This window comes from Triturus cristatus, chromosome 7, assembly GCF_964204655.1.
Source record: "Triturus cristatus chromosome 7, aTriCri1.1, whole genome shotgun sequence".
Classification (NCBI taxonomy): domain Eukaryota; kingdom Metazoa; phylum Chordata; class Amphibia; order Caudata; family Salamandridae; genus Triturus; species Triturus cristatus.
This window is the reverse complement of record NC_140590.1, coordinates 78,911,637-78,983,725: the sequence shown is the minus strand read 5'-3', so window position 1 is coordinate 78,983,725 and position 72,089 is coordinate 78,911,637. Positions and strand designations below refer to the sequence as shown.

At 42.8% G+C, this 72,089-nt stretch overlaps 1 protein-coding gene across 1 annotated transcript; it reads left to right on the top strand.

Moving 5' to 3' along the window:
* Window positions 1-31,483: 31,483 nt before the first annotated feature.
* On the top strand, window positions 31,484-58,603 carry LOC146808865 (phospholipase A2 inhibitor and Ly6/PLAUR domain-containing protein-like). The gene is made up of 5 exons (XM_085615679.1): window positions 31,484-31,587; window positions 33,356-33,475; window positions 38,765-38,914; window positions 54,442-54,588; window positions 57,025-58,603. Exons 1-5 carry the CDS (start codon window positions 31,536-31,538, stop codon window positions 57,156-57,158), a joined length of 603 nt encoding a protein of 200 aa, XP_085471805.1. The 5' UTR covers window positions 31,484-31,535; the 3' UTR covers window positions 57,159-58,603.
* The last annotated feature ends 13,486 nt before the right edge of the window (window positions 58,604-72,089 follow it).

Sequence of the window (72,089 nt, the reverse complement as noted above, 5' to 3'; positions counted from 1 at the left end):
ATAATATTCGTTAGATTGTTTAGCTATCGACCCATTGTTTTGCCATATTGAAATGTACCTACAGAAAGGTAATACGTATGGATGAAGTGCTCCTTATATTACGAGCAAGTTAAAGACACTTGTATTTAGATTTGATAATGATTTTACAGTACGAGCGCCATATTGGAGTGTTTAGGTAAATACTTAGACTCCATTCCTTTCGTATATTGCGGTCGCTATTAACCCAATGTGTAGAGGGTTAGGACCTCAAAAAGTGTGGTGCATAAGAGTCGCAGTACACGTAATATATATGTTTCAAATGTCAGTACATAAGTTAGTTTAGAGAAGAGGAAGGAGCGGAAAGTGCACAAAGTTTAGAGGGAGAGTGCAGAGAGACCCACGTCCTCCTTAATCCAAAGATTTGATAGTCTAATCTGACATTGGGTATCTATAAATTCCCGACTTAACTATTAGAGGAATACTCTCAACAGAGAACAAAACATTCGTTTGCAAATAGTTCCATTGCGATTTTCATTGATTACAGTTGTCATCCAATACAAAATGGTATTAAACACAATTGGGCGAAGTCAAACCCCAGTCTGTTTTGGTTTCTGGATTCAAAAAAACATCCTATTGTTAAACATCTATACAGTTTTAGTGGGGCCATTTGTGAAATACTGTGATTAAAGAACAAGGCCATTCTCATAGTACATATGTTAACAATTTTGATTCCTTCAAAGCAGTTTCTCCAATACTTATACAGTTTTCTTTTTTGGAACCCTCTACGAAAAACTGCCAGTGGAGAACAATACAGTGGTCAATATTCCTGTATTCACAATATCGGCTTTTAACGGGTAATCCTCCAATGCATCACAGTACATGACCGTGAGTGGAAAAAACGATGAATTGGTCAAACCCATCCACAACATGCGAGTTCCTAACATTATGCGTATTACTCATATAAGGTGCATATTACAAGAAATATAATTATACATCATAGAGTTACATTGCATATTGCGGTACCTTTTTGGTTGTGAGCCCTCAGTGCAGAGACATATTATAGTATTTTTTCAATATTTTTTCTTCTTATGCAACGAGTCCATCTCTGACCTTGGCTAACACTACCTAATAGTTACTCAGACAGGAAAACATGTAGTTCCTTATCAAAGTTTAGGCCATGTTCTACCGCTCTTAGTTTAATAATCCATTGTGTCTCTGTTCTCCGAAGTCTCAGGACTCGGTCACCCCCTCTTTGTTGTGTTTTAATGTGGGCAATGCCATGAAACCGGATATCTTTCATACTTTCTAGTGAGTGTGAATCATTGAAGTGAACCGCAAATGGATACTCTCTGTTGTTGTTCCTTACTGCTCTGATATGCTCTTGTATCCGCTCTTTTAGTGGACGAAGGGTGCTGCCCACATAAATACGGCCACAGATGCAGACTAGGCAATATACCACAAAACAGGTATTGCAGTTAATGAATTCACGTATTGTATATTTGACTTGGGTGTTATATTTGAAGTCCATTAGTTTGTTCAGGGCAAATGGACAGACATTGCATTGTGAGCATTTATAAGAACCCTTCGGTTTGATTGAAAGCCAAGTCATAATTTGACCTTTGGGGGGCAAGTAGCTGGGACATAAGATGTTACGTAGAGTAGTACCCCTCCTGTGGGCAACCATTGGTTTCTTGGTGATGTGTTTGGTCAAGGATTTGTCCAGATGTAATAGATGCCAATGCTTTAATAGAATTTTATACACAGCATTACTATGTGTGTGGAAATTAGTCACAAGTGCAAGCTTTTCGTTTCTTTTCCCCTTCTTTTTATGTGTGTTATGTAACAGGGATTCTCTCGAGGTCTTAACTATTTTTGTTTTGGCCTTCTTCAGAACAGTTTGTGAATATCCTCTCTGTACAAAGCGTTCCTCTAAGAGGTTCAATTCCGAAGCAAATACTAGAGGGTCTGAACAGTTCCTTCTGATCCTAGTCATTTCTCCCAGAGGGATTGCGTTAATCTGCGAGCTAGGGTGTGCACTACTCGCATGAAGAACTGAATTGCAAGATGTTTCTTTCCTATAGAGTTTGGACAGAATCTTGTTGTGCTCTACATACAAAACTACATCCAGGAAGTCTATTCTAGTTCGATGGGCCTTATGTGTGAAGTTTAGATTGTACGAATTCGCATTGAGATGATTCACCAAATCCCGAAGATCTCTTTCATTTCCTGACCATATCATAAAGATGTCGTCTATATACCTAGACCAATAGATGATGTGTTCAGTCACATCTGGGGGGCCTTCGCGCCAAAGGTGTCTCTGCTCGAAGTTCCCCATGTACAGGTTGGCATATGATGGCGAAAATTTTGAGCCCATTGCGACTCCCACAGCTTGTCTATACCAGCTGCCTAGGTGGAGGAACACATTGTTTTCTAGTACTAGACGAGTTAAATCTAGGAGCATCTCTGTATGCTCATATAGTGTTGCATCCCTTTGTCCTAGACATTCATTTAGGACACTGAGTCCCTTCTCCAGTGGTATACTGGTGTAGAGAGAGCGGACGTCTAGTGTCACGAAAGTATACTCACTTGACCATTCAAAGTCTTCTAACTTGTTTAGTAGATCTCCTGTGTCCCTGAGGTATGACGGTAAGTTATGCACTAGAGGTTTTAGGTAAACGTCAATTAATTCTGATATTCGTTCAGTTGGCGAACCCAACCCAGAGATAATAGGTCTACCCTGTGGGAACCCCCCTGGTTTGTGAATTTTCGGTAGGACATATATGCATGGTGCCCTAGGTGAACTGTTAAAGAGGTATTTGTGTTCGATGTCTGAAATAAGACCCTGTTCTTGTAAATGGGTGAGCTTCTTCTTAATTAGTGTGGTAATCTCACCTAGTGGGTTGTGTGTTAGGCCTATGTATGCTAGTCCTTCCGCAAGTTGTCTTTCAATCTCCCCAATGTATTCTACTTCCCGCATGATTACTATATTCCCGCCCTTGTCAGCTTCTTTTATGACAATATCGGTCTTCTTTGCCAGAGATTTTAGTGCTTCACTTTCTCTTTTACTTAGATTAGATTTACGAAACGCATCAGTTGGGACAAACGAGTCCTCAAGTTTAAACAAATCGCAGGTCACAGCTTTATAAAAGGTGTCAACCAGGTTGTCTGATGGTAGGGGTGGTATAAACTTGGATTTTGGTTTGAGACCACTGTTTAAGTCCAAGTTAGGAGCAATGTCTAAATCTGTAAGGATATCTGACATGGTTGGCGGTGTCCCAGTGCAGTCGTCAAGCGATAACAGAAGATGCAAGTCTTGTATTTCCTTGATTGTTTTATTACTAGGAGTAACAGTTGTTTCAATACATTGTACATCTGTGCATTTATTTTCAAAAAATTTCTTCAGTTTGAGACGACGCACAAACTTAAAAAGATCAATATGAATACGTGTGAAGTCTGGGACTGAGGTAGGGCAGAAGTTAAGGCCTCTACTTAGTACACTTATGTCACATTCAGAGAGTACACAATCAGAGAGATTGACAATTGTTACATTTTGTTGTACAGCATTCCCCCTTACGGCACTGTCTGGCAATAAGTGCGTTACGTTATTCAATTCTTCAGATTGCGTGAGGCTGATCTGGTCGTTGCCCCTTCTCTCGTATTTGGACCGTTTTCTTCCCCTCCTTGTTTTTTTGGGATTGGTCTGTTGTACCCTTGTCTGGTGCCCTTCCTGTACCTGGTCATTTCTTCTAAAAAAGAGGAAGATGTATTGTCTTGTGCAAGGCTCCTCAGTCTAGTCTCCACATCCCCACTCATACTGGCCTCACTGGTAACGCTTGAGATGTCAGAACCACTGTTAGAGACCACCACACTTGGTACATTACGTGTGGTATTTCTGTCAGTAGGTGGTTGCTTTACTTCGTCAAATTTCTTTGCGAAAGTGAACACTCTGTTGTTTCTATAATCGTTCTCATCTCGCTTGAGCTTCCTCATTTTCTTATCCTTTATGTACAACTGATGTGCACTTAACACCTCCTTCAGAATTTTGAAGTTTTTTTCTGTTGCTTCTTGCTTATTGAGATTTTTAATCTCTGTCTCTAGTTTTTCTATCTCCTCCAACAACTTGCTCCTTTTTCGTTCCGCATGCCTGATTAGAATGTCCATCATATTGTATGATGATGAGCATATAAGTTCTTCCCATTCCTTTAATAGGTCTGGGTCAAGATCTTCAAAGGTGGGGAAAATTATAATTCTGAGCCCACGTGGTACCTGCTTAATCTCAATGTATCTTTTTAATATCGTTAAGTCCCACCACCTGGAAAGTTCTTGCTTCCTTAGTCTTTCTAGTCTAATGAATTTAAGTTTCAACCCCTCTTGTTCTGGGAGTTTCGCATTGTTTGGTGTATGTTCCACAGTCCCTGTGAACAATTCCCTGATCAATTGGTCTCTCTCATCATTAAAGTTAGCCATTCCAAAAACTATTTTTAACCAAGTAGACCCAATAGATGTGATAATGTTCTATTGGTCGTATCCCCCTGCAATCTGAAGAATTGAGTGCAGACTCCCACACTATGAGTCTAGTTCATACACAAGGTAGTGGTGGATAATGAGTCGCACAATCACTTAGACTATTTGATTCAGCTAGTGGGGCAGTTCAATACAATGAATGTGTCCAATTTGAAACAAAATATGGGGAAGGTGCCAATTGAGGTCAGATATCCCACTACCAAGGATATCGGTTAAACAGGCCACACATGGTCTGTAATAGAAGCAAAAGAGGAAGACCCCGGCACTCAGCTGATTTATACACAACACAGATTCGGTTTGAAATTAATCATACGTACTGCAAGTACCAAATCGTAGAAAGAGGAACCAATTCCCATGGGGAGTTTCACAAGACCAACAAGTATGAGCTGTGAATTTAGTTTAATAATTTTAAAGCACAGAGCATATCATCTTAGCATATTGCATCAAAAACTTAAACAGAACATCAGACAGAGAAGAATGTATCCCTCGTTAACATGTATATCACAAGTCTTGTAGTTCTTATGAATGTTAAGTTTTGACACGTAGAGTGTTCTCTCTGAAACAGCCAACGCGCGTTTCGTCACCACCGTGACTTCCTCAAGGCTGTAAGATAACAATAAAGCAAACATTGTAGTGCCCAGAGATTAATACCCAAAGTGCTGTAACAATCCTTCGTATAGTAAAGATCCTTCCTAAAATAAGTTTAATTTAATTTAAAATTCAAATATCATAAAAGACACTGAACACAATTGACAAAAAGACTATTTAAGACCAAGTCTTGAATACAATTTCACCCTCAGTGTATAAACTAAAAAGTGAGTGATGAAGACATGCACGTGAAAGAAAAGGAGCAGTGTGTTGAGCATAGAACTAACTCAAAAACAGAGAAAATAGTCATACCAAATAGTGATATGGTAAGGCTGACCCAAGAAGTGATCATATTTACACACCATAGCATAAGTAAGTCAGTCTGAGAAAAGGTAGAATCTGTGAATCGATGTTCCCTTCCTGAGTAAGTTAAAGGTACAGCTATCTTGAAGAGAAGCCGACCCAGAAACAGAGAATCATAGATAAAGCTCTTATGTGTTATTGTATCACCTTCAAATATGATGTTCATAGAAGTATTGGCGATGGCTATGATAGGCCCGATTCCCTATGTATCACCGAGGTCCCCAGGGAGTAATCCGATGAGTCCAAGCCTCACTGTCCCCTGTGATCGCAAAAAACATGGCTGGAAAAAGAAAGAGAGCGCAGCAGTCCTCACAATAAATGATGAAGTCTATTTAGCAATAAGAGAGCTCGGGTGTAGCCCTGCCTCTTCCAATGTTTAAACAAGCCAAACATTTACCTATAATTGTCTTTAAGTCTGTAATGAAGCATATTCTGCTTTGATGGGGCCGTCTACAACCTCCAAGGTTCTGTCAAATGTACAGATCCCATAAGCCAGAAGTGGTATTACACAGTTTGGTAGAGACTGCATGTAAAACAGATAGAAAAAGTAAATATAGAGTAGAAATACAAAAAGAAATTGCCAAGCCTGTTAATACGTAAGCACATCATATATATGTGACTTACATGCACCCAAGAATTTTTAGAAACACTGGTTTTAAAGATCCAGAAGTACTGAATGTCTCTTGTCGTTCGAGCCAAATAAAAACGTCTATGGACAACAGAAAGAGTGTGCACATTAGAATGCATACTGCAAACATAGACCTACTTAGATCTGGCGAATAGTATCTCCATGTTGAAAATCCAATACAAACTGGTTAGAGGAGTAATTAAAAACTGTAGGAGAGCACTTACACGGTCACCAGTGAGCTAAGTCTGCTCTGCTGTTCTTCAAATCTCCCGTGGATACTGCTTAAGGAGCCATGATAAGGTCCTAGAATATGTAAGGAAAGTGTTATTCGAAAAGTAAATGTCGAAATTATTTAAGTTGCTAATCCAAAGTTTAGGCTTGTTGTGAGCAGTTTTATATAAAAAAGTGGAGAGAGAGTTGGGAGATATTTGGCCAGCCTTGGTGCTGCACTTTCTAGCATCAAAGTATGGAGCAAAAGGACCTCCTGTCAGGTACCACGCTATCCACCACACTTGCCCTTAGTCACTAGAGTATTTGAGTGTTCACATTATTATTTGGGGCCACTCAAAATTCAAAGATAAAGGAATAGTGCATCTAGCTCTCATTGTATTGATGTCAAACCCATTAAAAACATGTCAAACAGGAAAAGTACGCTCGCATTAATTGTAGCCAATAACAAGTAATACACAAAACCAAATTAGACACTATCAGGCAGAACGAGACCGTAGCCGGCAGTGGCCGTCGATAGTGCGTTAGTGCAGAGATCCCGTTATGCGTTACGCTATCTAATGCAAATACCTTCAGTTTAGCAGAGTGTCGTCCTTAAAGTTCCATCATCCTGCAACAGGCAACGTTGCTCGTAATTGTGTTTATAAACCTATTTCGTACCGGAATTGAACCTCTTAGAGGAACGCTTTGTACAGAGATTATATTCACAAACTGTTCTGAAGAAGGCCAAAACAAAAATACTTAAGACCTCGAGAGAATCCCTGTTACATAACACACATAAAAAGAAGGGGAAAAGAAACGAAAAGCTTGCACTTGTGACTAATTTCCACACACATAGTAATGCTGTGTATAAAATTCTATTAAAGCATTGGCATCTATTACATCTGGACAAATCCTTGACCAAACACATCACCAAGAAACCAATGGTTGCCCACAGGAGGGGTACTACTCTACGTAACATCTTATGTCCCAGCTACTTGCCCCCCAAAGGTCAAATTATGACTTGGCTTTCAAACAAACCGAAGGGTTCTTATAAATGCTCACAATGCAATGTCTGTCCATTTGCCCTGAACAAACTAATGGACTTCAAATATAACACCCAAGTCAAATATACAATACGTGAATTCATTAACTGCAATACCTGTTTTGTGGTATATTGCCTAGTCTGCATCTGTGGCCGTATTTATGTGGGCAGCACCCTTCGTCCACTAAAAGAGCGGATACAAGAGCATATCAGAGCAGTAAGGAACAACAACAGAGAGTATCCATTTGCGGTTCACTTCAATGATTCACACTCACTAGAAAGTATGAAAGATATCCGGTTTCATGGCATTGCCCACATTAAAACACAACAAAGAGGGGGTGACCGAGTCCTGAGACTTCGGAGAACAGAGACACAATGGATTATTAAACTAAGAGTGGTAGAACATGGCATAAACTTTGATAAGGAACTACATGTTTTCCTGTCTGAGTAACTATTAGGTAGTGTTAGCCAGGGTCAGAGATGGACTCGTTGCATAAGAAGAAAAAATATTGAAAAAATACTATAATATGTCTCTGCACTGAGGGCTCACAACCAAAAAGGTACCGCAATATGCAATGTAACTCTATGATGTATAATTATATTTCTTGTAATATGCACCTTATATGAGTAATACGCATAATGTTAGGAACTCGCATGTTGTGGATGGGTTTGACCAATTCATCGATTTTTCCACTCACGGTCATGTACTGTGATGCATTGGAGGATTACCCGTTAAAAGCCGATATTGTGAATACAGGAATATTGACCACTGTATTGTTCTCCACTGGCAGTTTTTCGTAGAGGGTTCCAAAAAAGAAAACTGTATAAGTATTGGAGAAACTGCTTTGAAGGAATCAAAATTGTTAACATATGTACTATGAGAATGGCCTTGTTCTTTAATCACAGTATTTCACAAATGGCCCCACTAAAACTGTATAGATGTTTAACAATAGGATGTTTTTTTGAATCCAGAAACCAAAACAGACTGGGGTTTGACTTCGCCCAATTGTGTTTAATACCATTTTGTATTGGATGACAACTGAAATCAATGAAAATCGCAATGGAACTATTTGCAAACGAATGTTTTGTTCTCTGTTGAGAGTATTCCTCTAATGGTTAAGTCGGGAATTTATAGATACCCAATGTCAGATTAGACTATCAAATTTTTGGATTAAGGAGGACGTGGGTCTCTCTGCACTCTCCCTCTAAACTTTGTGCACTTTCCGCTCCTTCCTCTTCTCTAAACTAACTTATGTACTGACATTTGAAACATATATATTAAGTGTACTGCGACTCTTATGCACCACACTTTTTGAGGTCCTAACCCTCTACACATTGGGTTAATAGCGACCGCAATATACGAAAGGAATGGAGTCTAAGTATTTACCTAAACACTCCAATATGGCGCTCGTACTGTAAAATCATTATCAAATCTAAATACAAGTGTCTTTAACTTGCTCGTCCTGATTTCCCCTCCTTCTCGCGGTCTACCATCCCCCTCGACCCTCCGAGCTGCTCTGATCAACTGCAGATCCCTGAGTAAACACGCCATTGACATCTGGCAGTCCCTTCGGGACAACGACTGGGATCTGCTTTTTTTGACCGAAACATGGCTAAATGACACCACGAATCCCGCCATTACCCTCGCACTTCCGGAGGGCTATAAAATCATCTGTGCAAACAGACCCAACGGTAAATCCGGGGGTGGTGTTGCATTAATTCATAAATCCAAATGGGCGGTCTCCCTTCCCCCATTTGACCAAATTGACAGCATTGAAGGTCTCCCCTTCAACGTCCAAATCTCCCCATCCTCTTCTTGTTCTGGAATTCTTATTTACCGCCCCCCGCATTCCAATGTCTCTCACTTACTGGCTCTGGCGGACTATCTTACTCAGCTTAGCACACGATACGCCAATTTCACCGCTCTAGGAGACTTTAATCTCCACGTCGATAATGATTCCTGCCCCCACAGCAGTAATTTCATTTCGACGCTAGCCGCTTGTAAGCTTGTCCAAACAGTTACTCTACCTACCCATAAAGCCGGTCATACTTTGGATCTGATCTGTTCCAATCTACCATCTATCCGAGTCACATCTCCCATCCCGGTTATATGGTCGGATCACTTCCTCATCCCTTTCGAGATTGACATCACCTGCCACGCTAGACCTGCCATCACCCCTAAATCATCAGGTAGAAACTGGAGTTGCATCACTCCTGAATCACTCCTGGGACACCTCAAAAACTTTCCTCCTTGTCTGTCGTCCGATCCGGACATATTGATCGATAATCTGGACTCATGGATTACTCAGGCCTTGGATGCCTTAGCTCCCAGCAAACCCATAAAAACCTACAGGGCGACACCCTCCGCACCATGGTACTCTGATGAGCTGCGGCAGAAAAAGGCCTCTTGTAAATCCCTCGAACGCCTTGGGAGACTCAACTTCTCCCTTGACAGCAAAATTACCTACAAATCAGCCCTTAAAGAATATCGGAGAATGATTGAAAGACACAAACGTGATTTTCTGGCATCCCGAATCCAACTTGCCAGTAATGGCCCTAGGGAAATTTTCAACATAGTGAGATCCTTCACAAACCCCATTGCGCTGACTCGTACTCAGCCTGCCTCCCAGTCGCTTTGCGACAAACTCTCTAAATTCTTTGAGGATAAGATTGAGGACATCTACTCCTCTTTCCCCCTCCCCAAAACCGCAGGGCAAAAAAAGAAACTTTTTACCCCCTCGCCCCAGCTACCTACCCTATTCGAATTTGACACCATATCAGAAGTAGACTCTCTGGCCGAACTAACCAAATGCAAATCAGGCTCACCCAAAGACCCCTGGCCGGCCAAGCTCTATAAAAAACATGCACCCCTTCTCAACCCCTACCTCAATCTCATCTGGAATGATTCATTCAGAACGGGCTGTTTCCCTGCCAAATGGAAACATGCCTCCTTAGTTCCCATCCTAAAGAAACCTAACCTAGATCCAGACAATCCCAGTAATTACAGGCCTATTTCTCTCCTGCCTGCCCCAGCTAAGATCTTGGAAAGACTGGCACATTCCCAGCTGTCGAAATACATTGAAACCCATGGTCTTCTCCACGACTCCCAGCACGGCTTTAGGTCGGGCCACAGCACCGAGTCGGCCCTTATCGAAATGGCCGACTCGGTGAGGTGGACGCTTGACCAAGGATCGAGGGCGGTGTTGGTGCTGCTGGATTTATCGGCAGCATTCGACACCGTCTCTCACAAAATCCTGCTGGGAAGACTGGAGGACCTTGGGCTGGGTGGAGCTGTCCTGAAATGGTTTTCATCCTACCTTTCGGACCGCACACAGCAGGTTTTCACACCCCCTTTTTCTTCTCTGGCCAGACCACTCAAATGGGGAGTCCCACAGGGCTCTTCCCTGAGCCCGCTCCTTTTTAACGTGTATTTCACCCCTCTGGCCAAGTTGATTGCACAGACGGGGATCAAATCTACCTCCTACGCTGATGACATCCAGCTTCTTTTCACTTTCGATTCTCACTCTGCCTCTGCTTTTGATCCTTTGAAATCCTGTCTCAGGGACATCTCGAGCTGGATGGATACCAATTCCCTCCGGCTCAACGCCGGTAAAACAGAGATCCTTTTTTTCAACACATCATCCCCCTTGGATTCCAGTATATGGTGGCCAGAAGACTTAAGCCTAGCTCCCATCCCTAAAGACTCGGTGAGAAATCTCGGAGTCCGCTGGGACACTCAACTTAGCTTCAAAAATCAGGTGCAAACAGTAGCAACCTCCTGTTTCGCCAAGATTAGAATCATAAAACGCCTCATCAATTATCTGCCGGCAGACTGCCGTAAGACTGTGATCCAGGCCCTGATCATATCCCATCTTGATTATGCTAATGCTCTCTACCTTGGTATCACAGCGGGCCTCTGCCACAAGCTCCAGACGGTCCAAAACGCCGCCGCACGGCTGGTTGAGAGAATCCCGGCCAGACACCATATTACTCCTCATCTCCGTAAGTTACATTGGCTGCCCATAGCAAAAAGATGTGTATTCAAGGCCATGACTCTGGCCTTTCGAGCTTCAAAAGGCAAGGGATCGGCACACCTCAAAAACATTCTTCGACCTTATGCCAACTCCAGGACTCTACGGTCCAATACCCTCCATTTCCTGGAAACCCCCCGATGTAAACGATCTCGGGCCGGTGGCAAAACCTTTGAGGTCTGTACCTCTCAGTGCTGGAACAAACTTCCATTAGCCTTACGCACCTGTCAGACTGAATTAGTTTTCCGTAAATCCCTGAAAACACATCTGTTCTCCTCATAAATTTGGATATCTGCCCCTACGACCTCCCTTTGTTTTTCATTGTTTCAGCGCCGGGACGCCCCGTTGGGGCCGCTGTGCGCTCTATAAATTTCCCAAATAATAAATAAATAAATATAAGGAGCACTTCATCCATACGTATTACCTTTCTGTAGGTACATTTCAATATGGCAAAACAATGGGTCGATAGCTAAACAATCTAACGAATATTATTAAGCAAGTTTCACATATTCTAATATGGCGCCCGTACCTAGGAACATTAGTCCGTTTTTGAATATCGGTACGGGTTCGCGCACTTCGACCCAGTGTTAGTTTCTCTTCCGGTACGAAATAGGTTTATAAACACAATTACGAGCAACGTTGCCTGTTGCAGGACAATGGAACTTTAAGGACGACACTCTGCTAAACTGAAGGTATTTGCATTAGATAGCGTAACGCATAACGGGAGCTCTGCACTAACGCACTATCGACGGCCACTGCCGGCTACGGTCTCGTTCTGCCTGATAGTGTCTAATTTGGTTTTGTGTATTACTTGTTATTGGCTACAATTAATGCGAGCGTACTTTTCCTGTTTGACATGTTTTTAATGGGTTTGACATCAATACAATGAGAGCTAGATGCACTATTCCTTTATCTTTGAATTTTGAGTGGCCCCAAATAATAATGTGAACACTCAAATACTCTAGTGACTAAGGGCAAGTGTGGTGGATAGCGTGGTACCTGACAGGAGGTCCTTTTGCTCCATACTTTGATGCTAGAAAGTGCAGCACCAAGGCTGGCCAAATATCTACCAACTCTCTCTCCACTTTTTTATATAAAACTGCTCACAACAAGCCTAAATTTTGGATTAGCAACTTAAATAATTTCGATATTTACTTTTCGAATAACACTTTCCTTACATATTCTAGGACCTTATCATGGCTCCTTAAGCAGTATCCACGGGAGATTTGAAGAACAGCAGAGCAGACTTAGCTCGCTGGTGACCGTGTAAGTGCTCTCCTACAGTTTTTAATTACTCCTCTAACCAGTTTGTATTGGATTTTCAACATGGAGATACTTTTCGCCAGATCTTAGTAGGTCTATGTTTGCAGTATGCATTCTAATGTGCACACTCTTTCTGTTGTCCATAGACGTTTTTATTTGGCTCGAACGACAAGAGACATTCAGTACTTCTGGATCTTAAAAACCAGTGTTTCTAAAAATTCTTGGGTGCATGTAAGTCACATATATATGATGTGCTTACGTATTAACAGGCTTGGCAATTTCTTTTTGTATTTCTACTCTATATTTACTTTTTCTATCTGTTTTACATGCAGTCTCTACCAAACTGTGTAATACCACTTCTGGCTTATGGGATCTGTACATTTGACAGAACCTTGGAGGTTGTAGACGGCCCCATCAAAGCAGAATATGCTTCATTACAGACTTAAAGACAATTATAGGTAAATGTTTGGCTTGTTTAAACATTGGAAGAGGCAGGGCTACACCCGAGCTCTCTTATTGCTAAAAAGACTTCATCATTTATTGTGAGGACTGCTGCGCTCTCTTTCTTTTTCCAGCCATGTTTTTTGCGATCACAGGGGACAGTGAGGCTTTGACTCATCGGATTACTCCCTGGGGACCTCGGTGATACATAGGGAATCGGGCCTATCATAGCCATCGCCAATACTTCTATGAACATCATATTTGAAGGTGATACAATAACACATAAGAGCTTTATCTATGATTCTCTGTTTCTGGGTCGTCTTCTCTTCAAGATAGCTGTACCTTTAACTTACTCAGGAAGGGAACATCGATTCACAGATTCTACCTTTTCTCAGACTGACTTACTTATGCTATGGTGTGTAAATATGATCACTTCTTGGGTCAGCCTTACCATATCACTATTTGGTATGACTATTTTCTCTGTTTTTGAGTTAGTTCTATGCTCAACACACTGCTCCTTTTCTTTCACGTGCATGTCTTCATCACTCACTTTTTGGTTTATACACTGAGGGTGAAATTGTATACAAGACTTGTTCTTAAATAGTCTTTTTGTCAATTGTGTTCAGTGTCTTTTATGATATTTGAATTTTAAATTAAATTAAACTTATTTTAGGAAGGATCTTTACTATACGAAGGATTGTTACAGCACTTTGGGTATTAATCTCTGGGCACTACAATGTTTGCTTTATTGTTATCTTACAGCCTTGAGGAAGTCACGGTGGTGACGAAACGCGCGTTGGCTGTTTCAGAGAGAACACTCTACGTGTCAAAACTTAACATTCATAAGAACTACAAGACTTGTGATATACATGTTAACGAGGGATACATTCTTCTCTGTCTGATGTTCTGTTTAAGTTTTTGATGCAATATGCTAAGATGATATGCTCTGTGCTTTAAAATTATTAAACTAAATTCACAGCTCATACTTGTTGGTCTTGTGAAACTCCCCATGGGAATTGGTTCCTCTTTCTACGATTTGGTACTTGCAGTACGTATGATTAATTTCAAACCGAATCTGTGTTGTGTATGAATCAGCTGAGTGCCGGGGTCTTCCTCTTTTGCTTCTATTACAGACCATGTGTGGCCTGTTTAACCGATATCCTTGGTAGTGGGATATCTGACCTCGATTGGCACCTTCCCCATATTTTGTTTCAAATTGGACACATTCATTGTATTGAACTGCCCCACTAGCTGAATCAAATAGTCTAAGTGATTGTGCGACTCATTATCCACCACTACCTTGTGTATGAACTAAATTATTTTCCAATCTTTGTAAAGAAGCATCCTGCACATCAATAGAACAAATAGAGTTGGCTTCATTGCAATGACCTGAATGTGCCTGGTATCACAAATGAACAGGCTGTAACGCTTAAGATGTATGAGGACATAAAACAGGTGTTGCAAAGTCATCCAATGTCAACTTGGCCTGCGTCCCCAGGATACGTCTGGCATGCACGGGAGGCAGATCCTTTGGCTTCCTAGGTGCAAAGCTGTGGAATAGCCTCCTGGAGGCCTTGTGGTTAAACACAAACCTTCTGTCTTTCAGCAAGAACATAAAACTTGGATTTTTAATCACTAACCGGGTCTTTCTCACTCTTTATTCTGCTGCTGTCCAAGGCGCCAGGACACTCTAGTTTTGAGTAGCTGTGCACGCTAACAAACACCATATTTCATTTCATTTTCATCCTGTGTGCCCTGTGTACCCCCTGGTACTTGAGGTAACTGACTTTCCCTGGGCTCTCTCTAACCAGGCCTTAGAGTACACTATATATTAGGATATGGTAATAATTGGCACGACCTACCATATGCGTCCCTAGTAGATAATTGGGCAGGGGGATTAAAACTACGTGTAAGTCCCAAGTATATATTTGGACATGGCAGTTGAGAGGCCAGCAGTATTTTCTGCACCTGTATGTCTGCACTGCTGAGGGCCTGAGGTCATTTTAAAGGCAACCCTGTGTTGCAGCACTGCTTTTAAAAGTAAATTCACTGCAAATTAGACTCGAGATTTCAGCAATGTTGAATTGTGGAGGAATAGTGCTTTCTGGGAGAAGATTATGCCACACTTTGGAGGAAATGGTCATGCTCTGAGGTGTTTCATGGTACCCAACTGTACAGGAGTGCTCTCCTCCTTGACCACAGAGAACACTGAAAAAATATGTGAGAGGTGCTGTGCATCTCAGATCTCCTGCTTGAAACTAAGAGAAGAAGAAGGATTGCCACGGTGTAAACTTGATTTGGGTCAAGAGGCCCTCCATTTTGACTGGCAGCGCTGCTACACTGTGTGGAACCACAGCCCTGTGGATGTACCTTTCTTCTAAATGATTACCAGTGGCGGCTGGTGGAATTTGAAACTGGTGAGATGTATGCAGAACGAATCAACGTATGCAATTGAGCACAGCGAGCGAGCCCGACGGCAATAGGGGAGGTTCGGCGGGGGGTTCTCCCCCAGTGAAGATTTTTTTTAAAAATTGTCATCTTTTTGGTGTGATTTTCAGCACTATTTCTGTGATAAATTAACTAAAAATGCAGTTCTTCTAAGCATTCATAAAAGAAAACTCGTACATTATTTCAGAGAATTTCTGGGTTGCCATGCAAGTCTGACTTCTGAAGAGGGCTAGGGTACAAAGCAAGACTGCTTTGGCTCTTCCCTTTCCAATAGAAAACACTAGTTAGCGATGTGAACAAGTTCAATGGACAAACCTGGGGTCTAGGGAGAGTCCCTCTCCTGAGAAAGAAATTTTAAAAAAGATGGGCAAATGGTGCATTTCAAAGCAAATGAATGCAGCGATAAAGCAAAGCTTATTAAGCAGTGGGAACGTATAGTCTTGAAATATTAAACACATTAAAAACTGTCCTATATCTTCTTACATTAATTTGTTCAACAGTTACTGTAATATGTAAATTGTTCTGCATGACAACTTTGGCCTTTAAAATGTATGCTTGCTCAGTGTCTTGCACTGCACACAGCATTAACATTGGAAAAATATGCTCTAATCAGACTTTGGGAAGCACCCACAGCTGCTGGCTGTAACCAGTCATATAGAAATATGTGCAGATGAGCGAGTTGAGGCAGCCTATCACGTGTCCTTTTACAATAATATCCCAATAATGCTTGACTGTGCCTTTTATTTCAATAGACATACCCTTAGCACCAGAAATCTTTAACCTTTATGTGTTATTGATCTGGAGCACAAAGCAGACCTTTCCCTATAGTTTTAATTTATTGTTTTCTTCTTTTGCTATCAGATTATCGCCCAGACACGGCTGTAATCAATATCCCTTGCTCTAAAAAAATACAATGCTTTCAGTGAACAGGTACTGTCCGGTACTCAGTACCTGCACTTCTTTAATTTGGAAGGGAGACTGCCTGCACATCTCAGCAGTGCTGCAATACATTTATTGGGAGAGTACCGGTACTTCTCAGGAGCAAACAGTTACTAAATAGTGAGTACCTGCAACTCTTTCTTTCTTTTTAAAGCACTGGAAAAAGTATTTTAGGAACCATGTAGAAAATTATATTATAACATCTAAAATATACTCTCCTGCTTCTTAGGTGGTTAGGGTTACTCTCCCTATGAAACAATGTTACTCTGTGGTATTAGCTCTGGATTGGGATAATTTTGTACATGTATTTCCACATTTTTTGCAAGAGGGTCCATGTCACAGAATTTCAGTGATAAAGTGCAGTATTACTAAAATCAGTGGTAATGCCCCAAGTGTGCAGCAGTTCAATCCCTGCACATTTCTGCCATTACAGTAGATCTTTAGATGGGCCAAGAGGCTTAAAGGGCGATACTTTATACTATAATACAGAACGCAAACTCTGTCTCAGCAACTTCCTGACATGCAGATACTGGACGTGTGTTAGGCGAAAGCTTTGGTGGGGACCCCACTTGAGTGTGAAGTGAACACCGACAGCTTCTTGGATGTAAAACTGCACAGCCTTGGGGGAACGCCTGCTGCTCCCGGCTCTGTGCCCAGTTTATAAAACGTTTGGGTTTGTCAGAACAAATCCCTCTCCCCTCCTCCTTCCATGCTTGTCCCCCTATTGGTGGATTTATCTGAGTGTGTGTGCCAAGCAAAGCCAACAGCTGCCTAAATTATAGAAACGTTGATATGAGACATAGCTTTGCTGAGTGAGGCCTTGTACAGTGTGTCTTGCCCTTGGGACCCCGAGGCCCCAAGCCCCCGGATGCAAAGCTCTCAAGTTACCAAGTCTTGCATGACACTGTTTTTAAACTGCCACCCAGAGGATATGTCTCTATCTAGAGGTTTGCCAGCAGACGTACAAGACTACAATATCCAGAATGCACAGAGGTGTCTTTAAAAACTCAGCAGATTGACATACTAGCCTTGAAAACTGAGTCACCCGAGCATTGGCCATTAAATACCATACATCTTGAGTGAGACCCAGCTATCTTCCTTTCTTTTTTTTAATGACAACAGTTTATTGGTTTTAAACGATACCGATACACCAGACATTTGCAGGAATTACTATATGGACCAGCATTCGCCAGGTCAACTGAGCCCGTGACAGAAAATTGCGTGAATAATATTAGCAAATACCACGACAAACCCTCACCACTCCTAACCCCGGTATGTTATTACAGTCAGTCACCCCCCACTCCTAACACCGGTATATTATTACAGTCAGTCACCCCCCCCACTCCTAACCCCGGTATGTTATTAAAGTCAGTCACCCCCTCACTCCTAACCCCGGGATATTTTTACTGTAAGAACCCCCCACTCTCCCACTCCTAACTTCGGGATATTATTACTGTCAGCCTCCCACCCCCAGCCTATCCCCCAAACACACACACTCCTAACCCCTGGATATTATTACAGTCAGCCCCCACACACTCCAAACAGCATCGGCGTCAGCGAGATGATGATGCACCATGAAGAGAAAGCCTTAATCACACACACAGCTTTACCATTTAGACTCGTTGCTCTGAGAAAATGTGCGCGGGATGGCTACACATGCTGTGTGCATACGTGTAAGGCATGACTTCGGAGAGAACCTTCTCATGTTCCAAGCTGCACATGTAGGCGCTCGTACTGAGATGATGCATGCAGGGATGGCGTCATGTGTACAGCATTAACCAACGGTATTCAAAAGAATGAGCAAAACGTACATAAATAAGCTGACATGGAGGTTATTTTGGCTCTTCTCATCCAACGAAGTCAAGAGCGTGGGGAACTTTACTGGGTAACAGTCATTGGTATGTCTCCTGTACACTCCCTATGTCGGGCACCTGTGTATGTCTCCTGTACACACCATATGTTTGCCACCTGTCTATGTTTCCTGTTGCATATGTGCGACACCCATGTATTTTTCCTGTTCCATATGTGGGGCATCTCTGTGTGTCTCTTTTTCATCCGTATCCCTGCATTACACGGCCGGGTACCAGTCCATGAACTTCACAGTACCTATGTAGGTCTCACATACAAGCCTCAACTCTCATTACCTGGCCCTATCTACAAACAAGCTTCCACTGAGCCCTGCATTAAATGCCAGTGTCTGTGCACGTCTCCCGTACACAGCTCTCCCTGCATTACCCCGTCCGGGGCCCAGTAGGCTGTGACAGAGCCCTCCGTGAGCCTCCCGGGAGTGCAGTGCCTTATTATACCCACGTACACACTCTCTCCCTGTGCACTGCGTGCCTCTCCCACAACTCTCTCCGCATGTACCCATGCCCGGCAGAAGCAGCCTGTGCATATGCAGGACCGTGCACAGCTCCTGCACACCCTCTCACCACCATTTCTAACATGGCCCATCACTGGGTAGGAGGCAGAGGTGTACAGCATGATTACTGCACAGTGAGGCACAGTTGTGGCTCGCATCGCAGTACTCGCAGGGGGGTCGTGCTGGGTGGGGGCCGGGGAATTAGAATAAAAAGAAAGAAAACTTACCAGATCGCCTGTCCGCGCCGCCTCTGCTGGGCCCTTGGCACTTTCACTGGAGTTGCAACTCCTCAGCCAATACTGGCGCTGCTCCAGCAGCGCCAGGATTGGCTTAGAGCAGGGTTACTCACCGCCCATTAGGAGACCGAGGGTTGAGCCTTTGATCAACTCTCGCTCTCCTAATGGGCATGCGCCAGCCAGAGCAGACACTAGTGTGCATGAATGGGCACGGCGGACAAATTCACCGACCTACACCATTCATGCGCACTTGTGGTGCTGCCTGCCCCTCGTCTGACAATGCATCATGCATGTCAGTCAACATGACGCTGGACAGCCCACCCCCTTCAGACTTTGAAGGGGGTGGGCGGTCCGACGTCATGTTGACTGACATGATTGTCAGTTCTCCCTCGGCGTCTCTGAACTTAAGTAAACTGAGTCAGTTTACTTAAGTTCACAGATGCCGCGGGAGCTGTGGCACGGGTGGCTTGTGGGGAACCCTAATGGACGCTCCGCCACTGATGATTACAGAGTGGACTCCCTGCAAGCTACTGGCAAACAGAGCTCATCTGCAGCATCGCCACCAAGTGTACACTAGCTGGTGTGTGTCCAGTGGAGTTTTTATTGTTTTGGCCAGGTGCATTGTGGGAATTGTCATCCCAAACATTCAATAAACCATTTTGGAGCTTCCAGACCCTTGAATTGTGGTTTGGACCCTTTGGATTCTCAAGAGGAACTTCAGAAGAAGTTCCAAATGTTTGGAGCAGTCTTGAGCAACTTTGGAAAAAAGGTCATTAGGTGACTGACTAAACCTCAAGAGGCAAGCTGGCCACTTTGATTGCGACCCTGCCTAGATTCCAGGTTCATCCCGCTAAAGAGCTCCAGAGGTCCGACTTCCAGAGTTTGACCAGCATCTCCCTGAAAGTCAAGTCGGCCAACCCTCACCGAATCCGGACGGGTGAATAGCATTGAGTGACCCCAAGTCTAAAGGTAACATTTTGACTGGGTGTTAGAGCTACCCCAAAAAACATCGATACCTGCCTGGCAGAACATTTGTTTTAAATTGGGCAGAGCAAGTTCTAGTCATTCAGCAGTTGCAAGATGCTGTAACTTACCTATCTGGTGCCACAGGCTATATCCGTGGAGTAACGAGACGGCAGCGGCATTCAGCGAGAGTTGTGGGTCTAGTGTTTTACCCCACCAAGATCTTGCAAGAGTTCCAGGGAGGCAGTGAAGTGCACTCATAATGTGCTCAGTGGCGCAATTCACCTCAGAGAGGTCAGCGGCAGTTCAAGTCTTTACGCGTTCGCATGTTTGTTAGTTCATTCAGAGTAGTTGTTCGTAGTGCGCATGTGTAGGGAACTAGTGTTTTATTAGGATTCAAACTCGTCGGAATCGAGATGCTAGAGAATTTCCAGTCGCAATAAAAGCCCTCCTTCAAGAGAAGAACCTTAACTGAGCTTTGCAGTCCAGTAAAAGAAAAGAAAGTTACCTGAGTATAGCGGTCCAGCTGAAAAGAGAATTTTCAGCAGCGATTCGCTTCTGGGTTCACATAAGTACTAAGCCCTAAAAAAGAAATAGGACAATTTAACATTATTAACTCAAAGTCAATTGTTATTCATAAAGAATGCCTTTTAACGAAAGAAGTGTAAGATTGATTTAAAGTGTGAAGACTAACTAGAACAGAAACAAAAGCAGTATAAATTACAATTTAGAAGGCAACTAATGAAGTGATGTGAAGGCTACTTACAAGGATACAGAAGGGAAGCTAAAGACCTCAGTCTAGAGGGTACAAGCTATTGAAAATTAGTAATACACATGTATATACATTACAAAAGTTTAAAATAGGGAAGAGTGTAAGATTAATAACTGTGCTTTTGTGTTACTGTTCACGCAGTGTCTCCAGCGTTCTCCATTAGGATCAGTAAGAGTAGGCTTTCGAGAGTAGCGGGGTGAACATAAGAAAATGTGACAAGGCAGTCTCTTCTCTCTATTCCCATCCCCTATTCCCCCTTGTTGTTGAATTAGCCCTTCATTTATTCGTGAGAACTGAGGGGGTTCTAGGCTGGGAGTTGGGATCTGTGCATCATTCTGCTCCCGTGAAGTACTGGGAACCACCCTGTGAGTACACCCCCCTTGACACCGGGGCCTCCAGCTCAGCCTATCCACGCAGGGCTCCATTGGGGTTGACCTGAAGTTTGACTTTGTACCGGTCAAGCGTGACCAACTATCCCAGTGTGGTGCTGTAGGTTTCTAAGTGAAAGATAGTTTACTCTTTAAACTTTCATGTCTCTGAATCTTTACATTGGATTTTTTGTCATTTTGGTATCATGTTAAAGATAAAAATTGTTCCTATTTTTATAAAGTGGTGTTGTATTTTTATTGTGTGTTGCATCTTAATTATTTACTAAATTGGTGTTTTTAATTGCTTTACATACCTATATCCTAACTTAAGCCTGCCTGCTCCCAAGCAAGCTACCCAGGGTTGAGCTTGGGAATAATTTATTGAGACCTGTACTGAGCCCCTGACTGTGTTAGTGGCCTTATTACCAGCAGTAGAAACATATTTACCACTACTAATAACCCACTTGCTAACAAGAGGGAATTGATTATTTGTCTGTGGCCCAGCACCTGGCCAGATGGACTCGGAAATAGAGATTTACAAGCAATTATGGAGGTCATTATCCATCATTTCGCAGAAGTTTTGGTGTTTGTTCCTCTTAAACCCCACAAGAATCCACCACATCAATGTACCTTAAATCGACAAATCACGCTCCGAAACACAGAGTACAACATTTTGATGAAGAATCTAACATCAGTGGTTAGCAGTATAGTAGACCCTGATCAAGCTGGTTTCAATCTGGATAGCACTTTGGTGGCTAAAATACACTTTTTTGCTTAAGCAATATCACATTTAACATAAAATCATAAGCTCTGTCTGATAACATTTAATGTGCTGAAAAAGCATTTTGGTTTGGTAAACTGGAACTTTCTTTGAATAATCTTAGGAAATTCCCACAAATTCATACCTAATATCTCAACTGTACATTAACACTCAGTGATAGAGTAGGAGCTTCAGCTATCAAAATAAGGTGTGACCAGATGTTTCAAAGTTGCATTTAAAAAATAGGAGGATTGATTGAATTGCATGCAGATGACGACGGGATAACATATCCTATGCATTCTGAATAATTACCACATTCTAAAGGCTTCTTGTTATAAATGGAATCTCACCTAAACTGGGATAGTGACTTTGGATACTGTTCATGACGATTTTTCATTAGAACTTAAATACATGATTAAAGTTAACTCTGTAGGGTATTTGGCGATCTATGCTACAACTTGCATGTGCTACCTAAAATCTGGCAGCAGTCAGTTAAAGTCCAGCTGAAAGTTTCCACTCCCCTTGATAGACAGAATTAACTTCATTAAAATGATTATTCTACCACAATGTTTGTTCTTATTCTAGGCAATTACTTGCTTTTTCACATTTTTTCCACAAAACTTTCTGTTAAGGTATATGACAAGGCCAAAAATAGTTGATGTAGCAGGAAAACAAATGCTTATACTTTATTAAGATCGAACTATATTGATCTCAGATCAACCTACAATACAAGCATGGAATGGATCCATGGATTTTTGCTTAATTAAAGCCACAACTGAATCTCGTGAGATAACTGGGTTTTTGTCTAAATTTGCACTTTCTAAATTTCTAGAAATTCAGTTAGACTTGTAATTACTTATTTTAAAATGTGGGCTTCATCTATAAGAAATTGAATATGCTTCTGGTGGAACAGTTTTATTCCTGTTAAAATGACAACTTAAACCGTGGGTGGCAAAGTAATGGTTTTGAGACTTCAGGGAATCTTGTTAAGGCAGGTTAAGTGAAATCTTTCTTAGATATTCAGATTGAAAAGGGAACACCTTCCAGAGGCTCGGTGTTTAAATAGCTGCAGCATTAAAGCTACTGAATAACCATATGAACCATGCAAGATAAATTCTGGATTGACCAAGCTTTGTAAGATGGAACCAGTATTGGGTAGATACAAGGACATACTATATATATATATATATATAGGAGAGTCTCCATTTGAAAAGAAAAAGAGGAAGGCATCTGGGGTTGGAATCAGGGGTGTATCATGGGCACCTGCCCGCCCATTTGGGTAGGGGATCCCAGCCCTTTGGAGGGCCCCCAACCCTTCAGGGGGGCACCTATTCATCTGGAGGCCCAGTGAATATCTGTAAGAAACAGACAGTGCTTAATTTGTAAAAAGTCCTGTGCTCCAATGTTTCTTAGAAGGTGGCTGCCATTTCTTCCAGGTATTCACCCGAATACATCCCTAGTGCCACCCAATTTTACCACTGTCATGCCCACCACCTACATGTACAATACGAAAGCTGCCAACTACTGCTTGCACATCATGGCATGGAATATAACAGTCCACTTATTTCACACCAACCGCATTCATTAAAACAAAATGTGTTTGTGAGAGGGAAATTATAATTTCTACCAAAAATGGCAATGCCTGAGCAGAAACCCAGCGCCTGTAGTACGAATTGAAGTCTTGTGTTCTATTGACTTCACTGTGGAGCTGCACAAAATGTCACTCATTCCAGAGACTCAGTTGCAATGTAGAAACATGCCATGTACATCAAACCTAATGGAGATGCTTAAAGCAAACACAGACAAAGCTGTCAAAGCCATGTACACAATCTGAAAGGCTCCTTCATTTGAGCATCTCAAATCAAATGGGAAGTAAACAATTGTAAAGTGATGCCTTGCAGCCTGCATCTTCATTCTGCTAAGCTTTAAGTGTACTAAAAAATAACAAAGGACCAAGTGGAGAGCTGATCCTGGTCCTGACATCAGTGTTACTTGTCATTGAAACATCCTTGATTAGTGATGGTGGAGTAAGACTCCTACTTCAGTGGTAAGTGTGAACATTCCGGCAGAACGCTAATGTGACTGCAAGAGCACATCTTTCAGGGAACTACTGTTTGTCACTTAGGCATGGACTAACCATTACATTAACATGGTTAAGTTAGGACTGGGTATTGCATTAAATGCTTTGAGAAACCTCTCCTTTTTGAGGACCTCTTCACTGTAGATCTTTACATTCTTCATGATAAATAACTCTGTGCTTAAAAATATTAGCTTTTTGAAGATGCATTGCCTCCTCACAGCACCTCTGAAAAGCTCATGTTCACAATGTGCTCACCACCACTTTCATGGAGTCTCATTGTATCACTGCTGCTTAGTTAAACCGGTGCTGGGAAACTAGCAGAAACCTCAGAGTGACAGTGTGTGGGGCCTGAGAAATGAGATCTACAGAGAGCCCCAGACTGCTGACCTGTTACTGGGAATGGAGAAGGGTTGCAGGGAGAATGCTCCCTGACTGTGGGGCTCAGCCACGGCCTGGCTCATAAGCCTGGGTATCTACGTAAACTTCTCCTCATCCTGTTGTAGTAACACCCACTGGCACCAAAGAGTTACTAGGAACATCTCCCAAATGCCAACATGTACAGCATACAACAGCATCTCAGAGTGTATATCACAGCATGCAACACTTACACACTTATAACGCTGTTTTCATAATGTGGATCAATAGGTCTAAAAATACCAGACATGGTAACACCTGAACTGAATGTATTACTCCTGCAAGCTCTGTTACACTGGCAGCTGTGGCCAACCTTCATGACATCTGACACTGTCAACTACTCCTGGCTTACACCAACCTCGGAGAGCATCTACTAATCTCCTAGCGTTGGCACTCTGGATAGGTTGTAATGTCTGGATGTCATACAGGCAAGGGTTGCACAAATTTCACTGCTGCTGATACAGTGCTGAGGAATCACTTCACTACAGTAGGCTCAGATTTGAAGACTCAGTGCCAACAATGGTACCCAATGGTGTCAACACTGGTTCCCTCTGCATGTGGCCCATTGGGGTGATGGTGGGTCACCACAGGTCACCTGGGCACTGATGATATCATTATTCAGTTCTGCACAGTAGTTTCCCCTGTATGCTGCTCACAAATTGATGTGTAGGGGTGGGCAGTCACACTACTACTAAGAGGAGCAGGGGTGCTAGGGGGCCATGAGCACGACAAGTCCACAGCAGTTTTGTGTCGAGTAATGAGCACTGAGCTAAGCAGCAAAGAATGTGCAAAGTTTGTGCTTTCATTTATTCCTCACATGCCCTTGTTTGCCTGTGCTTTCATAGCCCATCTTTACAGGGTTGTGGGATGAGCCAGCCCCCACCTGATACTATCCAAATGGAGACGCAGACAGGTTGCATCAAGCAGGCGCTGTGATTTTTGTATGAAAGTGCACTGTACGGTTTATTCAGTGATGGAAAGGGTCATGAAAAGAAGGCTGTGATGGCATCACTGACTTAATGAACAATACACATTCATCAATACTGAATCAGGCATGGACAGGCTGTGAAGACATATCAGGCAGTTATCCAGGCAGACATATTCATTTTGGAAAATTAATGGGAATTCTGACTGTGGGAGAAGGGAGAAGAGATTTAGAGTCCCAACCTTCTAAAATAAGCGCCTGTGCCGAGCACCGAAACCACCAACATAAATTAAGCACTGTTTGATAGAGTTAAATGCTGTCCATAGTAGGCTATTTGTTTTGCAATTGGCATTCACTATTTTGACTTTCTCTGAATAGCTGTGTACAGAGTACACCGTACCCAATAAGGGTTTCCCTTATATCTAGGGTTGATTGTTAATGTGAAATATGCTTTGTGTGAAGCCATAGCAATTCATATAGCAATATGAGAAAAAATGAAGCTTGGATGATGTCATCAGTGATGTCATCAATGATGTCATTTGAGATGTCATCAGTGATGTAATACATGATGTCATAGAACATGCCATGAGTGATGTCATATGTGAGTTCATAAGCATTGTATGGCGGGGGGCATAAGTAAACATTTGTGCTACTAACTATAACTGCTGAATTTCTGTGTGTTTTTTTAGTTGTCACTTAGACATGTACCTAACTATAATGCTACTTTAACCTTTGGTTTCTTCAGTGAATATATATATGTCTACGTTCTTCTCATTATTCTGTTTAACATCTCTCTTTTTGTTTTTTTTCCAGAGGGAACATGATATATGGTTGTTCAATAAAATTTAAATGCATTTATTTTTTATTTATTGTTTGGTATTTATGCATGTCCCATAATAGAATTGCATAGATTGCTCCTAAGTAAAAAATAAAAAAAATATCTCGCTCTGCAAATAGGACATGTAGGAATATGGGTTACTGATAGAGGGGGGCTCTACTCAAGCAGCAACCACAATTCTTGTCAAGGTGAAACACAAGCAAACCCCAAATTATCCTATGGTCAATCATCTGGTAGATGTACACAAAAGCAGTCAGACTTAACTTAGAGGCAATGTGTAAAGTACTAATGCAGCACTTCAACCAGTTATAAAGTGAAAACACAACTCAAGAAAAATCCCACACCCATTTTAAACAAACAGATTAGAATTTAATAAATTATTTGACACCAACAGGACAAAAGTCCAATCAGTAGAAACAGAGCTATGCCACTTTAAAGATATAAGTGAGAATAGTGCCAGAAAGCCCAACGAGCCAACTGTGATTATCTTAGCACTGGACCAGGACAAAGTCACATGTTCAGGCCGACCGTGATAGAGCACGGGCCGGCTACATGGACCAAGATGTGCGTGCTGAACAAAGTACCTTAAATCCTGGTTGTGGAATGCTGCAAGATCCTGCATCAAGGATGAGTTTTGAGGCAGCAGTTTCAAAGAAGCTGCAGGCTGTATTGTGAGGTGCTGCGTTGGAGTTTCATCATGCAGTGGTGGTTCTGATGAAGCAGTCAATGGGGCTTGTGATGCGAGGTCCTGCGTCATCGTTGAGGATGCTGTCGACAGAGGCTTGCGATGTGAGGTCCCGCATCAGGGATGCATCATGCAGAGATGGTTCAGAGGAGCAGTAGACTGTGATACGAAGACTGGTGTCGGAGATGCATAGTGCAGCAGCAGTTTTGGATGCGGAGCTACAAGGAAACGCATCACACTGCATCGGTTCTTCCCAAAATACCGTATCTGGGCTGGCAGAGCCCTTTCAGGCCCGCTTCTGAGAGTCCAGGAGTGGTTAGAGGGTAAGACTTACAGTAGTCAGAGTCCAGATACTGGGTTCTAAGTGGTTGGAGTCTTTGCTGTCCCTGAGACTCGGATCAGGAGGCTAGCAAACAAGCCCTTGGAAACAATACGGTGGTCCTGGCTTCAAGATGAAGCTCCAGTCCCTCTCACTTAGGAAGCAGGGAAACAACGTAGCAGGGCAGCAGGGCAGCAGGGCAGCGGAGTAGCAGTCCGACTTGCAGCAGAGCAGCACAGCAGTCCTGACATTTCCACAGGTCCAAAAGTCCTATCCGTTGAAGAGTTGGGTCTGGAAATGTCACAATGAATTAAATAATCTTAACTCACTTGTTTCTGCTGGAGATGTCCTGAAATATTCATAATTGCAAGCCTTCCTGGTTGCAACTACAGATCACCGTATACCTGAAGGCAAGGAATCTGAGAAGAAATTATCTGAGAGAGACCAAAGTGCCACAAATACCACTAGAACTAAGGAAGCACCTTTAGATGTTCGCTGTCCTCTCTGCTGAACCACTAAATTCCACGCTAATGCCTTGTGGTGATGCTAATATAGCTGCAGGATATTACCTCAGTATATTCTGGTAAAATCCCAGTAAGGGCTCACATTCTCATGTTAGCACTTTCTTCTTGTCTCACTTTTAACATCATTTCTTAGCAATAGTTTCACACATGGGAGGATACATCTAATCCTATCTTTGTGGGTTTCAATTTATTACCCTAAACTGTGTGACAGAGGGACCTGCTAGGTCAATTCATGTCATCTACAAGGGTGGAGTTATTCAAGTCAAATCTGTGGTTGTGCCAGGAAGATTCCCACAGGAATAGCAGCACAATTCATATGTTGTTCTCAGACATTAATACTAACATACTAGCCCATGCCACCTAACAGAAGTCCCATGCTTGCCAGATCTGTGGCTCACCGAGGTCACTTCTTTGAACGATGGTTGCACACCTGGTGAGAGGTGACCCGTCTGAGCTTCAGGCCCTTTATTTGAGGTTGGTCACTAACTGATGCCAGACTCTTTCTAGAATTGGCTCTTCCATGGTACAAACAAGGAAACGAGTAACTCCATCTGCTCTGGGTTAGTATCAATATTTGTAACACATTAGATGCATTGTTCAGTGTGACAACTAAACCTAGATACAGGAGTTGCCAGATGGGTCAGCTGATGAGAGTGCTTTTCCAATCTTTATCCTCTTAAGGCATCCCTCTTGCCTGTCTGCACCTGGAATCGTAAAAGATGTACATTATGTCTAGAAGTTTTATTTTCTGGAAGAAACAGATTGATATTAGAAACGTCATCCATGACTACGAGAACTTTTATTTCCCAACTGACTGGAGACAGTGTTTGCATCACAGTTATACCTTCCTTTTCCTATCCTTTCCCACTTATTATGTGATCTGAAAGGGACAAGGTCATCTCACGGGTACCACTCAGCTCCCTCCCTTATGTAGCAAGGCTTCCTGACCTGGCTTGGACCAAAGGTGACTCACTGTTGGCTTTCATGCAAAGAAACAGTAGTTGGCCCACGTGGATGCCCTCAGTCACTGCGCCATCTGCAGCTACCTAACTTAGAAAACAAGGCATCACGGGTCCCTTATAAAGTACACAACAAAGTGAAGCAAAAAAACACAAAACATGTTTTTAGTATTCATGGACTCCAAAAGGTGGTAGCCAGTGAAAATCTGGAACATAATTGAGTCCTTCCTCCTTGGAGAACTAGGCATGGGCATCCCTGTGTGTAAAGAGCTCACTGGAGGGTGAGCTGGCCACAGCAGACTAGAGCTGCCTTCACAATTCAACCTACTCTGCAGGTTCTTTCTTTATTTAATTCTTCATGTAAACTGTTGGTCCTTCTCCAGCACAGAGAAGATGAAGGTACCTGCACTCAGGGAACGGACGACTGGGGCTAGCGAGTCCAACTATTTAACGGACGCCTCTTTCTCCAGCGGTAATATTAACTTGTGTTTAGCATGTAAATGAATGAATGAATGAAGAAGCATTTGTAAACCGTCTGGTTACCCAGCGGCATCCCCGCGCTAAGAAGACACTAGATCCAATTCATAACATATCACGGGAAGAGAAAGGTTTTTAACTGTTTGCCGAAGGGACAGTGGTTAGGTTGAGAACGAATATGGAGAGGGACCTGATTCCAGAGCCTGGCAATACAGTATGAGAACATACGTCCTCCACATCTGGTTCGTTTAACTTTTGGAACTATTAACAGATGTTTACCCTCTGATCTTAAAGCTCTTTTAGGTTGATATGGGTGAACCATAGCCTGGATCAGCCGGGATCCTTTTCCTGTCAATGATTTATGTGCGATGCACATGGTCTTAAATTGAATCCTTTCCTGGATAGGAAGCCGTGCTGCACAATTTTGCACGGTCTGTAGTACTTTAGTGGTGGACAGCGGAGCTCCGAGATATATAGCATTCGCATAGTCCAACCTTGACAGGATTAGCGCTTGTACCAACAGTCTTCTGGCCAGGAAAGGAAGAATGGGGAGAATTTTCCTGATCATCCGCAGAAGGCGGTAGCAGGTACCTGCAACTTTCCGCGCCTGTTCCTTAAAGTTTAGATTGACATCTAAGACGACTCCTAGACTTTTTATGGACTTTTTTTAAGTGGGGGGGGGGGGTTGGTCCAAGATTGATAGGCCACCAAGAGTCTATAATCAGAGGGGTCACCTTACCAAGAAACATAATTTCTGTTTTAGCTCCATTGAGCTTCAGATAGGAGGCATCCATCCAACTGGCCACTTTTTCCAAACTGAACGTAAGAGCCCCTCCTGAGTTGTCATTTTTGTTCAAGGAAACGACTAACTGAGTATCATCTGCGTAGGTGACAATCTGCACCCCAAATGGGGTGACAATATCGGCCAGCGAACTCAAGTAGACGTTGAACAGAGTGGGTCTTAATGCGGAGCCCTGAGGGACTCTGCAGGTAAGGGGTACTGGATCAGAGGGGCTGTCTTCCTCAAAGACAGAGAAAACATTGTCTTCCAGAAAAGACTGCAACCACTTCAATGCAGCACCCCCAACCCCAATGCCTCGAAGTCTGCTGATCAGGAGCGAGTGGTTGACGGTTTCGAAGGCTGCGCTGAGATCTAATAAGATAACTGTGGCGCAGCCTCCGCTGTCAAGAATCTTCCTAGATTCCTCCACAACCGACAGAAGGGCGGTCTCAGTGCCCTGCTGCGATCTGAAACCTGTTTGAGAGGAATGCAGCAGATCATTATTTTCCAGAAAACTCGACAGAACAGAGTTTACATGTTTCTCTGCAATTTTACTGATAACAGGGAGCAGGGATATAGGTCGGTAGTTCGCCCAGTCTTCCGGGTCCAGATTAGGCTTCTTCAACAAACCCTTGACCATTGCCCTCTTCCACAGAGGAGGTACAATGCCTGTAAGGAAGGAGGCATTTATCATGTCAACCAAGACTGAGGAGATGGTCTTCCTAATCTTAAGAAGAACAGTGGGTGGGGCTGGGTCAGAGGGTGAGCCAGATTTGAGGTGAGTTAGAATTTCGGTTAAGGAGGCCTCGTTCAGAAGGGGAAATTCTTCCAATGAAGCTTGCTCCTGGATGGGATCAATTTGATGTGACAGCTGCATATCTCTTTCCGTAGGGAAGGATTTATAGATGGTTTGAATTTCTGCTGAAAAAAAATCTGCTAGCTGATTACACCAAGATTGAACATTATCTATGGCCAATGAAGGAGCAGTAGATGTCAAAAGTGATTTGTCAATCAAGAAAATTTCATGCGGAGAATTCACTGCAGATGTTATTTTCTCCTGGTAGTAATTGCCTTGTGCAGATTGTATCTCTACTTTGTAGCGTCTAATAGCTTCCCTATATTTGACTTTGTTAATGGATGAAAAGTATTTTCTTCATTTCCTTTTCGAGTACTTTACACTCTTGTTTAAGCTTCCAGAGCTCCGAGGAGAACCAGGGATTTTTCTTAGAACCAGTTTTCATCTGTATCTCTTTTTTTGGAAGAATGATATCTAAGGAGGACTCCAGCCAGCTGTTAAAGGAGTCATTGGCAATTATGGGACTAGGATGAAATGTGGGTCTAGTGGTGTAAATTTACTGACAGTGCACAGTGTAATGGCCACGATTAAAGGACAGATTTTAGCAATCGAGAACAGGTAGTTTCACCTGAGAGGCGGGTGAGGAGGTGGAAGATGAGAGCAGGGTGTGCCAGGGAAAGCATTTCTCAATCTCATTATGCAAACTGGGGATCTCCCAGCATCTACACCAGGGAATAAATAGCCTGATCTACAGCACCCTGTGGGAGACAACTATCAGATCCTGAGCCGCGTCACATCAAGCTCCAAGCTCTTCGTCACCATGAAGGCGCTCCTTGCAAGCATCAGCATCCTCTTTGCCTTCATATCTAGAGGTCAGTTTCATCCCTCTGATTTTGAATCTCTGTAATGCACAGATGTGATGTTTCATGTTGTTAGCTGTAGTTTCTGCCATGCTTTTTTTGGCATGTGTGTTATGGTAAGATCTATTGACCTGGGGAGATTTTGCTACAAGTCTTTCTATTGGATAAGATGTTTTCTCGGTTCAATTACAGGATCATTGATTGATGCACTTGGAGATGTTCATTTATTGATTATTTGACTAACCCACATTTCATATCAACGGGAGAGGTCCTTGGGGGGGAAAAACAGATTGTTTACAATAGACTCCTGGACACTTCCAGAGTTATTCCGATTTTCAGGCACATGTTTTGGGTTCCAGTCACTGGCAACACAAACGCGTCCGTTTACACTGCCCAGAAGCATTCCGCCATCTTGCATACAAAGCTGAATTATTCCAGATTATAGAGACTTCAGTATCTGCTCTTTCACGGGCCAGGCAGGGCCATCCAGCCTGCCACTTCCACTGCCTGCTCTCTCTTCCTGACCCGAGCCCATTTCATGACATTGTGCTTCAGCTGTGTCAACTTCTTCAAAGTGAGTAACTTGTAGACACAATACTTCCTCCCAGCTTCACCCTGGCTTCTGGTGAACCTGTGGTTGTATTTCGGAATGTCATCGACAGAAATATCGCCTGGCTCAGATATTATTGTTTCCCGAATATCTTAAAAAAAATAGTCTCAATATTCTTGTAGTTCTCCAGAGAACTCAGGCCCCCTTCTGTTAGTGTTGCAGCTTTTCTTAATCGACGTCATAGTGCGTCAGACCGCGCGCTCAGTTTTCAGCCCTCGGGGGTGTTTGCACACATGTATAAATTGGTATTGAAATAGCCCTGCAGAAAAACGTAGATCTATGCATTGTGGGGGACAGCCGTGGATAGGGCCGCTTGTTTTCTTTCATTTCCTCGTGTGTGCCCTCTGCATAGGCTCGGACGCCGATGACGCGCCCCAATGAATAATAAATAAGTCTTTCATTGCTTCTTTACTTTCTGTGTTTTTTTTACTTTGAATGCTCTCTTTACATTTTCGTCATAGACAAAGAAAGAACCGCGATTTCTAACCTGTTTTAATTGCATCTGAAAGCCCTTAGGATGTATTCCAGGCTCCTGACAAAAGCCAGCACTCAGTCCATCAAATGGGATATTCACACCGTCTGGGCGAAGGTCGCACCTCATTAGTCGGAGAGTCCTTAATACAGCAATTAACAACTCAGCAAAGTGTCTGCATCTAGGCTTAGTTACCACAAGTTGCAGCTTTATTTTAGCAACATTTGATAATGTTTTTTATTTAAATGTACTCACTCAGCAGCAGAGGTTAAATTATGTGGCAAAACCAGTTGATCCACAGTGTTGATCCACAGTTATGCTGAAAAAATTCGCATAGCAAAATCCAGCTGTTTCCAGCGGCATTGGCTATTAACATTGAATCCATGTACTCGACCACACTTGTATTCGTCAATTCACCAACTCACACATTACTGTATTCATTCAGCTATTGAACCATTACACTATATTCACTAACTCACCCATCTGCACAGGCACATTACTGTCAAAAAATGAAACAGCAGCTTAGCTGATACAAAGCCACACGTATTGGCTTTCCCAGTGCTTGGCTATGCTTCTCTTCTGTTCAGGAAGCATTAAGGAATTCTTTTTTTTTGGGGGGGTGGGCATTTGGTACATTCATCTGTAGTGCATTTCCTTCCCCTTCTTAATAAATTAATAATTAGGACTTTTTCTTGCAGGAGACTCACTGAGCTGTGAAGTTTGTTCGAACGTCAATGGCACAACATGTTCTGGCAACCAGACCGTCTGTGAAGGCCACACAACCAGGTGCGACAACACCTACCTGGAGTTCACATACGGTAGGTGTCATGCGGCCACGCACCAGGGTTGCGGTGCAGGATCCCTATTGTGAGGATATAAGGTACACCACAGCAGTGTAGACTGCTTCTTTGAAAGGGAGACAGGGGTGGCAATGGGCCTGTCCGCTGAGGCAGGGGTGCGCCACGAGAGAGGCCAGTGAGGGACAACTGGTCGCATTGGTCATCTGTAACACAGGGGAATGTTGTCGAGGAAACTAAACCTCTTTGTTGACTGAGATAATCTGAGGGTTTATGGAAGGCAAATGGATGGCAGGGTCAAACCATAGGACATTGATATACAGAAGTAACATGATGCACCAATCACAGGGAGCAATGGTTAAAGATGGGAAGGTGCAGGTCCAATCAGAATCCTCCATTGAAAATAATAAGATGAAGATCCTATCAAAGTGCCTTGGTATAGACCTAGGCATGGCACAGGTCCAATCCCAGCACTCCATAGAAAATAATACGATGAGGCCTCTACCATGAGGTGCGGCTCCATTCACTGCTATTCACAGAAAGTAATCCGATGACAGTCCTAGCAAGTGTCTCAGTACAGAGAATGGCCTCATGTTAGAACATCTGTATGCGCCAGAGATACACTACCAGAAGACAAAGGTCCAATCACAGCCATTTATACACAATAACAAGGTGAGGGTCAATAGAATCATTTTCCATAGCAAATAATAATTATAAGAAGGTCCAATCAAAAGTTCCGCAGTATAGACAATGGGATTGTATAGCAATATTTTGATGCCCCAGTGATATCCCATGAGAAGGTGAAGGTCTAAAATACTACCCTATATTCAAAACTAGGAAGAAACAAAACCAGGACTCATGGACAGATAATGAGAAGATGAAACCCTAATCTCAGGGTCCAATAGAGAAGAACCCTCCAATCAAAAGACCACATTTAACGACATGTAAAGATCAGAGCCATGGCTGATAGTGGGGAAGTGCATAACCAGCCACTGACCTGCTCCCTCAGCACTCCCTGATGGGTGATGTGAAATACTGAGAGCCAATGGCATGTCTCCGTTATACATTAGTGGAAGAGACTCATCCATTGGAAGGACTTCATGAATGCTGCTGATCTATTAGAAGGGCTGCAACAGGGACCAGTCTTTCAAAAGATCCATGAGCCCAGCTGCAAGGCTGCTTGACAGATAATGGGGAAGTGCAGGTCCAAACACAAACCCTGAACACTACAACAGGTAAATGCAGGGTCCGCCACACGAGTCCCTGGTTGACAATATTACATTAGGGTTGTAATCACAGGGCACAGAGACAGACAGCACAGTTGTATTGATCGAATGATTGTGCACTAGAGCAGTGAGCTAATTTAAAACAATCCTACAATGAAACAAATCCTGAACATTTAGAAGATGTGCCTCGCCTTTGAAAGAGCATCATGAGGCAATGTAAGGCTAGTTTAAGAACAGATATGGGGTGGATCCGTACATGTCAGGAGCACTGAGGTCCAATGGGGACACAATGGTAAAATGTTTTTCATCTTTCAATGATTATATACACCAGGGGCTTCAACATGTTCTTGTCTCTTTGCTTTTTATGTAAGACAGAAATTGAGTATCTGGGTGCTTGTGTCCCAGCAGTCAGAACTTTATCCAACGATATGTAAATAATAAGAGTATTCATGAGAGACTCATGAGAAACATAAAATAACATAAACAATGTGCTTGAATAATTAGTAATCATAATTTTTATTTCCTGATCTTTGTATTGTTTTTTGAAATACTACCCCAACCAGTGCTTAGGTTTGTAAATACTGAGAGTTCTTAGGAGACCGCCACCAGCCATGTTGTAAGCTGGGGTTACCAAACACCAAGGCTGCCTAATCTTGAACCCATCTCATGCCTCTTTCTTCCACCACTCTACACTTACGGTCTCTTTATCTCACTCTTGCAGGATCTTTTCCTCCCTCCTTTCTCCCCTTATCACTGTTTTGTAATGTTCTGCTTCCTACTCTTTTCTTCCTTTCTCTATCTTGTATACAAATACATTCCCCATTCCTAAAAATGAGCAGTGGTGCCTAAAGCAGGTGCACAGAGTGCAATAGGCTGTTTTCAACTATTGTTGAGTGTGAGGAGAGGCCAGTGTTTAGGCATCTCATGAAGATCTGCAGCTCCCACAGCAGAAATAATAAACTTCAGGTCATTTTCCCTCACCTCTGGGATACTGGCAGTCAGTCAGCCATCAGCCTTAGTTTCACAGCAGTCCTTCAAGTTCCCTGCACAGCACTCCTTCACTGGCCTTGAAGGACTTGGAACTTGAACAAAGTGGGGTGGCTTGAGCCGCAGTGCCAGACACATTTTCCAGACAGGGGATGTGGATCCACTGGAACAAACAATAGAACTTGATTGAAGTGGGTCTTATTTCAAGTTTTGTCCTCAGGCTGCTCTCCAGACACAGACTAAGTGTTGAGTGATGTTTCTCATTGTAGATAGCACTATGGCTGTCTTTGAATTGGAGCACACAGCACCCAGGCACAATGAGGTATGAGGTATTTTCATCTGGATGTCATCTGTTAAACTGAAGTAGTACTTAGGACAGGCATAGAGGCAGGACTGACCTAGAACATGCCCTCACCCCACACAACATACCTCTATCCCCACACCTCCCTTCTACCATCAAACAAATGGTAGTGCTCAGGAAAACTAATCAGCAGTCCCTTGTTATCAAAAGACTTTATGGAATTTTTTAAGGTAGTCCTGTATCCAACCTCCTCACCTCTGGGTCTGGATTGCAACCCACCAAGCACAGGAATGGAGGCTTTACAATGGCTGGGAGAAACGTTCCACCCTTATCCTTCACCAGTCATATGCCGGGACTAGGGTATCCAATCAGTCCAACTATTAAATGTGCTACATGCACTACACGTGCGCACACTCTTACATACACAGAGGGTGCCAGCACAAGGGTTTAGGCATACCCACAACAGCAGAAGTTTACATGATCATGGACAAATGTAATTAGGATTACAAGCAAGAAAATAGCCGATATTTAAAGACAATATAAAAAATTACTTCAGTGAAAATGCAAGCTTAGAAGCAGGTTTATCACTGAAGAGAAAGGAACCATTTGGAGGTGGATGTGAATAATGTCCACAGGGTTTGTGCAGTGACTCAAAGAGAAGGCAGCTGATGGGCAAAGTAGGCTGCCCCAGTGGCCCATGCAGTATGCTGAGTTGGGTGGAAGCAAAATGGAAATGACAATTGATCAGGCCACTGGATGACGCCCGCTGACAAATGTGTATGTGTATATTTTGTATTATGTCTTTGGAAAAACAATAGTCCAGCAAGACAGCTGAGGCAGTTTCAAAAGTCAGCTTTATGGTATGTTTTCACCCCCTCTTTATACAATATGCTCAGGATAGGGACAACAGTCCTCTGAACACAATTAAGGCGTGCTTGTTCCGCCTCTCAGGACACAGGACAGGGCCAGGACCTCACATTGTAAAATATATTTCTAGGACTCTGCACATGTTTAGATTAGAGGGACAGCAGGGCTGAAAAAGAAGTCAGGATACCAGTTAGAAATGCAGTCAAGTACTCAGGACACTGGGACATTCCCGCATGCCATGCAAAGGACATTCCTATCCAAACGTGGAAATAATTTATCATTTAAAACAATAAATAGGGAAAAGAATGCGTGGCGCTGGAAACAGCTGCCTACAATATCAATCAACGGGGGTTTGCCACTGGCAGTGGGTTCGGCAAGTGACCTGGTCAAAGACCAGCACTATCGCCATTGCCCACTCCACCCAGCCACAAGGTTCACCACCCACTGCGATGATTTGGGTGAAGGGCCCAGTCACAGCTAATCCTTGTAGCCTACCTGCAGCGCTCATGCCCAAAGGCCACGCGCACCAGGGGCTGGCGCCCACAAGGGGTTGGGTCAGTGCACGGCCTGACAGCCACGGAGTCTCTGTGGCCAAAGTACACTGAACATGGAAGAAGGTTTGCACAGCAGGTCTTGGCTGCCCAACATTGGTTGGGTGCTGGCTCTGGACAAAGCCAGGCCCTGTAGCCAATTCCAGCTGCACTTGGATCTCAGTTGCCTGCCTGGGGCAGGATTGGTGCAAGCCTTGCCATAGGCCAGCTGCAGCCGCCGACCCGCACTATGCAACTCTAGCACACTGACAGGCATCTTTGGACTTGTCTATATGTTCTGTTTTCCCATTTTAGCATCCTGTATGAAATGTTGCTATGAGCAAGAAACACTGATAGGATTGACTGCAAACTTGGCATGAACGCAGAAATTGTGTTCTCCCCTATGTTAGGTGTAGATCTGGAGCAAGAAGGATTTAAAATAGTTACTGGGTGAGCATGTTAATACTTTAGAATTTCACCACCATCTAAAATATCACAAATCCCTAATTACATTTGATTTTTTTATTTGCCATCTTTAAATTTGCATTAAAAACAAATCGTTATTTGTGTGATGGAGGAAAAAAAACCTTCCAATATCATGGGGGAGGCATGAGCTGCATTAGATCTGCCCAAGGCTTCGGGAGGGCTGGGCGCCTAAACAAGGGGAAAACAACTGTGTTTTGCACATGGCATAGAATTATGCAAACGGCGGATGCAGCCCGCTACACAAATGCACCCTTTCTTTTTCTCCATTGGGAAAACATTTTTGATTTGGACAAAGCCCTTTCCCTTCGTCCCTATCAAATATGGCGGTGATAAACTGCTCTCCAACATCTTGGAGGGGACTCATTCTATGGCCATTTCCAGGGTGCGGAAGGATGTGATCAGAGTTTGCAGTATCCACAAACGTATGGGTTGTTGGCATTTTCCAAACTAGGAAGACTAAAAACTGCCTGCTTTGCACACTTTACACCCTTTTTATGACATTTGTACTGTATATTAACAAACATAACACATTATTTACATTAATCCCTTAGCACCATCAGGTGTCATAAGAAGGTATGGTGCCTCAGAGGACTAATTAATCTGCTCTATGAATTTCAACAGGTCTACTTAGCCTTTCTGAGATTGATCAAGGGAGTGCCATTGAGTTGGCTAGGAATAAACATCTCTTATACAATTCCAAGATACCCCAAGGAGTGAAAGTGTGCTTTATGAACACAGGTCATGGTATCTGCAGAAAGTTGCAAAGTGGTGGCTAGAAGCCCTCTCTGTAGGAGAGTGCTTCACAGCCTGTTTGTTTTTATCGAGCATTGATTTGCTGGGCATTCTCCATCATGGAAATGTGTTTTGTTGGCTTTTGAGGCGGGGTGACCTTATTGACTTTGTGTTTCCATAGATGGCCAAACAACATCCATAACCTTCAAGGGCTGTGCAGAGAACCAGAACTGCAGCAACTACTTCTTGAGTGAAAGCATCAAAGGCTTCCAGTTCCGGATGCAGAAAAGCTTCTGCGAGGAGGAAAACTGCAATGCTAGGGATCTCGTTGGTAAGTGGACCTCAAATATCATACTGTGCCTAGCTGAAACGATAATGACTAAAAACAATTCTCTTTTTCATTCCAAATTAGTTGAAGAGCTCAGGCCTGTAAAACATTGAGCCTTGCAGTCTGAACCAGAACAGTCCAGAGTAGAAGCCCCATTCCTCCATTAGCAGAAAGTCTCTTTGAAGGTCCCAAAATATTATTCGCTTCTTAGAAAGACTGAAATTAGTAGTCACAATGCAAGACTTGATGGGTCTGGAGACCTCATCAAAAGACAACTCAAAGCCACATATGGCCACCATTCCAGTGCTGTTCTTGGCCAGGAGGTTTCAATGATCCCTGGTTCTTCTTCGGTGGGTGATATTCCCCTGCCTTCATGCCTGCTGCCCACACCAACCCACCAGGACACACATTTCATTTTCAGTGGCTAAAAGGAACAGGACAATGTTCAACTCCCCTTCCACCACAGCCTCTGTGTATTCATCACTTAATTTGTAAATAAATATGTGCCAGGATCCTTGTCCGGAGACCACTGCAGTGAGCACCACCCAATGGCAGTGTCCGCGCTGCCAAGGACAATTCAGACTTTTTAAACAAAAAAATGACTAATGCCTGCCGCCCAGGCTATTCTTATATTATTTAGATGACATGTCTTAGTCATGTTTAATGTTTATAGAAAAACAACAGTTTTTCTCTTCATCACAAAATTAGGCAAACAGCACCACCATGTGGCTGAAAGGCAAACATTCTGGTGTTGACAATTAAGTGCAGATGCCGACCACCGGAAACCACCGGTTCAGATTAAGCACTAAGAAGACCCATCATACTTCCCAAAACATTTCCTCTGTATGCCTGCCGTAGTATCTCCTCTAACATCTGAGTTTTCTTTCAATGTATCGTTAACAAAATTCAGCACCATTAACTGAGGGACCTTAGATCTCAACGTGACAATGTTCTTCTCTGTTCACATAGTTTAACACAATGTGTGGTGCTTTCATAAGAATGTGTCCTTCATTATATTTGATTCACACTGCATGCGAATATATAATTGGGCTAGGGAGCCAGAGTTATGGAGATATTGCACCGCTGCAAATTTATAACATTTAGTAGGTGTAAAGCTATAATGGCTGCCCACTGGCTTTGAGTGGCTGCACGTTTGTGAAATGCACTGCCCTTCCCCTGTGGTAAATAAAATTCCTTACCGGGACTTAATTTGATACAGAAACATAATAAAATAGCTCAGTAAAATAAGAGGCAGAATCCGTGGTATTAGAGGTTCGGAATGGGCTTTATTCCAATGATCGATTATAATCGGTTGCTCCAAGTTCCATCACCACGGAGGTTCAGGAAGTGAAGTACATACTTTATTGACAAGAAATGATTTTTATAGAACATACATTACAATGAAGCGAATGCAGTAGGCGTAACAATTGATAAGGAAAATGACGATTCATATGCGTAACCGAAAATGGGCATAATAAGGAGTAAAAAGGAACATAATTGGTTATGATGTCATATATAGGTGGATCTATAAGATAATACTTGGCATAGATGCGCGCGCAGCAGCATGACGTGTGATTGACGTGCAACTAGGGGGTGAAGGGGACTTGACATTTAGCTCTACATGTGGAGACGAAAAGTCTGGGGGGTCAAGTCAACCTAATCCCAAATCATATCTAACATCCTATGTTTAAAGAACTATGTTATCCACAAAAGAAGGACTCTCGGACAGAATCTATTCTATACTGACTGTGCGTGCGTGTACAAGCGTCTAAGTGTCTACACTAAATGCGAGGGGGTAGGAATATTCCATGGTAACAGGACTATGAATTACTTGCATAAAGACAGAGAAGCCGGGCCTTTTGCTCGGTAGCTGGAAGAATGTTTACTTAAACTACTAGACAGGAATGCATCGGCTAAGGAGTGAAGCAGATAATTCGAAGGTGAAATACAGTTCTTGGCAGAGAATAGGCTGATGTCAGGCTTCGTGAGCCGCGCAGAGAATGAGACAAAGTTCATGGTCACAGATGCAGGCTCAGACTGGAGTTTTCAGAGGCAGAAGGCAAGAAGAGTTTGATGACAGAATCAGGGCCTACTTGCCTGGACTGTAAAATGGCATAAGTGAACCATATAAAACCGGTGGTCTTTCATACTTAGGAATGGAATATTCAGCCTATTCATGGCGGATCTGACAGAGGACATGTTGACGGTGGACGCACATGTGTTTGCGTCTTCATAACTGGAACTGGAGGGAACATACATGTACTTGTAACATGCACATAGAACCGTTGGGGTCCAAGATAGGGGACATAACTGACCAGAAAAATCCATATTTCCACATTCCCTCCTTGTCCCCTACTTGCCCGTTAAGAGATATCAATCTTCATCAATCCATTGATCTGTTCATATAACATCATTTGTTCTTCTTTCTTCTTCCGTGACGAATGAGATCTTGGTGGTGGAATACACGATGTGGCACACAGACCACAGATCGCTGGTCCACATTGTAGACATAGACAGCAACTGAATAGTATGAGAAGGCCAATACCTAGGAAGGATAGAACTCTCCATCCCCAGGCTGATATCACACTCCAAAACCAACTGGACCAAGTCCAAGTGCCTGGGTTCTGGTGTATCTGGCTTATAATCTTATGAAGGCGAGTTATAGCTTTATATACAGATGGCGAATTTTCTGGTATGAAAATGCAACAGCTTGATCCGATGACCCTACAAGCTCCGCCCCTATCAGCCAGGATGACGTCAAGGACAAGACGATTTTGAAGCACAACAATCCGCATAGCAGACTGCTCTTCTGTTAAATTGCCTAAAGCGGAAATAGTTTCATTCACTACTGCTTCAAGGGTTCTAGTTAATCTACGTATCAGCTTACTATTAGTAACAGTACCTATATAGGGAAAGAGACCTTTATTGAAATCTACGTACTTGTCCCATGCCGTCTCAGTATAATCGACAATTGGGAGATCTCTCCGCTCTCTGTTGTATACTAAATGAATATTTCTATAATAATCAGGAGGAGCTAGGAAAACAGGTGGTAAAAGAAATGCAATGTAGCAGGTACCATCCCAATCTAGAGGTAGACGCATATATGCAGTCTGACCACATATAAAGTAGGAGTGGCGATAAGCTCTAAATGAAGATTTGCCTTGATCACTGAATTCTACTGTAGTAGTGCATTTACTATGGCCCATATGTATGGAACCAACCTTTCTTACACACAATTCACCCTTCGCTGGGAATACTGACATTGTTGGTAAAACTAGTTCAACTTCGGATTCGACATTTAGAATCATGAGATTAGGTGTAAAGTTACCTAATCCATATACTTCATTTTCTAGATCAGTTCCTGTTCCTTTGGGGCGACCCTCCTTGTCAGGGTAACAGACTTTGAATAAAACTAGGTTCAGATTTCCCCATACCCATTGGTCTTGATAAACTGCTGTGTCTGAGTCTATGGAATTCATTAAACTAAACCATGCTCCACAGGAGCCATTATGTGTAAACGGATGTGGGAAGAAAGGCAGGACTCCTTCATAATTCTGATAGGGAGGGAGCCGGCCACACACCCAACAATTAGTTGCATTACTAGTCTGATGGGAATGATGTAACATACTAATGAAAGTGTTATTGCGCAGCGCAAGTCTATAAGACAATTCATGCGGGGGTAAGTCACTAAAAGAATGTTCAGCAGTAACATTGTAAACGTTTCTGGCAATAGGGTAATATATGTGCAACAATATACTTGCAGTAATTATTAAAAGACTTAAGAAAAACAAGATTAATAATGTCACTATGCAATGGCTACGCAGTGATTTACAATACGCCTGTCGTTTCATCATTTTTCGCGACTGTCCATGATTCAGGTCTAGGGGATACATGTCGGAGGCAGATTCAACCGCTTCACCTAGGAGAGGACTTAAACAATCAAATCGTCCGACGGTTTGGGTCTAAGTTTCGGCTTATAAAGTTCCTTACTGGTGGCTTCAGCCAAAGGTAGTTTTGAGTCAATGGGTGAGGACACACGAGGTGGGCTGTTTACATCTGAAGGAAGTCCATGAAATTTCTTGATATGACTTGAATGCACCCATCCTTTCCTGCCCTCGATCTTCACGGCTGTCCTTGTGGTCAGCAAGACCAACTTGGGTGTCTTCCACCTGGGCTCCAGCTGAGTCTTTCGGTCGAAATTTCTCACAAGCACAAGGTCCCCCGGAACTACGTCATGGGGTTTCACCTCAGTATTGTCGGGAAAGGCTGCAGCTACCTGTGAACGACAAGATTGTAGTGCAGACATCAAGGAAGCCAGGTAATCTGTCAGCATATTGCAATCAACATCAGTTATTTTACGTGGTATAGGCGTCCCCCACATATTAGGTGGTCTGCCGAAGATCACCTCATACGGGGATAGCCCTGTTCGAGAGTGTGCTACCATTCTCATGTAAAAGAGTGCAACTGGTAACGCTACTACCCAGTCGACACCTTTCTCTCTGCATATTTTGGACAATCTGATTTTCAGTATCTGATTATGTCTTTCTACGAGACCTGCTGCTTCGGGGTGTCGGACACAGTGGAATTTCCACTGATAACCTAACAGAAGTGAAACATGTTTCATTAGTTCGGATGAGAACGGCTGGCCGTTATCTGAGTGAACAACACGTGGTAAACCGTATCGTGGGAAGAATTCTCGAACTAACTGTTTGGCAGTAGTCGGGGCAGTGTAATCTGAAACCGGGTATGCCTCCGTCCAACGGGACAGAGCGCAGACAACTACGAGAACATATTTGAATCCTCGACATCGTTCCATCTGGATATAATCCATCTGGAGTACTTCAAAAGGGTGATTAGGAGGATGAAATCCACCTTGTTCTACGGGAACACTTTTTCCTGGGTTGAACTGGCAACAGATCATACAGGTACGAACTTTTTGTTTGGCTGCTGCTCGCAAATGTTTATTGAACCAAATGTGTTGAATGCTGTCTAGCATAGCTTTTTCTCCTAGATGTGCTGGACTATGTGTAGTGTTAATTATAACTTGGACCATTGAATCAGGAAGGAACCACACAGACTTTTCCTTCATCATCCATCCTTGATCCGTTTGGATCCCTCCTAATTCGGTCCATTTCTTTATTTCATCTGGTGTGGCATGTGTCTGGATGTCAATTACGTCAAGAGTAGGATCTTTAACTGTCATACAATGTGTCGGCATCGGGACTATTGTCTTTGTCATGTCGGAGGTTTGAGTTTGAGCAGTCTGTTTAGCTGTTCTGTCGGCTAGATCATTGCCTTGAGAAATGATATCAGTAACCTTCGTGTGAGCCTTACATTTCATAATTGATATTGCAGTGGGTAGATGTATTGCATCTAATAAGGCATGAATGAGGGGTCCGTGCTGAATGTGGGCACCGTGGGAAGTTAAATAACCTCTCTCTCGCCATAGCACGCCGAAGTCATGTACAACTCCGAATGCATAACGTGAATCAGTGTATATGTTGACTTTTTTATTTGTGGCTTGAATACAGGCTTGTGTCAGAGCGATAAGCTCTGCGGCTTGAGCTGACAAAGTATTTATACGATCTGTTTCAATGACTTCAGTATCTGTTGTGACTGCGTAAGCAGCCACTAACTCTCCTGTATTTGTTCTCATACATGAACCATCTACATACAATGTCAGGTCTGGGTCTGACAATGGGACATCGGTTAAGTCTTGTCTAGGTTTCGTCGTTATTGTAATAACTTCAATACAGTCATGGGCTAGTGGGTCTGTTCCGGTTACCGGCAAAAGTGTGGCAGGATTCAATGTGTTACAGCGTCTGATTTCTATATGTGGCTGAAACAATGTAAGTTCGTACCCTGTAAGTCGCGCTATAGTCAAGTGTTGTGTTTGCGTTCTATTTACAAGAACCTCTACTGCATGTGGTACTTGAACTGTCAGTGGATGTCCTAACACTATGGCATCGCTTTGTCTGATTGCTAAAGCTGTCGCTGCCACTGATTTTAGGCATGCAGGCAAAGCCTGAGCTACGGGATCTAATGTACTAGAAAAATAAGCACATGGTTTGTGTGCTCCTGCTTGTTCCTGTGTGAGTACTGACAAGGCAGTACCTTCGCGTTCTGTAACAAAGAGTGTAAACTGTTTTCTGTAACATGGCGTTGCTAAAACAGGTGCTTGACATAAAGCTTTCTTTAGGCTTTCAAAAGCTTGTGTATGTTCCTGAGTCCAAGGGAGAACAGTCGATGTGGCTGCCTCCTGTGTTGTCAACTGAATGAGTGGTTTTGCTAGAAATGCATACTGAGGGATCCACTGCCTACAATATGAAGTGAGGCCTAGGAAAGCCCGCACCTCCTTTTGTGTCTTGGGTATTGGCATGTTAGCTATTAACTGAATGCGGTCGGGTGTAAGCTGCCTTCCCTCCTTGGACAGCGAGTGTCCAAGATAAATAACTCGCTGGACACAGAATTGCAGCTTAGAAGGGGACACCTTGTGCCCCTTTTCGGCCAGAAATTGTAAAACTGTCAGTGATGCTTTTTCACATTCCGGTTCGCTTCTCGCGGTGATCAGCAGATCATCGACGTATTGAAGCAGAGCAGTGTTAACTGGCATGTGGATACTGTCGAGTTCTCGTTTCAGTGCTTGGCTATAGATGCTGGGGCTTTCTGTAAATCCTTGAGGTGCGCGTGAGAATTTAAAGCTACGCCCATTTAAACTAAATCCGAACAAATATTGGCTTTCCGGATCTATTGGGACGCTGAAAAAGGCATTCTTGAGATCGATTACAGTAAAGAATGTCGCTTCGGAATCAATAGCTGTCAGTAATGACGAGATATCTGGGACCACAGGAAATTGTGGCACAATGCATTTGTTTAATTCGCGCAGATCAATAACCAATCGATATACTGGCGGGGCCTTTGGATCTGTTCGTTTAAGAATCGGAATTATCGGTGAATTACATACATTGGAGTCTGTTTCTACAACTACTCCTTGGGTAATGAGCTCGTCAATGATTTGTAGTAAAGCCACTACAGCATCTGGTGGTAACTTGTATTGTCGCATTCGTGGTAGCACCACTCCTGCCTTTAATGTGACTCGATATGGTGTAATATTCATGCATCCAACATCAGTAGGGCCTTGTGCCCATAGATGTGTAGGTAAAGTCTGCAGTCGGGGATCCATGTCTCTAGACACATAGTGACCTTTAAAATCACGTAAAAACAACCTTACTCCTTCCGGAGAACAACATATTATAGCTCCTAGAGCTTTCAGTGTTTTTATTCCTAACAGATTTTCTGGACATGATTTAGTAAGCAATAAATCTGTAGTTCGGGTCAAAGGTCCTATCGTAAGTGGGAGAGGCTGTGACACTTCATTAACAATAGGTTTTCCTGAAAAACCAAGGGAAATATTCTGTGAGCCTGAGAGGGGTGCCCCTGGAACTTCACTACGTTTTATGGTTGTTCGACTTGCCCCTGTATCGAGTAAAAATTTTCTGTCTTGGCCTAATAATTCACTATGTACATAAGGTCCTTCTTGATCTACAGGGATCTCGATAAGGGGTAAGTCAACTTCCCTCTCTAGGCTTGTTCATGCGTATCGTTGATAATCAGGATAGTCGTACTGTGCGGTCTGGTACAGTTGTCGTGTCGTGGTTTGTGTGGCAGCAACAGGCAGCGCTGGTGCAGCTGGCACAAACTGTATAGACTGTTGTGAAGCTGGCATGGACTGTGCATGCTGCGGAGCTCCTTGTTCATTCTGGTCCTGTCTAGGTGGCCGTGGTCTTTCTTGTGCTTTACCTATGGTGATATTATGTTTCAAAACTGGACAATCGTGTACGTAATGACCTGGTTTCTTACAATAATTGCATGTCCCTTTTACAGGTCCTGCTGAATCACCGGAATGTGTCATACCCTTTTTATGTCCTTCAGCTGGAACTGTCTGAGAAACTAGCATTTTCATTTTCGTGTCTTTCATGCGTCTGTGTTCATGTTCTTGTTCCTCTCTAATTCTATTGTGATGGTACTGTAACATTTGTAACATTTGTGATGGAGTGTTACCTTGCCAGGTACTCTCGAATTTTAATACTCTATTCTTTACTTGGGGCAGAGCATTTTCTACTAATTTTGTTACAAACAGATGTGGGTATGATTCGCTACTTGCTTTTAGGCCACTATTTATACCAAAACATTTTTCAAATCGGGCATAGTAATCACTAGTGTCTTCATCTTGCTTCTGCTTACAGGCTGAAATTGTACCCCAATCTTCCTTTTTCGTAGTTAATAAACGTGGCAGTACCTGTACTAATAAACCTGGTAGTGCTTTAGTTTTATCCCCAAGTCCTGCTCCTGCAGTTCGGGCCTTTTCTTCCGCTTCTAATACTGACCATTCTATCTTTTGGTCTCCTACCTCCCACTCCTTTTCCCTGAGTTTCTCATAAATGCCAGCAGGCATCAATACCTTTAATATTGTCATAATGTCGGGATAGGTATACTCTCCCATGAGTAACATGTCTTTAATTTCTCGGTGAAAACCCGCTGGATCTTTGTCATGACTGGGTACCACTTTCTTCATTTCTAACAATTCTATTTTCGATATGGGCGTATATACAAATACGCGCTTAAACTCGTTGTCCTCGCCCTTTATTGGGTGCACTTCTCGTAAGGGATTCTGTCTATCCATGTGATACGTGGTTCTTTCCTTGATGGGCAATGAGACACGATCTGAACATACAAAAAGAATATACTGCTTTCTTGATTCTAGAATTTCTTTAATTAATTTAGTACCTGAACCTCTCCATCTATTCATAAGCAATTCAGTCAATATGTCAGGTAAGGGACCAGGGTCCGAATGCTGACTCTGATATAGTATAATGAGTTGTTGAATCATATAAATCCCAGCTAACCGCTGTTCATCTGGGGTGAGATTCAAAAATGTACGTGCTACTGTATCATCACTATATTTTCCGGGACTGTCCACCCAATGGACAGCTGCCCTAGCTAAATCTTGTTCATCCATAGAATCGAGGAAATGATAACCCCTTCGTTCTCGGAGTAGTTTGTCGGCGGCTTGGAACGAATGCTCGTTAGACCTGATGTTAATTATAGGTATTTGGAAATTCCTGTTATTATCTGAACATATCGGACGTATCGGGTCAATAGGACATCTATTACTATTACAAGATCTTCCTCTACCTACATAGGCTATGGTGTCTGACTGTCCTGCGGGCAGTCCAGACCCTTCCTCCTCGTTTTGTTCGAACTCGTCTACCGCTAATCTTTCTTCGTGTAGGCGTTCTATTTCTTTACGGATCTTTCGGCACATGGCTATTATACAATTTTGTTTATCATGTCTACCTTCTGATATATTCTGGCTCCATCTGGTAAGAATTTGCATTGCTTCCGGGTCTACCCCCGGTCGGTCTTCATTTCTGATCACACAATTTATGAGGAAACGTAACAGTTCCCCCTGTATCTCCACTTTCTGGTATTCCATAGCTCCGTTAATACATTCTGGATCTCGCCCTGTTTGGACAAAATGATATATTTTATCTAGATGCGCAGTCATTCCTGGTAACTTCCCTAAATACACCGCAGCTCGTCTGATACGCAATGATGCCATGATCATTTCGTCCTCTTTGCCAGGCACAGGGTCATATCTACAATCTATAAGAAGTTCCTTAAGCGTACGGGCATTTATGAGTTTGGGGGTACGTGAATGTGCTGACTCTTGAAAAGTAAGTTTATTTATTCTGGGTGGCGTAGAAAAAATGTTGCTAGCACCTCCCACAGCCCCATCTGGGGTGTCGGGTGTGAAAGGATTCGTTGAACGTGACACAGCAACTATAGGTGTGGACACAGCTATAGAAGCAGCTGTAGGAACAGATGTAGAAACAGATGTGCTTGCCGGGACTTGTGACACGATCTGTTGCTGTAGGGATACGGGTACTGGATCTTGGCGTTGAACCTCCCTGGTATGCGGTCTATGTAGGGCGGAATTAGCATATTCGGGAGCTGCGTCGTCTAAATATGAGGAAAGAAAAACATCTTCTGCGGTTCTAGGATGCCCCTTAGGATGTACCTTTATTGGGAATAATGGGGGTGGCAAGTCTTTCGGTATTTCTGGAGTAGCTTTAGGTAATCCTTCGGCCAGAAGGGGATACATACCATTCATAAGGGCATTTCTTTGTCTGTCTACTTGTTCTGATTTCACTCGGATACCTTCTTCAATTAATAAATTTTCTCGAACTTTATTTGAACTCTCTTTATTCTTTTCTTCCTGTCGGAGTGCTTTTTCTGTACGTCTATGAGATTCTTTACGCCATAACTCAATGGCGTCTTTCTGTGACTGTCTGACTTTCCTTTTCCATAACTCTTCTTCTACTTTCATGATGCACTCTGCATCCCAGGCTCCCGCTGCGGGCCACCTCTGACTTTCTGGTAATTCCTTGGTGTAGTCTACCCATAAATCAAGAAATAATATAGCGTCTAAGCCATGTTTGTGATACATGAAATGCCCTGGAGTGTCCCTAGGAGGAATAGGGACGGCTTCTTCGAGTACCCCTTTTCTAGTAGTGATTTGTCTTAATTTCGAAAAGAGCGGCATATTGAGAACTGATCCGATACTTAATCTTGAACACACTTAGTACAAAAGCACAATAATGAACAACCACTCATACCACAATATGCAGGACGTTTAACACATCAAACATTAAACATTAAACATTTTTTTTTTTAACCTTTAAAATAACCAACCATGATGATCGTCTGCATAACTAATCACCAAGCATAATTCTTTGACAATAACTAGATACTTCGGAATACTTGATATACTGCTAAACAGTACATATACACTGCTAAAACAGTGCAGACCGGATTTGTGTACCCAAACCCGTCTTGACCGGCACAACCTATGTGCACGTCAGAAATGCCTCCCCAGTAATGGTACTCACCGGGTAGCTTCGGAAACGGAAGGCCTCGGAGACTGAACTGAACTTGAACCGAACTGGACTCGACTCGACTCGTCAGAAACTGGACTCGACTTCGAACTGGTGGGCCTCTGTATACCTCGGATCTTGCTCTCTCAGCTAGGCTCTGGTCGGGATACTTCGCACTTCTCACCGCCTCGTCTGGGTGTTGATCGCAGCCTCAGTCGCCCCCGCTTGACCGGAGGGAGATACAGGAAATCCTGCTGGTACGCGTTATTGTCCGTCCAGCTGTGGCAGGAGACCGGGCCTGCAACTCACCGCCGGCGCGTGAGATGAGAAAGTGTCCCTGTTCGGGCGCCATTCATGTGGTAAATAAAATTCCTTACCGGGACTTAATTTGATACAGAAACATAATAAAATAGCTCAGTAAAATAAGAGGCAGAATCCGTGGTATTAGAGGTTCGGAATGGGCTTTATTCCAATGATCGATTATAATCGGTTGCTCCAAGTTCCATCACCACGGAGGTTCAGGAAGTGAAGTACATACTTTATTGACAAGAAATGATTTTTATAGAACATACATTACAATGAAGCGAATGCAGTAGGCGTAACAATTGATAAGGAAAATGACGATTCATATGCGTAACCGAAAATGGGCGTAATAAGGAGTAAAAAGGAACATAATTGGTTATGATGTCATATATAGGTGGATCTATAAAATAATACTTGGCATAGATGCGCGCGCAGCAGCATGACGTGTGATTGACGTGCAACTAGGGGGTGAAGGGGACTTGACATTTAGCTCTACATGTGGAGACGAAAAGTCTGGGGGGTCAAGTCAACCTAATCCCAAATCATATCTAACATCCTATGTTTAAAGAACTATGTTATCCACAAAAGAAGGACTCTCGGACAGAATCTATTCTATACTGACTGTGCGTGCGTGTACAAGCGTCTAAGTGTCTACACTAAATGCGAGGGGGTAGGAATATTCCATGGTAACAGGACTATGAATTACTTGCATAAAGACAGAGAAGCCGGGCCTTTTGCTCGGTAGCTGGAAGAATGTTTACTTAAACTACTAGACAGGAATGCATCGGCTAAGGAGTGAAGCAGATAATTCGAAGGTGAAATACAGTTCTTGGCAGAGAATAGGCTGATGTCAGGCTTCGTGAGCCGCGCAGAGAATGAGACAAAGTTCATGGTCACAGATGCAGGCTCAGACTGGAGTTTTCAGAGGCAGAAGGCAAGAAGAGTTTGATGACAGAATCAGGGCCTACTTGCCTGGACTGTAAAATGGCATAAGTGAACCATATAAAACCGGTGGTCTTTCATACTTAGGAATGGAATATCCAGCCTATTCATGGCGGATCTGACAGAGGACATGTTGACATGTTGTGTTTGCGTCTTCATAACTGGAACTGGAGGGAACATACATGTACTTGTAACATGCACATAGAACCGTTGGGGTCCAAGATAGGGGACATAACTGACCAGAAAAATCCATATTTCCCCCCTACAGAGCAGCATGCCTACATGTGTATTTACATGAAAACAATCTTCACATACATACTTGTACATACATACAGGCACACTCATCTGTGTCTGTATATGTAGAAAGAAGCATGGATGCACAGAAATGACAAACGACCCCCCCCACACACACTTTTTGTGAGGGGTGATTGCATGATATTCTTCTAGGTGTACATAGTATATAACAAGCATTGAAAATGCAATAGGTCTCACCTTTGATTAAGTTAAAGCCATTTGCTTTGCTAATGGTATTGTATAACAAAGCAAATGGCTTTAACTTAATGAAAGGCGAGACCTATTGCATTTTAATTCCTGAAATGACTCCATCATACCATTTCACATAATTCCATGCCATTTGTGGTAAAAACCGACCGGGAAGGCATGAGAACAACAGAACGCGAGTGGCTGCTGTTCACGATGCTTTTGTTATATGCGTCCTCGTGCCAAAATTTGACATGAGGGCTCATTTCGCACAAAAATAGAGCTCTAAATGGCGAACATGTCTTTCCCATGATTAGGAGTAATTTTGTGTTCATTTTGCCAAAATTACGTGGAGTTATGCGAAATACAATTTCGTAAATTTCACAGACCCCTCGTGAAAAGGAGATCTTTGTTGCCAACTCTATCCATGGCTGCAAATGCCACTCTGTTTCCGGCTTTCTCCCTCTTAAGTCCCACCTTTCACCACCACTCTCCCTCATTCTTTTGTTACTTTGATGTTTCTTTATTTCTTTCTTCTTTCCATTGTCTCTTTCTTTTCTTTCTTCACCACCGTTTTCCTCTCTTTTTTCTTTCTTACTTTCTTTTTTCTTTCTTTCTTTTCTTTTTCTTTCTTGATACAGGGCGCAAGGCATCTTTCATCCTCCATGTAGTGATTGCAGATGTGTAGTGGGGGTGTAGGAGTAGGGCCTAGAAGGCTTGAGGGAGAGCAGCAGGGAGAGAGGGCAGCTGTGGGCAAGACACGAACAGGCCCCCACCTGTCCAAAACACACACACAAGGCACACAGTCCACACAGCAGCTCAGATAGCAACATACACACAAACACAGACCATGCACAGCAACACTCAGAACCACACACGCAAACCACTACACAACAAAGCACACAGTAATGCAGATAGTAAAACAGAGAAACACAAATAACACGCAGAATACATACCAACATCCACACAACACCCAGTCTCTCTCTCACACTCACACACAAGTCCAGCGCCATTATAATGTGAGCAACATGTTTTAAAGAAATGCAACACGACCGTTCTCTGGTATGTTTGTTGTTAGAATTAATTTCACACTGACACACCTTAAAACCACATAAGCATACATGTTAGACTAAAAACATATGAGGCTTCTCATGGACGGGTTAGTCACACAATCATTTAGTTATTTAGTGCACTGCTCACTAGTGTGTGAGCCAAAGTATATTTTTGGGAGGTATCAGTAACAGCTTCTAAACAAATAGCGACTGCACAACACTCAGAACTGAATAGAAACACAAGCTGACATGCACAGGGGTGGAGCCCGCCCGCAAGGGCGAGCCGCATTCTAAGGCGGGGGGCACCAGAAGATACTGGATCTCACAGCCCCCACCCCACAGAGACAGTCCCATAACCATCTGGTGACCCCCACCTCCCATAATCAGAAAGCTATCTCAGGAGAAGTAAACGTTTTGGAAATGACAAGTCTGGCAGACACACACAACACCACGCCCCCCACCTCAACCACCCCCCAGCTCCCACCCTGACCACCCCCTGATACGTTGTTCTGTCTGGGTATTCATAGAGAAAAAAATATGTGCCCCGCGAGATACATATACATATCGACAGAAACATATATGTATATGGATGAATATTAAATATGCGTACAGTTCTATACACATGTGTATAGATACTTGAATACACAGATAGACATTACAGGTATATATATATATATATATATATATATATATATATATATATATATATATATATACACACACACACACACACACACACACAGACCAGCAGATGTACACGTATTTAAACTTACAGCTACACCCCACACACACACAGGCACATGCACACACAACGTTAATCTGCAAGGCTGATGCACATATGTTCCGACAGAGCCATAAATGTACAAGACAGATACATATGTATAGACAGATCGATAAATATAGAGTCAAGACCATTAACCCTAAATATGTTGTAATATTTGTGCGGAGTTATATAATTTCTGCACCAATAAAAGTTTGAAAACTGTGTCAGCTTTGCAGATAAACAAGGAAGCAAACAAGCTGTGTAGTGAAAGCGGCTTAGTGAAAGCGGCATTTAAAAGCGGCATTTTTGGTAACCGTAAGAATAAATAATAATAACAAGCTGCATAGTGAAAGCGGCATAGAGAAAGCGACATATGAAAGCAGCATTTTTGGTAATCGTAAGAATAAATAATAATAACAACAAGCTGCGTAGTGAAAGCGGTTTAGTGAAAGCGGCATTTGAAAGTGGCATTTTTGGTAACCGTAAGAATAAATAATAATAGCAAGCTGCGTAGTGAAAGTGGCATTTGAAAGCGGCATTTTTGGTAACCGTAAAAAATAAATAATAATAACAACAAGCTGCGTAGTGAAAGCGGCATAGTGAAAGTGATATTTTTAAGAAACGTGCCGGTAACAATAAATAACAACCAAAACACACAAGAATGCGCACCAAGTTCCATGCCGTACAGGAAACAGCATTTCCATTGCTATGACACCAGAATGAAAAATGGCATTGGGCTGCCCACAGTCCCTACGGACTACAGACATTCGCATGCTTTTTGCTATGAACAAATGGCAAGATCAGCCATGTTTGTCCATGCAGACGCGTGCATGAAAGCCCTCGGCAGAATCGATTCCAAAAGGTACTTGCAATAGCGAGGGCAGCGCATGCGCTGCTTTCGCTAGGCGAGACCTAAAAAGAAGTGAACCTAATACAAGCCTCGAGACCATAGTGTGTTTGACCTGCATAAGTATACATCCCACCCAGCAATGCACATAATAAAGTCAAGTTTACCCAAACCAAAGTATAATTTCCTTTCCTTTGGCTTCACAGTACCGCCCAGGAACGACACACCCAATGGAGTGCGATGCCCCGTGTGTTATTCTGAAAACGCCACTACCTGCCAGTCTATTGAAACAATGGAGTGCACCGGCCTGGAGACCAAATGCATGGATTTTGGAGGAAAGATACGCCAATACGGTATGCTAACCCATCATGATTTTAGGTGTATTTGACTAAGAAGGGGCTTTGTAAGGGAAGCGGTCACCTACAGAGTGTCAGTCAGGCAGGAATGGAATCAAAGCGCATGATTTAAAGTTAGATGATTAACTTATGTGGGATTCCCAATTTAAATCTAACTCTTCGACAAAATGCAGTTTGTTTTTATTGCTTCTTTGGCAACCAAGAGGCATATTATCAAGGACGGCATTAAAATTATCGCCGGTTTAGCGACAGAAAATTGCCGCTACAGCAGCGATAATGAGCTTGATAATATGCCCTGGAGAATTCAAATAGAAGCCCATGTTGACACCAAAACATGGACTTCTATTGGAATTCTCAAGGGCATATTTATCAAGCCCATTATCGCCACTCTAGCGGCAGTTTTCTGCCGCTAAACCGGCGATAATTTTTAATGCAGTCCTTGATAATATGCCCCCAGTCTCTGACTTTACAAAACTGGAGACTGCTGGATCCACCCAGATTCCAACCATGGGTAGTCAAAATGAGGCAATCTAAAGATTAGGAAGAACTGTATTCCCTTAGAAGAGGGACTACCCATAGGTTTATACAAATCTGGGCAGAAGATTAAATGCTTCAAGAATAGCGGCGAAGAGGGGCAGCAATAGACACATATAAGCCAACCATTAGTAATGAAGGGCCAACTGTGGACATTTTCCGTAACTGTGTGTAGTTTTTAGGAGTACCAGAATAAATTTGATAAGATATGCAAAATGAATTTCTTTGAAAAAAAAACAGAATTTATGTATTTTGCGACTATAAAGGTAATTTCATGTATCTATGAATTATTACTGCACATTACTATTTTTTGCCACTGAATTATTGATTTATTGCTTCTTTAGTACCATGTCCCTGTGATTTTTGGGATAAATAAAGCTTAAAAAAAAGACTTAGAGCTAGACCGGTTCTCCATATGAAAGATGCAGACAGGTTTCAAAGGACATGGCTCTATCTACTCAAGCATATTGTTCACTGTGAGAAATGCTGGGATTTGACTTTGAACAGTTCCTTGAAAGATCGGACCATCAGTGTGGGCCCACAGGCAAGGACCTTCCTTAAAAGCACAGTGCGGCAGGAGCAGGATTACCTCTCATAGATATATTTATTGATTCACATCTGTTCCTTTAAATCTATTGAGGACGTATTCCTACTCCTCATATGTTAACTCCTTCATAGATTCAGAACATGCATTCTCCAAGAAAGGCAAATACCTAACTTTCCTTATCACCCAATGCCTTAGAGGCATTTGACAAAATTCAATAATAACTGACTGGTCCACAGGTCTTTGCATATCTGCCCTTCGTTTGTACATATTATGACTTCTTTCCATTCAGAACAAGATCTAATATCTTCCTATGAAGTTCCTGCTTGAACTCAGTCACTCAAAATGCAACCAGTCTTTTTTGCTTTTGGAATGTAAATGTGTATGTATTTACATAGCGCCGAATCACCCCTAGGGGTATCTCAGCGCTGTACCCATACCGCTGTAGGAACCCTTCCTGGCTATCCAAGTGAAGTGTCCACTCCTGGGCACCCCCATGGTGAAGCCAGGCATCCCAGCGCTGTTGGGGCCGTTGTGGAGATTAAGCAAGCTATTGCCCAGAGTTGCAGCATGGGACCCATGATTAGAATAGGCACAGAGGCGAGAATATCAGGTCCGAGGAATTTATAGCCCGAGACCCTGCCGCGGCGGGAATCGAACCCTGGTCCCGGACCACAGCTCTGCATCGAGGTCTGCCGCTCTAACCATTGAGCCACACTTCTCCACAAAGTTCTGTAAGAGTAAAAAAGTTGCTCACTCTAGCTTCCCTAGCTTCCCTTGAACTGATGGTTTGTACCTGTCATCGCTTTACCAAGTCCTCCCTATCATGCATGGGTATAGCAAAAGGCTGCATCATAAGAGCTGCGGGTTAGGTAAAAATGGGGAGGAGTGAAGTCTGGTTCTAGAGCAAGGTGGAAGAATAAGCTCTACCTGGTGTCCCAACCTCAGGGTACATTTAAAGTTCTACACTTAATTTTTGGTAACATTGAGAAGTTTATTGAGAAGGAGGGGGGTTGTAGCAAGTGCATGAAATAAATAGAAGTGTAAGAAGAATACATGCTGCTGTGCATGTGGACAAACAGTTTGTCATGTTCATGTTATCTTGTAAATTCCAGGGACATATTTAATGCATTTTAGGGAAGTATATAAACATTATACAGGGTGTATTTGTAAGTACATGTGATATAGACTTATATTCTAGTATCCTTTAATTGAGAATACCCCTTTCACAATCTTTATTCATTGGCTAGTATTTAGTGGATTCAGTGATGTGGCCAAGCCAATGTCCTTGATGTCAGGCGTGGTAAGCTGCACCTCCAGTCTTTCTCATGACCCATCTCTTTTTCTCTTCACAGACAAGATCTTGACAGTTGCCACCAAGACCTGTGTCAATGAAGACCCTTGTAAACAACCAATAATGTATTGTTCAGATGGTCCAGCAGTAGAGATTGAGCACTTCCACTGCTCCGACGGTGAGAAATATTCCTAAAACAAGGGCATGTCAACGTCTCCAGATCAGCAATTGGCTTCCTTTCCCCAGCAAAATAGTTCCTCCTCAGAATTCTGCATCTGTTGAGTATGCTCTTCTAGAAGTATCGTCTCCTGGTCAACCAGCCATTGACCTCTTGTATGAGCCCATTTCACATACATTGATTTTATTTGTTTTCTAGCACAATCTGCCAATTTCATTGCATCTAAGTACAGCCATGCTCATCATTTACATCATGCTACTATTGATTGGTTTGGAAGAAATGATCAGTGATTGTCACAATGTTTCTATGTAATTCCTTTGATAAATTTACCAGGGCATATAATATCAATATATAGGTTTCCATGTGATGTGCTACGGTTCAACAGACATGTGAAGTTAGTTCTGATTGGAAATGGAGGTACTGCACACAGGAGGACACATGATGTCAGTACAGAGTAGAAGGGAATGTAGATTTCAGGCAGGGAATAAGTGGCAGAAGGTCAAGTATTTATACTAACAGCAGCATGCCCCATCACTTGCGATGGGAAGATGACTCCACCATCGCAGCACCCACTCCATGAAACTCGGGGTTCAATCAAGCTTTGGAGCCATTCTTTTCAAGTTTACCTAAATGTATTCTTCAATTTGCTCCAACACATTTATTTGGAATTCATAGATGAATTTTGACAGTTAGTCAGTCTGAAAGATTTGGGAGTTCAAATAAATTTGAAATTAAATTATTTAAATATATTTAAGGTGAATATTCCTTGCAATCTAATTTACAGACTGGAGTCGGCCAGAAGCTCACATTGTCTGCAAAGTGATTGCCATGGCTTATTTAAAAGCTTTCCACACCGAGTGGTCGAACAAAGATATGAGGAAGATGGTGCCTCAACACTGACTGGCTAGGCAGATATTGCAGGTGCATGCCTCTGTGAATGGATAAGAAGAGGTGGTCTGATCAGTTTAGGATTGAAAACGCCATAATCTCCCTGGGTGTGAAGGCTCCAGAATCAATTTTTCTAACCTCATCGGTTCTGTAAAACTAAGCAGACCAAGATGCAGTATGATCAAACACCAGCTTTTAAAAATAGGTTGCTATTCTGTAAAAGTCATCACATGTCGACATTGTACAGTGACGTTCACAAGGATGTTTTTATTGTTATTTAGTCCTTTGGGTGTGAGGCACTATTGCCTTGCAATCCACAGATGAGCTGACCTGGTAAACCTAGAAGACCTTTAGCCAACACTGGTTTATTTGCTATTTTAATATCTAGAAATGGATCACTTCTGGAATACAGAGCTTCTCTAAATAGACACAACATTCCTGTTTGTATGACTCTTTGGTGTTCATTTTTAAAACCATCAAAATTATAACTTGCAATCTGTTTTGACTTTTTCCCTATATATTGACGCCCGGTTTGTGTGATAGGATGAATTTTACAATAAAAATATGAATAGAATGATGGGTTTCCTTGACTTTTTTCACAGGGATGTGACCCCTATTTCAGAATTTTCCACAAATAAAGTTATGCTGCTGTGCTCACCTGGACATCTAAAATCCCCATTTTGGAGTTCTTTATAAGTCTCAGTGTATTCACTGAAAGTATTTTGCCGGGAGGACTGCATTACAATTTGAAGGGTCATCTAGTTTAGAGAATCCACAGTTCTTTTGTGCCCTGTCCTGCCACACTCCTGTTTGTCTGACTCTTTGATGTTCATTTCAAAAATATGAAAATTAATAATCTGCAATCTGTTTTGACTGTTTCCCTATATATTGATGCCCGGTTTGTGTGATAGGATGCGTTTTACAATAAAAATATGAATAGAATGATGGGTTTCCTGGACTTTTCCACAGGGGTGTGCTCACTTGGACAACTAAAATCCCCATTCTAGAGTTCTTTATAACTCTCTGTGTGCTCACTGAAAGTATTGTGCTGGGGACTGCATTACATGTTCAAGGGGTCTTCTACTTCAGAGAAAACACAGTTCTTTTTGCCCAGTCCTGCATAACAATCACCAACAACAGGCATTGTAAAACGTCGCTTTATTTGATGATGTCAGTTGGGGTTTTGAGATGTACTGTGACATCATTCAGCCACGGCCTCCTTGAAATCACGTGCGCCTCATTTGAACACGATTTGGGACTCCTCAGTAAGTAATAGTTGGCATCCTTTATCACACAGCAAGAAGAATACATTTACGGTGGTTCACACAACATTGGTAGAAATCTAAAATATTCAACACCTAGAAATAACTATTTTTATGATCTTTATTGTTATTATTATTACATTTCTAGAGAGCACTGATACCTAGAAAGGTGTCCTAGTATTGAAAATTGCCGGAGTTAGATTAGATACAGCTATAGTTTGATTATCCTTTACAAAGCCAGGATTACAAAGATTTCCTGATCTTGAGTAGCCAGAACTGAAATATAGTGAGACGGGCAGTGTAGTAAGGTAGGATCCTTCTGTATAGTTACCCCCACTTTTTTGCCTGGCGCTCAGCTGTAATTTGACTAGTCTTACTGGAATCCTGCTAATCAGGACCCCAGTCTATCTGCTTTCGCCCTAAATTGCTGTGTTGAGTACTTACATACACTCAAGAGTTGATACTGATGTACCATTATCAGTCCCTAGTGTATGGTACTAAAGTAGTCAGGGAATATGTACCCCACAGGTCTCCCATGGGCTGAAGCATGCATTTTGCCACCCATAGGAGACCATGCAAAATGGAACTCCAAGCCTGCCATTGCAGCCTGTGTAGGTTGGTGCATGCACCACTTACTGAAGATATAGGTTTACTATATCTAAGGGTCGTGCACTTAAAACCTATAAGTCACCCCAATGAAGGAATGACTGACACTTATAAAGCGCATGGCTACCAAAGGTCTCCCAGCGCTAAAGACAGAGCCTAAACCGCATAGGTTGGGAACTTCAGGGAAAGAGCAGAGTCTTCAGACGTTTGCAGAATAGGAGATGGTTGGCCTCGAGCCAAGTATGATCTGGTAACTGATTCCAGCAATTCTCTGTGATGACAGAAAATTGACAGCCACCGCTCCAAGCTCGGTTGACTCTGGGAACGGTAGCAAGATGTTTCTTCTCAGAGTGAAGTGATCTTTTAGGGAGATAAGGGGAGATGATGGATCGGAGAATCGGCGGAGCACTAGCCGACAATGATTTATGGGCGATACACAAGGCCATAAATTGGATTCTTTCGGCTACTGGCAACCAATGCAAAGAGTTAATATGTGGTTTAGCGGATTCCCTATTATGACCCTGCATAAGGAGTCATGCCGCACAATTTTGTACCATATGCAGGTTTTTTATGGTCGAGCAGGGGGCGCCAAGATAGAGCACATTGGCATAATCAAGCACGAGAGAATCAGGGCTTGCACCAGCAATTTCCTAGCACTAAAAGGCAGAAGGGGAACAATCCTCCTAATCATTTTTAGGATGTCATAACAGGTACCTGCTACCCTGCCCGCCTGTACCTTAAAGTTCAGGTTATAGTCCAACCATACTCCAAGACTTTTTATTTGATCTTTGGGGGGTGGCACGGCCCCAAGGCATTTAGGCCAGAGTGCGCTGATCTCCAAATTGGTGGTCTTACCTAAAAACATCAGTTCAGTTTTAGCAGCATGCAGGTTTAGGAAAGAAGAGTCCATCCATGCTGTGACCTTTTCCAGAAAATTAGGTAGATGGACTTATTGTTGTCTAATAGCTTGGGGAACACAACAAGCTGAGTGTCATCAGCATACGTGATGATCTTGATCCCGAAAGGCTTGACCACATCGGCCAAAGGGCGCATATAAACATTAAAAAGTGCGGGGCTCAGGGAGGAGCCCTGAGGCACGCCACACTGCAGCGGCACCCAATCAGAGGCGGCATTGTCCTCAAAGACTTGAAATGACCGATCTACTAGGAGAACCTCAAGCCATTTGAGTAAAGTTCTAGTCACCCCACTCGATCTAAGTCTTGCTATCAATAGTTAATGTTTGACCGTGTCAAAGGCCGCGCTAAGATCGAGTAAAATAATAGCTGTGGACCCTTCAACATCCAGAATTTTCCTTGATTCTTCAATCACCGCTAGCAGGGCTGTCTCAGTGCCTTGCTGGGGTCTAAAGCACGTTTGCGAGGGATGTAGGCGTTCGATCTCCTCCAAGAATGCGGAGTGAACGGAATTAACGTACTTTTCGCTTATTTTGGAGATCCCAGGTAAGAGCGAGATCGGGTGATAATTAGCAAGGACTTCGGGGTCCAGGGTAGGCTGCTTCAAAAGGGCTCTGACCATAGCCCGTTTCCATGGGGAGAGAACAATCCCGGAGGAGAAAGAGCTGTTAACCAGGTCCATAATAACAGGGGTGACAGAATCAAAAACCTGATTGAGAATGATGGGGGGTGCTGCATCACATGGGGAGCCAGATTTCAAACGATCAAAGTGCATTTTTAAAACTTTCATATCCATGGGTGGGATGGATTCAATAAGAGGGTTTAAGGGTTGGACTTGGTCCTCAGTCAAAGGGGAACTTGCCAAGGCTGGTAGGGGGGGAAAGGCAGAATAAATATCTTCAATTTTCTTATGGAAAAAGTGTGCCAATTTATTGCACCGTCCTAGGGAGCCCTCTGGGGGCAGAGGGGGCTCAGGAGGTTGCAAGAGTGATTTAGTTATTTTAAAAATTTCACGGGGGAATTAAAATAATTTTCTTTTCGTAGTAACCAGATTGGGCAGTTCTAATTTCTACCTTATAAGCCTTAACGGCGTTTCTATATTTAATTTTCTCAGAAGTGGAGAAATCCTTTCTCCAACTTCTCTCAAGGCGCTTAAATCGCTGTTTTAGCTCTCTAAGTTTGGGAGAGTACCATGCTGCGCCATGACCCACTTTTTTGCTAGTCGTCCAGTTTTTAGGGATTAGAGTATATAATGACATCTCAAGCCATTGTTTAACTTTAATGTTGTCAGATTCAGGGTCATTATCTAGCACCGGTCTCATATTATCAAGAGTAGACGCCCAGGCTTCCATAGAGAGTTTAGACCAGTTCCGATTGCAGGATTTTAACCTTTCCCGTGGCTGTCCCCCCTCCTGTAGGGTCCAAACAAAGGGGACCAGATAATGGTCTGACCAAGGTAGGGGAATGGGTTCTTCCACTACGAGGCTTTTAATATTAGAGAAGAGCGGGTCAAGAAGGTGGCCTTTTTGGTGAGTAGGATTTAGTTTATTGCACAGTTAATAAAAACTCACAACATTTAATAGCATAATTTCATTGCTAAAAATTTGGATTTAAAACAAACAAATTAAAAAGTAAATATCAGCTTATTTGAAGTCTTTAAAAGGTTTTAAAAAGTCTTAGTTTGAGTCTGTTAGTGTCCAGTTTTTTCTTTGAGTCTGTCCGCAACTATATCAAAAAATGTTGTTGTTCTACAATTTAGTTGAGTTTCCGTGGGGTTAAAACAGAGCAACACGGCCTGTCTGCAGCTGGTTATCCTCCTATGATTCCAAAGGGTCCGGAGCAGGGAACGCCTTATGTCCAGAAGGTTTTTACAAATGCAGATAATGTGTATTAGATCCTCCTTGCCGGAGAGGCATAGTCTGCAAAGATTTATTGTTTTATCCCTCTTCCAGGGTGCTAAATGTGGCATTATGGGTATGTTTCCTAAGCGGAGGTTAAGGAACTTGTTTTTTGTTTTGTGTGTGAGACCCGTTGTTAGGTACTGTTGTGGTTTGAGAGTTGTGTAATCTTTCAAAACTCCCCATCCATGCTCTCTATTGGCTAAAGTTGCCTTATCCTCTTTTAACGAGATCGCCTTGGTGACTTTTGTTACCACTCTTTTGAAGGTACCGGCATCGGTTGGAGATTCCCACAGTTCTGTTAGACCCAAGATGACCAGTGATTCCATTAAATAGGTCCTTGCTGGGGATTTGTCTCGTTTTATCAGTTCAATTCAGAGATGTGCATTTAGTGTTCCTTGTTCAGCTTTTCTGATTTTCCACCAGCTTTTTATGTATGCGCCTCTTCTCTCCACTGTTTGTTTTTGTAAGCCGAACTCTAGGCGAATTTGAGCTGGTGACGAGTAAGTGGTAAGGTGGAATATTGCCCTATATGCACGACTAATGGTGTTATCCAATGTTGTTGCGTCTTTGCCTTGCATAGATTCGAAGCCATAAGTAAGCATAGGTTGTAAGCGAGCTTTTATTACCTGCAAGAGAGGACCCAGGGACCGGTCTGGAAGGGCTTTCTGAAGTGGCTTTATCGACATGGAAAAAGTTGTGCCCTTCCGACGAATGGCTTCTAATTGCTGTTTAAAGGAGCCGTTGCAGTCTACTATAATGCCTAAATATTTGTAGGTAAGTACCTGCTCTAGCCTCTGACTATCCAAACGCCATAGACATTTCCTTTTTTTATGATAATTTATTGTCATTATTTTGGTTTTGTTTAGGTTGATTGTTAATGAATTAACTTTGGAGAATTTGTTTGTTTTGTCTAAAAGATGTTGAAGGCCAATAGGGGACCGGCTGATGAGGACCAGATCATCGGCGTAAAGGAGATTAGACAATGATGTGTCACCCAACCGTGGTGCATGAGATGTGATTGTTATAAGCTCTCTTGGAAGGTCTGCTAAAAAAAGGTTAAATAACATTGGGGCCAAGACGCAGCCTTGGTTCAGTCCCTTGTTGGTCTGTATTTTTCTGGAAAGAAACCTCCCAGATCCTAATTTGATCCTGACCCAAGTGTTGGTATGGAGCATTACCAGCTGCTGTATAAGTGGTCCTGGAATTCCCCATTAATCCAGTTTCTGCCAAAGCTTGTGCCGGTCCACATTATCGAAGGCGGCGGAGTAATCGATGAAGCTTAGAAATAGGGAGGTTTTGGTGGTTTTCGCCGCTTCTATCAAAAGGGTTAGCGCCATGATATTTGTTGTAGTTCCATGGCCGCTTCGAAACCCGGTTTGGGTTACTGTAATGATGTTTCTTTCTGTTGCCCAAGCTGTTAAATCCTACAAAATGAGGCCCCCATAGTATTTCGCCTCTGGGTCGATTAGAGCTATGAGGCGATAGCTTCTAGGATCATTTCTGGCCCCCTTTTTGTAGATCGGACTTATGATTGATCCTTTCCAGGATGATGGAATTATAGTTGTTGTTCTAATTTCACAGAAGACTGGTGCTAGAATTTTGCTCCAAAATGCTGCATCATTTTTGTACAATATTGGCGGTATCCCGTTTGGACCGGGTGCTCCCTCTGTTTTACCTTTAGATATTTGGGATATAATTCTGCCCGCTATTTCTGGGTAATGGGTTTCCTCCTTATGCTCTAATAAATTAGGTGGTGATAGTTGTTCTCTGAACTCCTTTTGTGCTTGGTGGTGAGTTGACTTATTCGTGTAAGGTGAATTCTCTACTTTGTTAGATGTACAGACCTTTTCTAGGTTCATATACGTATCATCTGGCCGATCATCGCCGATGGAGGTCTCCTCTTCCAGAGCAACTGTGTTGAAATGTGCTACTAGATAGTTGGCCCAGTCGGATTCTGATATATTAGAGTCCATTCCTTTATGGCCCGGGTGCTGAAGATTGTGAATTATTTTCCAGAAGTTGGTGCTATTCTTTTGTTTACAACTGTAGGCGATTTTTACCCAGAGATCCTCATTCAGTTGTCTTTTCCTTGCCCAAATTTTCTTTTTTAATTGAGCTTTTTGAGTGCGAAGCTCCTGTTGTAGGGTTTCGATGTTGGGGTCTTTCCGGAGCCGCTTGAGGATATTTGTTATACCTCATTTTATGTTTTTGATATCTGGCGTTGTTATTTTACCGAAAATAGACCATGAGGTGTGTCCTTTGTGGGTTTTTAGTTCAGTCCCATGTTTAGCACCGAGTGTCTGTGTGAAATTTGCCCAGATGTTAGTTAAGTTAGAGTGTGGGCTGGGTGTTTGATGTATGATAACTTTTGCGCTAACTGCTAACTTCTCGATATCTGACGTTTTACACCTTATTCGTCTATAGTTTACTGTATACTCTATGCCAGTTTGTTTTTTTTGCTCCTCTGCTTTGTTTTCGCAAGTCAAGCTCAGATTGGCTTCCAATGGTTAATGGCCACTTTGAGAGCCTTCTCCTATCCTAAACACGCTTATTTTCTCGTAAAGTGAGTAGGACCGGACACTTTTTGCTTCAAAGCCAGTGCATGCAAATTGTCAGTTACAGCCTCGGCGTCAGGGGAGAATGACAGTTCAAAATGGATGTTATGATTGCTTAAAACTGAGAAAATAGAGGAAGAGCTCACTGATTTAGCTATAATTTCTGGGAGCTCCTTACTAAAGTGGCCAATAGAACCTGGCGGTCGATAGATAAGAACACCAGAGAAGGTACATATAGGGGAGAAGCCGAGAGCAAAGAAACAGCTCTCGCAATCAGGGATCAAGCTAGCTGTGATTTGGCAGTTGAAATTATCTTTATAGATAATAGCAAGACCCCTGCCTCTACTCAATTCATGATCTTGTCTCTGAATTAAATATCCCGAGGGTAGGGTTTGAACTACCGCTGTGTCTGCAGTGCTGGAGAGCCAGGTTTCAGTAAGAAACAAGGCATCAAGATCGTATTCCTCCAGCAGTAGACGAAGTTCGATGGAGTGTTTGGGTAATGAGCGGCAGTTCAAGAGGGACATTTAAAAAAAGTCCCCTTGACATGCTGAGTATTTTCAGCGATAGGCTTAAATGAGGATCTGAGTTTAAAAGGACAGCGTGAACATTTGTTATAGCTGTTATCTGGCACCATTGAGTGACTACATTTAAGGGGTACAGACTCTCTAAGATGAAACAGTTGGTTAGAAGAGCTTACCTCTTGTTGGGGATGCAGGGGTCTTGGCCCCTGGACCCGGTCAGGCACGGACGGACGCAGACGGGCTTGCCTTAGGCATGTCTTAGGCGTGCCTCTGGCGTTCCCGCTGCGTGCGTCCGCTGAGCGGCCACGTCATCCGCCCCGTAAGAGGAGTGGTGAACGTCGAGGCCTTCGCAGCTGGAGTGCTGACCTACGTTTAGAGAAGCCCGCCTAAAGGTCCCCCCGGAGCATTGCACACAGCTCCTTCCCCAAGTTCACCAAGTTCAGTGCAAATGAGCAAATGAGCAGTGCAACACAGATGCGAGGTAAAAAACAATTGCAAAATGATTTCAAAACAGCACAATAAAATCAACCCCAACTTTGCAATCCTGAAGGCAGGGTGCTTGGTTCTAAGTGAGAGGGTGCCCCTGCATGAGCAGAACACCCCTGCAGCCCACAGAGTTCATTCTCCGTGTTGTCAGTAAGCAGCCATATACTATATAGAGGGGCACCGCGTAATTATGTGATGAACATCTTGAAAATGGCTGGAACAAATCCTATCATGTTTGGTATCAATAATGTTGGAATCATAACCCCTCTCTGTAAATGGTGTGGGGGTATGATTCCAAGCACTGGAAGAGCCCTCCGCTATGCTCTCTGTGTTTCCGGTGCCAGCATTCTAGACCCGGACAGCACAAAATGGTTGCTGCTGATCAGAGACACATTTCTGCCCTCCTGCTGCTAAGCCAGGCTCGAGCAGAGGAAGGTGGAACAATAGGCATCCTGTCACAGGGAGGTGTGACCACCTACCAGACAAGGTTTAGTGTAGTGGTATGGGGTGGATATGCTTGCCAGCTCCACTCAGTCTGCATGAGTGGCACATTTGGTCCTGTTCAAACCTGTTCTGGGAGCCGTTGGCTTCCGCTCTGGAATGAAACTGGATAAAGGACTTGGGAGAAACCTCCTTCATGTCTAGACCCCCCCTGAGAGGGTCCTCTGAATCTTCCAAATCCTTTCTCTGGGGTACTTAAGGGCTTACCTGGGTGTAGGTCCCTAGATTTGTTGTGGGATAAGATTCAGATCAGACACCACTGCACTTCTACCATCTACCGTGTGGCCACTCTGGACTTGATGGACTTTGTTTGGGCCTGACTTCGTCTTCTTTGCATCCTGCTGCATCGTCTGTGCCTGTGCATCATACAGGAACATTCCAAGGCCTGTGAAGCATCAAAGACACTTGAAGAAATCTCCCTTGGAGTAAAGGAGTCACTGCCCTATATTTGTAGGCACCGTGACTAAGATAACCGGTCGCCTGGTCCTGAGTTACTCCGGACTCCAAAGGCTCTACTACACAGGTGTTGGATTTCCACAGCTCCCTAGGCCTGCCCTGCCCTGTCACCAAGTTTGAAGCCAGTATCCCTTGTGGGGGTTGCAATAATCAAACCCTTGTGCACCACATCAACTTGCAGTTTCAAAGGCTTGTTGACTTATTTCCTAGAAGATCTTTGGGCTTTGAGTACCTCCAGTGACCAGAATCTTCAGCCACACCCCATCGTGTGCATCTTGGCCATCATCTTTTGGTGAGTTGCTTGAGGTCCTCTCGCCACTCCAGTGCTTCCGGCCTGTGGGTCCACTTAAAGGTCATAGTTCTTTCTTTTGGACTTGCCTGATTGCTCTGGCCTTTCCTGACTCTCCTGCTCTTGCTGAGTCCCCCGGTCCTTGGTGGTTCCGACGTTGCTGTTTCTTCGATTCCAGCTTTGGTTGCATTTGCCAAGGCTTGTTGGTGCTCCCGCGGGACACCGACCCCTCAGCTCTCCACATCCTTCGCAGGACAGCTCACGCATGGCTCTTGGCCCTCTTCAGCAGAAAAAACTGAAATTGATGAGGCGGAATCGATCAGCAAAAAATTCAGTATCTGAAGGAAACTTTAATTAATCCCGGATTAAAGCAAGCGGAAAATAATATCCTCAAACAATTTGTCTTATTGAAAAAACACACACACTGGTACGTGAACCAGATGTTTGTTTCTATATGTATATTTGTCTAGATGCAATAACACATGAAATATCTACACATACATTGAATAGAGTGATACAAAAATTGTATACATATGAATTCAACATACAGAAAGCAGCACACAATTTCTTAAAGGGCTGCGAAAGAACCATTTTTTTCAACAACTATGGTTCACAACCTATATTAGAAGGATCCCCCTTAGACCAACATCAATCAGGGGAATTATATGTCTCAACCCCTTTCTATATTAACTGATTCTGCGTAATTCCTTTTGCTATGAATCAAATTTATAAGGGCTTCTCTAGCCTGTAAGGTCGACGCGTTTCAGCCAATTTTGTCTGGGCTTCATCAGGACTGGGGCACAAAAGAAACCTACAACAAATAAAATACAATCCTTGTATTTACATATATAAATATATACAAATATGTTCAAGATTTAACACCTTTGAGATTTACCTCACCATAAAGAAGGTCTACCAGGTGCTAAATACAAAAGGATATTTTCTGTGGGCAACAGTGAGCTTTAGGAAATAAAGTCCCAAAAGTAGATACATCCCATGTATCAACTGTGTAAATCTCAACCCATAAATGGTAAAGTAATGTGCAGGAGAACAGAGTCTAGAGTGCAACTCAACTCTCAGTTTAAAGAAATTAATACTGAATAAGACAAGGTAAGAACTAGGCCCATGCATGTAAGTGCACAAGACTAATATCCTAAATTAATCTATTATATATCACCTAACGTGCAAAAGTGTGAAATAAACGAAAGAGTGTGAATAGAAAATTGGTGCACAAAATAAACAGCAATTAGCTTCCAACCTCTGTAACACGCCAATAGTTTTATATCAATCTGGGCAAAATTACGGCACGGCGGACACAAGACTGCTATGTCGGAAGCGTTTCTGAAAAGACAAGGTGAACACTCATCAGGCTACTTGTTGAGTGTAATCTATAAAACAATCACATCGAGACCGGCAACTACAGGGCCCGAAAAAATGGAACCTGCGTGTATACCTACTTTCAGAAGCGTATCTGGTAGTATATGCTGACTTCTACAAATCCTTAGTTGAAGGAGCTAAAGGCGACTCCCCCGGTATCTAATTTTCACCTTGGGAAGATCTACAAAAATGAGTGCGCACAGGAATTAGTGATCCGGGCAAATCGAACTACGCGTCACTACGTGTAATCTTTCTCAACATATAGATAAAAACTTACTGAGGAAGTGAATTCAAAGAATTAGAGTACTCTCTGGATGAATTGTTTGAGCACCAAGCAGCACGCCATGCAGACGGGTACTTAACCGCGTTATGAACCTGCTGTGGTCATAAACACTAAAAACAGACTGCAGCTAACTATCTATTGGATTGCTGTCCTGGCCTCCAAAGAAAGAAAAGAACGGCACTACATTAAGGATACTAAACAATCACGCCCTAGTCGTCATATTCAATAAAAGAAGGAAATAATAGGAGTAATATAAATAAACACAAAAGTAAATAAATGTGTAAATCAAAGAATAACACCGATAAACCATCACCCGTGACATGTTGCTCTATGTTGCCCCTCACAGTCTATAGTAATGGTTAATAGTGTAGAATCCTAATAATCCAAAATGTGTTATTTGTAGGTACAAAGGAAAAAAATATTTAGTTTTGAAAATACATGTATCAAGACAAAATATCAACCAATCCATATCATGCCTAACAAAAATGTATATCTAATCACAAAGTAACACAGTTTATTGTGCTACATCTAGATCAATTTAACAGGAAAGTACAGAGATAGAGAAAAACTCAGTGTTATGTCTAACCAAATCAAATAATAATCCATAGTATAGGTTTAGAATTACCATTAAACTATTTATTCTTGTAGAAGGGCACAGATTTCATCCCTATCATGTAGACCAGTGGTCGCTGTGTGGTATTTCAAAATTAATCTAGCTTCAAGCCTATTCAGTCTCACTTGGGTAGTCTCATTGGTAACATTTTGTAGTGTAATCAACACTGTCCATTGGATATTGTTTTCAGTGTGGCTGTGATTATAATAATGCTCGACTAATGGTGCTCCTTGAATCTTACACTTAATCCTGGATTTATGTTATAGAATTCGATGTTTTATTGGTTGTGTCGTTTGTCCTATATAGTGCCTGTTGCACGGACATTTTAGACAGTAAATAACATTTTTTGTGTTACAATTAGAGAATGATTTTTGAATGTGTTGTTGTCCATTAACTTTAACCTCCTTTGAGTCTGTTGTAAGTGCACATGCGGCACAGTTTTGCCACTGAAAGTGTCCTACTACTGGTGTTAAACCTAGTATTCCTCTCAGATTATGTTTCTTTTCTGTTGGTTGTGCAGCTCTCACCAGTTGTTGCCGAAGGTTCTTTCCTTTATGTAATGCAAAGAGCGGTTTTGGGATACCTAAATGGCTTACCATCCTCCAGTTATTCAGGATGATCTTTTTGACTCTGCAAGCTTTTGGATTGTATGTGAGCACACATGACAATTGAGCAGTTTCAGATCTCTGTTTTGGGGAGATCTTGTCTTGGTGTGTACCAGGCTCTTTTGAATGCAGTCTTGACAAACTTGCATGGGTACCCTCTACACAACAGTTTACTTTTGAGAGTTTCTGCATTTGCAAAATAGTCGTTTTTATTCGTACAATTTCTCTGTATTCTCAGAAATTGCCCGTTTTCTTTTAGACATCTTGGATGACACCTGGAAAAATGCAATAGGGCGTTCCTATCTGTGGGTTTAGTATATAGACTAACTTCTAAAACACCGCTGTTAGAATGTACACAGACATCAAGAAAAAAATATTCCTGAGACATATTGTAGCCAAAGATACTATGAAGTCAGTGGGTACTGGATGGGGTTGTTCTCGCTGGTCAAGAGTGTTCCTTAAGACTATTAGCGCTTCTTCCTGCGGTATATTAGTGTACAGTGACTCTATGTCAAAACTTACCAATAGTTGCTTGTCACTGTCATAGGGAAGATTCTCAATCTTATTTATAAAATCCATGGTGTCACGAACATATAAATCTGTTTTTTAACAAACAGAATCAAAACAGTGTCAATATAATTTGCAAGTGGCTCCAGCAAAGAACCACAGGCCGAAATTATTGGCCTTCCTGGGGGATCATCAATGCTTTTATGAACTTTTGGCAATACATATATATTTGGTGTTTTGTATTGGTCCTCTTCAGCATCGCCTGGTCCTCACAGATGCAAAGTCAAGGTCATGGTCATCCATTCTGCAACACCCAACATTGGAAGGCATTCGTCTTCCAAGTCTCCTGGTCACTCCTGAGTGACATAGACTCTGTCCCCTCTGCTTGCAGGTACCTCTCATCTAGAATACATCTTTGGATTCCACCAGACACTTTCTCCTTCTTCAACAGCGGCACTTTCCTGAAGTCCTCCATTGGGTTCGATTGGGGTTTCTGACACCACTTCACGCGTATGCACCCTGCTTCCCTGGTGTGGGTAACGTGATTACTCGGGTAATCCATGGGTGGGGTGGCTCTCCAACCTTCAGTATGCCACAGGGTTTCTTCAGGGTTCTGTGGTAAGGGACCTTAATCTTTAAAAATCCAACCACGACTTACATGTAGAGATGTACGGAGCACGCGGTCCTGTTCCCATACAGCACACGCTCTCCGTGGGGCCCCTATCTACTACCCTTGGGTGGTTCCTTGGGGTCCCTGCATCTCTACGTCCTCTCAACATTGTCTTGATCCGAGTCGTGGTTCTTATCCCACTTTCTTAGTATATGGCTTGGGCACCCCCCCCCCTCACCCCCCCCCCCCGGGACAATGTGTATTTCGGGCTATTCACTGTGCTTCTTTGCGGAAGTATTGTGTGTTTATCTCTGTGTTTGAGATATTGGAACGTACTAGAGAGTATCATATAATAAATACATATTTCTATATGTACCAGCTACCACTTAGAGAGCTTTCAAAGGTTGTCTAAGACCTCTTACATCACCATAAGGGTTTTCTGGACTGGTGCAAGGTGCTTACTTACATTACTGGACATCATATACCGGGCCAACTTTTCGCAGGCAGCTTGTTCCAGAGATAAGCCATCTGGACCGAAAAGGCCCTGCTGCCAAGTCAAGTGTGAGTAAAC

Coding starts and splice junctions, on each gene's coding strand:
- LOC146808865 (XM_085615679.1), top strand. CDS start 31,536: ATGAAGGCGCTCCTTGCAAGCATCAGCATCCTCTTTGCCTTCATATCT. Junction 33,476..38,764: donor CTACCTGGAGTTCACATACG/GTAGGTGTCATG, acceptor GTGTTTCCATAG/ATGGCCAAACAACATCCATA. Junction 38,915..54,441: donor CAATGCTAGGGATCTCGTTG/GTAAGTGGACCT, acceptor TTGGCTTCACAG/TACCGCCCAGGAACGACACA.